General features: G+C 41.1%; 2 protein-coding genes and 1 long non-coding RNA gene across 4 annotated transcripts in view; all 3 read right to left on the bottom strand.

Moving 5' to 3' along the window:
* Window positions 1–2942, bottom strand: part of LOC148085014 (uncharacterized) — a 51342-nt gene extending 48400 nt beyond the window's left edge. The window contains exon 1 of the mRNA XM_087785555.1: window positions 2850–2942. Within this exon, the coding sequence (XP_087641681.1) occupies window positions 2850–2942 (93 nt within the window). The remainder of the gene's footprint in view (window positions 1–2849) is intronic.
* Window positions 2943–31957: 29015 nt separating this feature from the next.
* Window positions 31958–32294, bottom strand: LOC148085013 (uncharacterized). The gene is made up of 2 exons (XR_015709438.1): window positions 32257–32294; window positions 31958–32215 (listed from the first exon to the last, which is right to left on the bottom strand). It is a non-coding gene; the product is annotated as an uncharacterized LOC148085013 (long non-coding RNA).
* A 1059-nt stretch (window positions 32295–33353) lies between these two features.
* LOC148085012 (single-stranded DNA-binding protein 3-like) lies at window positions 33354–59305 on the bottom strand. 2 transcript variants are annotated; one of them, XM_087781934.1, is made up of 18 exons: window positions 59151–59305; window positions 58782–58854; window positions 57486–57547; window positions 57305–57389; window positions 51469–51558; window positions 47326–47397; window positions 47146–47208; window positions 46962–47025; window positions 46827–46900; window positions 46409–46470; window positions 46271–46319; window positions 40896–40931; window positions 40234–40282; window positions 40116–40180; window positions 39979–40057; window positions 38431–38459; window positions 38272–38373; window positions 33354–33797 (listed from the first exon to the last, which is right to left on the bottom strand). In XM_087781934.1, exons 1-18 carry the CDS (start codon window positions 59204–59206, stop codon window positions 33768–33770), a joined length of 1140 nt encoding a protein of 379 aa, XP_087638060.1. In that variant the 5' UTR covers window positions 59207–59305; the 3' UTR covers window positions 33354–33767. The 2 variants fall into 2 exon arrangements, with proteins under 2 accessions (XP_087638060.1, XP_087638068.1); XM_087781942.1 differs by lacking the exon at window positions 47326–47397 and having other exon boundaries at window positions 33355–33797.
* Window positions 59306–72089: the final 12784 nt, after the last annotated feature.

The raw sequence follows: 72089 nt of genomic DNA, 5'->3' as shown, positions 1-72089 counted from the left end.
TTCTTAATACTATGATTACAACGATGTATGTGTAGTAATATTGTTCTTAATACTATGATTACAACGATGTATGTGTAGTAATATTGTTCTTAATACTATGAATACAACGATGTATGTGTAGTAATATTGTTCTTAATACTATGATTACAACGATGTATGTGTAATAATATTGTTCTTAATACTATGATTACAACGATGTTTGTGTAGTAATATTGTTCTTAATACTATGATTACAACGATGTTTGTGTAGTAATATTGTTCTTAATACTATGATTACAACGATGTATGTGTAATAATATTGTTCTTAATACTATGATTACAACGATGTATGTGTAGTAATATTGTTCTTAATACTATGATTACAACGATGTATGTGTAATAATATTGTTCTTAATACTATGATTACAACGATGTATGTGTAATAATATTGTTCTTAATACTATGATTACAACGATGTATGTGTAGTAATATTGTTCTTAATACTATGATTACAACGATGTATGTGTAGTAATATTGTTCTTAATACTATGATTACAATGATGTTTGTTTAGTAATATTGTTCTTAATACTATGATTACAACTATGTTTGTGTAGTAATATTGTCCTTAATACTATGATTACAACGATGTTTGTGTAGTAATATTGTTCTTAATACTATGATTACAACGATGTTTGTGTAGTAATATTGTTCTTAATACTATGATTACAACGATGTTTGTGTAGTAATATTGTTCTTAATACTATGATTACAACGATGTTTGTGTAGTAATATTGTTCTTATACTATGATTACAACGATGTTTGTGTAATAATATTGTTCTTAATACTATGATTACAACGATGTATGTGTAGTAATATTGTTCTTAATACTATGATTACAACGATGTATGTGTAATAATATTGTTCTTAATACTATGATTACAACGATGTTTGTGTAGTAATATTGTTCTTAATACTATGATTACAACGATGTATGTGTAGTAATATTGTTCTGAATACTATGATTACAACGATGTATGTGTAGTAATATTGTTCTTAATACTATGATTACAACGATGTATGTGTAGTAATATTGTTCTTAATACTATGATTACAATGATGTTTGTGTAGTAATATTGTTCTTAATACTATGATTACAACGATGATCGATCAGTTAATAAAGAGAACGATTAACAAGTTACTTGATGTTCGAGGTTTAGTGAACGAAGGTGTCATGAGTACATGTTCCTCCTTGTGTTTCCGCTTTTATTCATTCATTCATTCATTCATTCTTTCTTTCATTCATTATTTCATTCATTCATTCTTTCTTTTATTCATTCATGTGTGTCATGAGTACATGTTCCTCCTTGTGTTTCCGCTTTTATTCATTCATTCATTCATTCTTTCTTTCATTCATTATTTCATTCATTCATTCTTTCTTTTATTCATTCATGTGTGTCATGAGTACATGTTCCTCCTTGTGTTTCCGCTTTTACTCATTCATTCATTCTTTCTTTCATTCATTATTTCATTCATTCATTCTTTCTTTTATTCATTCATGTGTGTCATGAGTACATGTTCCTCCTTGTGTTTCCGCTTTTATTCATTCATTCATTCATTCATTCTTTCTTTCATTCATTATTTCATTCATTCATTCTTTCTTTTATTCATTCATGTGTGTCATGAGTACATGTTCCTCCTTGTGTTTCCGCTTTTATTCATTCATTCATTCATTCATTCTTTCTTTCATTCATTATTTCATTCATTCATTCTTTCTTTTATTCATTCATGTGTGTCATGAGTACATGTTCCTCCTTGTGTTTCCGCTTTTATTCATTCATTCTTTCTTTCATTCATTATTTCATTCATTCATTCTTTCTTTTATTCATTCATGTGTGCCATGAGTACATGTTCCTCCTTGTGTTTCCACATTTATTCATTCGTTCATTCTTTCTTTCATTCATTATTTCATTCATTATTTCATTCATTCATTCTTTCTTTTATTCATTCATGTGTGTCATGAGTACATGTTCCTCCTTGTGTTTCCACATTTATTCATTCGTTCATTCTTTCTATCATTCATTATTTCATTCATTATTTCATTCATTCATTCATTCTTTTATTCATTCATGTGTGTCATGAGTACATGTTCCTCCTTGTGTTTCCACATTTATTCATTCGTTCATTCTTTCTTTCATTCATTATTTCATTCATTATTTCATTCATTCATTCTTTCTTTTATTCATTCATGTGTGTCATGAGTACATGTTCCTCCTTGTGTTTCCACATTTATTCATTCGTTCATTCTTTCTATCATTCATTATTTCATTCATTATTTCATTCATTGATTCTTTCTTTTATTCATTCATGTGTGTCATGAGTACATGTTCCTCCTTGTGTTTCCGCTTTTATTCATTTATTCATTCGTTCATTCTTTCTTTCATTCATTATTTCATTCATTCATTCTTTCTTTTATTCATTCATGTGTGTCATGAGTACATGTTCCTCCTTGTGTTTCCACATTTATTCATTCGTTCATTCTTTCTTTCATTCATTATTTCATTCATTATTTCATTCATGTGTGTCATGAGTACATGTTCCTCCTTGTGTTTCCACATTTATTCATTCGTTCATTCTTTCTTTCATCCATTATTTCATTCATTATTTCATTCATTCATTCTTTCTTTTATTCATTCATGTGTGTCATGAGTACATGTTCCTCCTTGTGTTTCCACATTTATTCATTCGTTCATTCTTTCTTTCATTCATTATTTCATTCATTCATTCATTCATGTGTGTCATGAGTACATGTTCCTCCTTGTGTTTCTGCTTTTATTGTGAAATCAGCTTCTGTGTCTGTGCGAGTCTCACCTGTCTGATGTTGTCCCAGGTGTGTCTCATTAGTCCCGCCCCCAGCTGCTGCTGATTGGTCCTCTGTCTTCTTAAGCCCTCACTCTCTGTCATGTTCTTGTCTTGTCGTCACCATTGTCAAGAACCCGTATCCTGCCTCTAAGTATTCCTGCTCTTACCCTTTGACACAACCAAGACTCTTTCCTGCCTTGTATGTTATTCCATCTGTTTCTGCCCTTTGACCCCGAGTTTGTTAAACCCTTGATATTGTCTTTCGTTACGATCACTGGACTGTTGACTCTCTGCCTTCACCACGGAATAAAATCAAGTCTATGCAAATACCTCTTCGACTTTCATTTCTTTTATCTTCGACTTTCATTTCTTTTATCTTCGTCTTTCATTTCTTTTATCTTCGACTTTCATTTCTTTTATCTTCGTCTTTCATTTCTTTTATCTTCGACTTTCATTTATTTTATCTTTTTTCTTTTATCTTCGACTTTCATTTCTTTTATCTTCGTCTTTCATTTCTTTTATCTTCGACTTTCATTTCTTTTATCTTTTTTCTTTTATCTTCGACTTTCATTTATTTTCTTTTTTCTTTTATCTTCGACTTTCATTTCTTTTATCTTCGTCTTTCATTTCTTTTATCTTCGACTTTCATTTCTTTTATCTTCAACTTTCATTTCTTTTATCTTCGTCCATCATTTCTTTTATCTTCGTCTTTCATTTCTTTTATCTTCGACTTTCATTTCTTTTATCTTCGACTTTCATTTCTTTTATCTTTTTTCTTTTATCTTCGACTTTCATTTCTTTTATCTTTCATTTCTTTTATCTTCGACTTTCATTTCTTTTATCTTTTTTCTTTTATCTTCTTTTATCTTCGACTTTCATTTCTTTTATCTTCTTCTTTCATTTCTTTTATCTTCGACTTTCATTTCTTTTATCTTCGACTTTCATTTCTTTTATCTTCGTCTTTCATTTCTTTTATCTTCATTTCTTTAATCTTTTTTCTTTTATCTTCGACTTTCAATTCTTCTTTCTCCGACTTTCATTTCTTTTATCTTTTTTCTTTTATCTTCGACTTTCATTTCTTTTATCTTCGACTTTCAATTCTTCTTTCTCCGACTTTCATTTCTTTTATCTTTTTTCTTTTATCTTCGACTTTCATTTCTTTTATCTTCGTCTTTCATTTCTTTTATCTTCGACTTTCATTTCTTTTATCTTTTTTCTTTTATCTTCGACTTTCATTTCTTTTATCTTCGACTTTCATTTCTTTTATCTTTGTCTTTCATTTCTTTTATCATCGTCTTTCATTTCTTTTATCTTTTATCTTCGACTTTCATTTCTTTTATCTTCGACTTTCATTTCTTTTATCTTCGTCTTTCATTTCTTTTATCATCGTCTTTCATTTCTTTTATCTTCGACTTTCTTTTCTTTTATCTTCGACTTTCTTTTCTTTTATCTTCGACTTTCATTTCTTTTATCTTCGACTTTCAATTCTTCTTTCTCCGACTTTCATTTCTTTTATCTTTTTTCTTTTATCTTCGACTTTCATTTCTTTTATCTTCGTCTTTCATTTCTTTTATCTTCGACTTTCATTTCTTTTATCTTCGACTTTCATTTCTTTTATCTTCGACTTTCATTTCTTTTATCTTCGACTTTCATTTCTTTTATCTTTTTTCTTTTATCTTCGACTTTCATTTCTTTTATCTTCGACTTTCATTTCTTTTATCATCGTCTTTCATTTCTTTTATCTTCGACTTTCATTTCTTTTATCTTCGACTTTCATTTCTTTTATCTTCTTCTTTCATTTCTTTTATCTTTGACTTTCATTTCTTTTATCTTCGACTTTCATTTCTTTTATCTTCGACTTTCATTTCTTTAATCTTCGTCTTTAATTTCTTTTATCTTCATTTCTTTAATCTTTTTTCTTTTATCTTCGACTTTCATTTATTTTATCTTCGTCTTTCATTTCTTTTATCTTCGACTTTCATTTCTTTTATCTTCGTCTTTCATTTCTTTTGTCTTCGACTTTCATTTCTTTTATCTTCGACTTTCATTTCTTTTATCTTCGACTTTCATTTCTTTTATCTTTTATCTTCGACTTTCATTTCTTTTATCTTCGACTTTCATTTCTTTTATCTTCGTCTTTCATTTCTTTTATCTTCGTCTTTCATTTCTTTTATCTTCGACTTTCATTTCTTTTATCTTCAACTTTCATTTCTATTATCTTTTTTCTTTTGTCTTCGACTTTCATTTCTTTTATCTTCGACTTTCATTTCTTTTATCTTTCATTTCTTTTATCTTTTATCTTCGACTTTCATTTCTTTTATCTTTTTTCTTTTATCTTCGTCTTTCATTTCTTTTATCTTCGACTTTCATTTCTTATATCTTTTTTCTTTTATCTTCGACTTTCATTTCTTTTATCTTCGTCTTTCATTTCTTTTATCTTTTATCTTTTTTCTTTTATCTTCGTCTTTCATTTCTTTTATCTTCGACTTTCATTTCTTATATCTTTTTTCTTTTATCTTCAACTTTCATTTCTTTTATCTTCGTCTTTCATTTCTTTTATCTTCAACTTTCATTTCTTTTATCTTCGTCCATCATTTCTTTTATCTTCGTCTTTCATTTCTTTTATCTTCGACTTTCATTTCTTTTATCTTCGACTTTCATTTCTTTTATCTTCGTCCATCATTTCTTTTATCTTCGTCTTTCATTTCTTTTATCTTCGACTTTCATTTCTTTTATCTTCGTCTTTCATTTCTTTTATCTTCGACTTTCATTTCTTTTATCTTTTTTCTTTTATCTTCGACTTTCATTTCTTTTATCTTCGACTTTCATTTCTTTTATCTTTTTTCTTTTATCTTCGACTTTCATTTCTTTTATCTTCGACTTTCATTTATTTTATCTTCGTCTTTCATTTCTTTTATCTTCGACTTTCATTTCTTTTATCTTCGACTTTCATTTCTTTTATCTTCGACTTTCATTTCTTTTATCTTTTTTCTTTTATCTTCGACTTTCATTTCTTTTATCTTCGTCTTTCATTTCTTTTATCTTCGACTTTCATTTCTTTTATCTTCGACTTTCATTTCTTTTATCTTCGACTTTCATTTCTTTTATCTTCGACTTTCATTTCTTTTATCTTTTTTCTTTTATCTTCGACTTTCATTTCTTTTATCTTCGACTTTCATTTCTTTTATCTTCGTCTTTCATTTCTTTTATCTTCGTCTTTCATTTCATTTCTTTTATCTTCAACTTTCATTTCTATTATCTTTTTTCTTTTATCTTCGACTTTCATTTCTTTTATCTTCGACTTTCATTTCTTTTATCTTTCATTTCTTTTATCTTCGACTTTCATTTCTTTTATCTTCGACTTTCATTTCTTTTATCTTCTTCTTTCATTTCTTTTATCTTTGACTTTCATTTCTTTTATCTTCGACTTTCATTTCTTTTATCTTCGACTTTCATTTCTTTAATCTTCGTCTTTAATTTCTTTTATCTTCATTTCTTTAATCTTTTTTCTTTTATCTTCGACTTTCATTTATTTTATCTTCGTCTTTCATTTCTTTTATCTTCGACTTTCATTTCTTTTATCTTCGTCTTTCATTTCTTTTATCTTCGACTTTCATTTCTTTTATCTTCGACTTTCATTTCTTTTATCTTCGACTTTCATTTCTTTTATCTTCGACTTTCATTTCTTTTATCTTCGACTTTCATTTCTTTTATCTTCGTCTTTCATTTCTTTTATCTTCGTCTTTCATTTCTTTTATCTTCGACTTTCATTTCTTTTATCTTCAACTTTCATTTCTATTATCTTTTTTCTTTTGTCTTCGACTTTCATTTCTTTTATCTTCGACTTTCATTTCTTTTATCTTTCATTTCTTTTATCTTTTATCTTCGACTTTCATTTCTTTTATCTTTTTTCTTTTATCTTCGTCTTTCATTTCTTTTATCTTCGACTTTCATTTCTTATATCTTTTTTCTTTTATCTTCGACTTTCATTTCTTTTATCTTCGTCTTTCATTTCTTTTATCTTTTATCTTTTTTCTTTTATCTTCGTCTTTCATTTCTTTTATCTTCGACTTTCATTTCTTATATCTTTTTTCTTTTATCTTCGACTTTCATTTCTTTTATCTTCGTCTTTCATTTCTTTTATCTTCAACTTTCATTTCTTTTATCTTCGTCCATCATTTCTTTTATCTTCGTCTTTCATTTCTTTTATCTTCGACTTTCATTTCTTTTATCTTCGACTTTCATTTCTTTTATCTTCGTCCATCATTTCTTTTATCTTCGTCTTTCATTTCTTTTATCTTCGACTTTCATTTCTTTTATCTTCGTCTTTCATTTCTTTTATCTTCGACTTTCATTTCTTTTATCTTTTTTCTTTTATCTTCGACTTTCATTTCTTTTATCTTCGACTTTCATTTCTTTTATCTTTTTTCTTTTATCTTCGACTTTCATTTCTTTTATCTTCGACTTTCATTTATTTTATCTTCGTCTTTCATTTCTTTTATCTTCGACTTTCATTTCTTTTATCTTCGACTTTCATTTCTTTTATCTTCGACTTTCATTTCTTTTATCTTTTTTCTTTTATCTTCAACTTTCATTTCTTTTATCTTCGTCTTTCATTTCTTTTATCTTCGACTTTCATTTCTTTTATCTTCGACTTTCATTTCTTTTATCTTCGACTTTCATTTCTTTTATCTTCGACTTTCATTTCTTTTATCTTCGACTTTCATTTCTTTTATCTTCGACTTTCATTTCTTTTATCTTTTTTCTTTTATCTTCGACTTTCATTTCTTTTATCTTCGACTTTCATTTCTTTTATCTTCGTCTTTCATTTCTTTTATCTTCGTCTTTCATTTCTTTTATCTTCGACTTTCATTTCTTTTATCTTCAACTTTCATTTCTATTATCTTTTTTCTTTTATCTTCGACTTTCATTTCTTTTATCTTCGACTTTCATTTCTTTTATCTTTTTTCTTTTATCTTCGACTTTCATTTCTTTTATCTTCGACTTTCATTTCTTTTATCTTTCATTTCTTTTATCTTCGACTTTCATTTCTTTTATCTTCGACTTTCATTTCTTTTATCTTCGACTTTCATTTCTTTTATCTTTGACTTTCATTTCTTTTATCTTCGACTTTCATTTCTTTTATCTTCGACTTTCATTTCTTTTATCTTCGTCTTTAATTTCTTTTATCTTCATTTCTTTAATCTTTTTTCTTTTATCTTCGACTTTCATTTATTTTATCTTCGTCTTTCATTTCTTTTATCTTCGACTTTCATTTCTTTTATCTTCGTCTTTCATTTCTTTTATCTTCGACTTTCATTTCTTTTATCTTCGACTTTCATTTCTTTTATCTTCGACTTTCATTTCTTTTATCTTTTATCTTCGACTTTCATTTCTTTTATCTTCGACTTTCATTTCTTTTATCTTCGTCTTTCATTTCTTTTATCTTCGTCTTTCATTTCTTTTATCTTCGACTTTCATTTCTTTTATCTTCAACTTTCATTTCTATTATCTTTTTTCTTTTGTCTTCGACTTTCATTTCTTTTATCTTCGACTTTCATTTCTTTTATCTTTCATTTCTTTTATCTTTTATCTTCGACTTTCATTTCTTTTATCTTTTTTCTTTTATCTTCGTCTTTCATTTCTTTTATCTTCGACTTTCATTTCTTATATCTTTTTTCTTTTATCTTCGACTTTCATTTCTTTTATCTTCGTCTTTCATTTCTTTTATCTTTTATCTTTTTTCTTTTATCTTCGTCTTTCATTTCTTTTATCTTCGACTTTCATTTCTTATATCTTTTTTCTTTTATCTTCGACTTTCATTTCTTTTATCTTCGTCTTTCATTTCTTTTATCTTCAACTTTCATTTCTTTTATCTTCGTCCATCATTTCTTTTATCTTCGTCTTTCATTTCTTTTATCTTCGACTTTCATTTCTTTTATCTTCGACTTTCATTTCTTTTATCTTCGTCCATCATTTCTTTTATCTTCGTCTTTCATTTCTTTTATCTTCGACTTTCATTTCTTTTATCTTCGTCTTTCATTTCTTTTATCTTCGACTTTCATTTCTTTTATCTTTTTTCTTTTATCTTCGACTTTCATTTCTTTTATCTTCGACTTTCATTTCTTTTATCTTCGACTTTCATTTATTTTATCTTCGTCTTTCATTTCTTTTATCTTCGACTTTCATTTCTTTTATCTTCGACTTTCATTTCTTTTATCTTCGACTTTCATTTCTTTTATCTTTTTTCTTTTATCTTCGACTTTAATTTCTTTTATCTTCGTCTTTCATTTCTTTTATCTTCGACTTTCATTTCTTTTATCTTCGACTTTCATTTCTTTTATCTTCGACTTTCATTTCTTTTATCTTCGACTTTCATTTCTTTTATCTTCGACTTTCATTTCTTTTATCTTCGACTTTCATTTCTTTTATCTTTTTTCTTTTATCTTCGACTTTCATTTCTTTTATCTTCGACTTTCATTTCTTTTATCTTCGTCTTTCATTTCTTTTATCTTCGTCTTTCATCTCTTTTATCTTCGACTTTCATTTCTTTTATCTTCAACTTTCATTTCTATTATCTTTTTTCTTTTATCTTCGACTTTCATTTCTTTTATCTTCGACTTTCATTTCTTTTATCTTTCATTTCTTTTATCTTCGACTTTCATTTCTTTTATCTTCGACTTTCATTTCTTTTATCTTTCATTTCTTTTATCTTCGACTTTCATTTCTTTTATCTTTTTTCTTTTATCTTCGTCTTTCGTTTCTTTTATCTTCGACTTTCATTTCTTATATCTTTTTTCTTTTATCTTCTACTTTCATTTCTTTTATCTTCGTCTTTCATTTCTTTTATCTTCAACTTTCATTTCTTTTATCTTCGTCTTTCATTTCTTTTATCTTCGTCCATCATTTCTTTTATCTTCGTCTTTAATTTCTTTTATCTTCGACTTTCATTTCTTTTATCTTCGTCTTTCATTTCTTTTATCTTCGACTTTCATTTCTTTTATTTTCGACTTTCATTTCTTTTATCTTCGACTTTCATTTCTTTTATCTTTTTTCTTTTATCTTCGACTTTCATTTCTTTTATCTTTTTTCTTTTATCTTCGACTTTCATTTCTTTTATCTTCGACTTTCATTTCTTTTATCTTCGTCTTTCATTTCTTTTATCTTCGACTTTCATTTCTTTTATCTTTTTTCTTTTATCTTCGACTTTCATTTCTTTTATCTTCGACTTTCATTTCTTTTATCTTCGACTTTCATTTCTTTTATCTTTTTTCTTTTATCTTCGACTTTCATTTCTTTTATCTTCGACTTTCGTCAATCAAAGACTCACTCGCATCCGTCAATCAAAGCTTCACTCGCATCCGTCAATCAAAGCTTCACTCGCATCCGTCAATCAAAGCTTCACTCGCATCCGTCAATCAAAGCTTCACTCGCATCCGTCAATCAAAGCTTCACTCGCATCCGTCAATCAAAGCTTCACTCGCATCCGTCAATCAAAGCTTCACTCGCATCCGTCAATCAAAGACTCACTCGCATCCGTCAATCAAAGCTTCACTCGCATCCGTCAATCAAAGACTCACTCGCATCCGTCAATCAAAGCCTCATTCGCATCCGTCAATCAAAGCTTCACTCGCATCCGTCAATCAAAGCTTCACTCGCATCCGTCAATCAAAGACTCACTCGCATCCGTCAATCAAAGCTTCACTCGCATCCGTCAATCAAAGACTCACTCGCATCCGTCAATCAAAGCTTCACTCGCATCCGTCAATCAAAGACTCACTCGCATCCGTCAATCAAAGCTTCACTCGCATCCGACAATCAAAGACTCACTCGCATCCGTCAATCAAAGCTTCACTCGCATCCGTCAATCAAAGACTCACTCGCATCCGTCAATCAAAGCTTCACTCGCATCCGTCAATCAAAGCTTCACTCGCATCCGTCAATCAAAGCTTCACTCGCATCCGACAATCAAAGACTCACTCGCATCCGTCAATCAAAGCTTCACTCGCATCCGTCAATCAAAGACTCACTCGCATCCGTCAATCAAAGATTCACTCGCATCCGTCAATCAAAGCTTCACTCGCATCCGTCAATCAAAGCTTCACTCGCATCCGACAATCAAAGACTCACTCGCATCCGTCAATCAAAGCTTCACTCGCATCCGTCAATCAAAGACTCACTCGCATCCGTCAATCAAAGACTCACTCGCATCCGTCAATCAAAGATTCACTCGCATCCGTCAATCAAAGATTCACTCGCATTCGTCAATCAAAGATTCACTCGCATCCGTCAATCAAAGACTCACTCGCATCCGTCAATCAAAGCTTCACTCGCATCCGTCAATCAAAGCTTCACTCGCATCCGTCAATCAAAGCTTCACTCGCATCCGTCAATCAAAGACTCACTCGCATCCGTCAATCAAAGCTTCACTCGCATCCGTCAATCAAAGACTCACTCGCATCCGTCAATCAAAGCTTCACTCGCATCCGTCAATCAAAGACTCACTCGCATCCGTCAATCAAAGCTTCACTCGCATCCGACAATCAAAGACTCACTCGCATCCGTCAATCAAAGATTCACTCGCATTCGTCAATCAAAGATTCACTCGCATCCGTCAATCAAAGCTTCACTCGCATCCGTCAATCAAAGCTTCACTCGCATCCGTCAATCAAAGACTCACTCGCATCCGTCAATCAAAGCTTCACTAGATCCGTCAATCAAAGACTCACTCGCATCCGTCAATCAAAGCTTCACTCGCATTCGTCAATCAAAGCTTCACTCGCATCCGTCAATCAAAGACTCACTCGCATCCGTCAATCAAAGCTTCACTCGCATCCGACAATCAAAGACTCACTCGCATCCGTCAATCAAAGATTCACTCGCATTCGTCAATCAAAGATTCACTCGCATCCGTCAATCAAAGCTTCACTCGCATCCGTCAATCAAAGCTTCACTCGCATCCGTCAATCAAAGACTCACTCGCATCCGTCAATCAAAGCTTCACTAGATCCGTCAATCAAAGACTCACTCGCATCCGTCAATCAAAGCTTCACTCGCATCCGTCAATCAAAGCTTCACTCGCATTCGTCAATCAAAGCTTCACTCGCATTCGTCAATCAAAGACTCACTCGCATTCGTCAATCAAAGCTTCACTCGCATTCGTCAATCAAAGACTCACTCGCATTCGTCAATCAAAGACTCACTCGCATCCGTCAATCAAAGACTCACTCGCATTCGTCAATCAAAGCTTCACTCGCATTCGTCAATCAAAGCTTCACTCGCATCTGTCAATCAAAGACTCACTCGCATCCGTCAATCAAAGCTTCACTCGCATCCGTCAATCAAAGCTTCACTCGCATCCGTCAATCAAAGCTTCACTCGCATCCGTCAATCAAAGACTCACTCGCATTCGTCAATCAAAGCTTCACTCGCATCCGTCAATCAAAGCTTCACTCGCATCCGTCAATCAAAGACTCACTCGCATTCGTCAATCAAAGACTCACTCGCATCCGTCAATCAAAGACTCACTCGCATCCGTCAATCAAAGACTCACTCGCATTCGTCAATCAAAGACTCACTCGCATCCGTCAATCAAAGACTCACTCGCATTCGTCAATCAAAGACTCACTCGCATCCGTCAATCAAAGACTCACTCGCATTCGTCAATCAAAGACTCACTCGCATTCGTCAATCAAAGACTCACTCGCATCCGTCAATCAAAGACTCACTCGCATTCGTCAATCAAAGACTCACTCGCATTCGTCAATCAAAGACTCACTCGCATCCGTCAATCAAAGACTCACTCGCATTCGTCAATCAAAGCTTCACTCGCATTCGTCAATCAAAGCTTCACTCGCATCTGTCAATCAAAGACTCACTCGCATCCGTCAATCAAAGCTTCACTCGCATCCGTCAATCAAAGCTTCACTCGCATCCGTCAATCAAAGACTCACTCGCATCCGTCAATCAAAGCTTCACTCGCATCCGTCAATCAAAGCTTCACTCGCATCCGTCAATCAAAGACTCACTCGCATCCGTCAATCAAAGCTTCACTAGATCCGTCAATCAAAGACTCACTCGCATCCGTCAATCAAAGCTTCACTCGCATTCGTCAATCAAAGATTCACTCGCATCCGTCAATCAAAGATTCACTCGCATCCGTCAATCAAAGCTTCACTCGCATTCGTCAATCAAAGATTCACTCGCATCCGTCAATCAAAGCTTCACTCGCATCCGTCAATCAAAGCTTCACTCGCATTCGTCAATCAAAGATTCACTCGCATCCGTCAATCAAAGATTCACTCGCATCCGTCAATCAAAGCTTCACTCGCATTCGTCAATCAAAGCTTCACTCGCATTCGTCAATCAAAGACTCACTCGCATCTGTCAATCAAAGACTCACTCGCATTCGTCAATCAAAGATTCACTCGCATTCGTCAATCAAAGATTCACTCGCATTCGTCAATCAAAGACTCACTCGCATTCGTCAATCAAAGACTCACTCGCATCCGTCAATCAAAGACTCACTCGCATTCGTCAATCAAAGCTTCACTCGCATTCGTCAATCAAAGCTTCACTCGCATCTGTCAATCAAAGACTCACTCGCATCCGTCAATCAAAGCTTCACTCGCATCCGTCAATCAAAGACTCACTCGCATCCGTCAATCAAAGCTTCACTCGCATCCGTCAATCAAAGCTTCACTCGCATCCGTCAATCAAAGACTCACTCGCATCCGTCAATCAAAGACTCACTCGCATCCGTCAATCAAAGACTCACTCGCATCCGTCAATCAAAGACTCACTCGCATCTGTCAATCAAAGATTCACTCGCATCCGTCAATCAAAGACTCACTCGCATCTGTCAATATAAGACTCACTCGCATCCGTCAATCAAAGCTTCACTCGCATCTGTCAATCAAAGACTCACTCGCATCCGTCAATCAAAGCTTCACTCGCATCCGTCAATCAAAGACTCACTCGCATTCGTCAATCAAAGACTCACTCGCATCTGTCAATCAAAGACTCACTCGCATCCGTCAATCAAAGCTTCACTCGCATCTGTCAATCAAAGACTCACTCGCATCCGTCAATCAAAGACTCACTCGCATCCGTCAATCAAAGCTTCACTCGCATCCGTCAATCAAAGACTTACTCGCATCCGTCAATCAAACCTTCACTCGCATTCGTCAATCAAAGACTCACTCGCATCCGTCAATCAAAGACTCACTCGCATTCGTCAATCAAAGACTCACTCGCATCCGTCAATCAAAGACTCACTCGCATCCGTCAATCAAACCTTCACTCGCATTCGTCAATCAAAGACTCACTCGCATCCGTCAATCAAAGACTCACTCGCATTCGTCAATCAAAGACTCACTCGCATCCGTCAATCAAAGACTCACTCGCATTCGTCAATCAAAGACTCACTCGCATTCGTCAATCAAAGACTCACTCGCATCCGTCAATCAAAGACTCACTCGCATTCGTCAATCAAAGCTTCACTCGCATCCGTCAATCAAAGACTCACTCGCATCCGTCAATCAAAGCTTCACTCGCATCCGTCAATCAAAGACTCACTCGCATCTGTCAATCAAAGACTCACTCGCATCTGTCAATCAAAGCTTCACTCGCATCTGTCAATCAAAGACTCACTCGCATCCGTCAATCAAAGCTTCACTCGCATCCGTCAATCAAAGACTCACTCGCATTCGTCAATCAAAGCCTCACTCGCATTCGTCAATCAAAGCTTCACTCGCATCTGTCAATCAAAGACTCACTCGCATCTGTCAATCAAAGACTCACTCGCATCCGTCAATCAAAGCTTCACTCGCATCTGTCAATCAAAGACTCACTCGCATCCGTCAATCAAAGACTCACTCGCATCCGTCAATCAAAGCTTCACTCGCATCCGTCAATCAAAGACTCACTCGCATCCGTCAATCAAAGACTCACTCGCATCCGTCAATCAAAGACTCACTCGCATCCGTCAATCAAAGCTTCACTCGCATCTGTCAATCAAAGACTCACTCGCATCCGTCAATCAAAGCTTCACTCGCATCCGTCAATCAAAGACTCACTCGCATCCGTCAATCAAACCTTCACCTGCATTCGTCAATCAAAGACTCACTCGCATCCGTCAATCAAAGACTCACTCGCATTCGTCAATCAAAGACTCACTCGCATCCGTCAATCAAAGACTCACTCGCATTCGTCAATCAAAGACTCACTCGCATCTGTCAATATAAGACTCACTCGCATCCGTCAATCAAAGCTTCACTCGCATCCGTCAATCAAAGACTCACTCGCATCCGTCAATCAAAGACTCACTCGCATTCGTCAATCAAAGCTTCACTCGCATCTGTCAATCAAAGACTCACTCGCATCTGTCAATCAAAGACTCACTCGCATCCGTCAATCAAAGCTTCACTCGCATCTGTCAATCAAAGACTCACTCGCATCCGTCAATCAAAGACTCACTCGCATCCGTCAATCAAAGCTTCACTCGCATCCGTCAATCAAAGCTTCACTCGCATCCGTCAATCAAAGACTCCCTCGCATCCGTCAATCAAAGACTCACTCGCATTCGTCAATCAAAGCTTCACTCGCATCTGTCAATCAAAGACTCACTCGCATCTGTCAATCAAAGACTCACTCGCATCCGTCAATCAAAGCTTCACTCGCATCTGTCAATCAAAGACTCACTCGCATCCGTCAATCAAAGCTTCACTCGCATCCGTCAATCAAAGCTTCACTCGCATCCGTCAATCAAAGCTTCACTCGCATCCGTCAATCAAAGACTCACTCGCATCCGTCAATCAAAGACTCACTCGCATCCGTCAATCAAAGACTCACTCGCATCCGTCAATCAAAGACTCACTCGCATCCGTCAATCAAAGATTCACTCGCATCCGTCAATCAAAGACTCACTCGCATCCGTCAATCAAAGACTCACTCGCATCCGTCAATCAAAGACTCACTCGCATCCGTCAATCAAAGACTCACTCGCATCTGTCAATCAAAGACTCACTCGCATTCGTCAATCAAAGACTCTATCGCATCCGTCAATCAAAGACTCACTCGCATTCGTCAATCAAAGACTCACTCGCATCCGTCAATCAAAGACTCACTCGCATCCGTCAATCAAAGACTCACTCGCATTCGTCAATCAAAGCTTCACTCGCATCCGTCAATCAAACCTTCACTCGCATCCGTCAATCAAAGCTTCACTCGCATCCGTCAATCAAAGCTTCACTCGCATCCGTCAATCAAAGCTTCACTCGCATCCGTCAATCAAAGCTTCACTCGCATCCGTCAATCAAAGCTTCACTCGCATCCGTCAATCAAAGCTTCACTCGCATCCGTCAATCAAAGACTCACTCGCATTCGTCAATCAAAGCTTCACTCGCATCTGTCAATCAAAGACTCACTCGCATCCGTCAATCAAAGACTCACTCGCATCTGTCAATCAAAGCTTCACTCGCATCTGTCAATCAAAGACTCACTCGCATCCGTCAATCAAAGCTTCACTCGCATCCGTCAATCAAAGCTTCACTCGCATCCGTCAATCAAAGACTCACTCGCATCCGTCAATCAAACCTTCACTCGCATCCGTCAATCAAAGCTTCACTCGCATCCGTCAATCAAAGACTCACTCGCATCCGTCAATCAAACCTTCACTCGCATCCGTCAATCAAAGCTTCACTCGCATCCGTCAATCAAAGACTCACTCGCATTCGTCAATCAAAGCTTCACTCGCATCTGTCAATCAAAGACTCACTCGCATCTGTCAATCAAAGACTCACTCGCATCCGTCAATCAAAGCTTCACTCGCATCTGTCAATCAAAGACTCACTCGCATCCGTCAATCAAAGACTCACTCGCATCCGTCAATCAAAGCTTCACTCGCATCCGTCAATCAAAGCTTCACTCGCATCCGTCAATCAAAGACTCCCTCGCATCCGTCAATCAAAGACTCACTCGCATTCGTCAATCAAAGCTTCACTCGCATCTGTCAATCAAAGACTCACTCGCATCTGTCAATCAAAGACTCACTCGCATCCGTCAATCAAAGCTTCACTCGCATCTGTCAATCAAAGACTCACTCGCATCCGTCAATCAAAGCTTCACTCGCATCCGTCAATCAAAGCTTCACTCGCATCCGTCAATCAAAGCTTCACTCGCATCCGTCAATCAAAGACTCACTCGCATCCGTCAATCAAAGACTCACTCGCATCCGTCAATCAAAGACTCACTCGCATCCGTCAATCAAAGACTCACTCGCATCCGTCAATCAAAGATTCACTCGCATCCGTCAATCAAAGACTCACTCGCATCCGTCAATCAAAGACTCACTCGCATCCGTCAATCAAAGACTCACTCGCATCCGTCAATCAAAGACTCACTCGCATCTGTCAATCAAAGACTCACTCGCATTCGTCAATCAAAGACTCTATCGCATCCGTCAATCAAAGACTCACTCGCATTCGTCAATCAAAGACTCACTCGCATCCGTCAATCAAAGACTCACTCGCATTCGTCAATCAAAGCTTCACTCGCATCCGTCAATCAAACCTTCACTCGCATCCGTCAATCAAAGCTTCACTCGCATCCGTCAATCAAAGCTTCACTCGCATCCGTCAATCAAAGCTTCACTCGCATCCGTCAATCAAAGCTTCACTCGCATCCGTCAATCAAAGCTTCACTCGCATCCGTCAATCAAAGCTTCACTCGCATCCGTCAATCAAAGACTCACTCGCATTCGTCAATCAAAGCTTCACTCGCATCTGTCAATCAAAGACTCACTCGCATCCGTCAATCAAAGACTCACTCGCATCTGTCAATCAAAGCTTCACTCGCATCTGTCAATCAAAGACTCACTCGCATCCGTCAATCAAAGCTTCACTCGCATCCGTCAATCAAAGCTTCACTCGCATCCGTCAATCAAAGACTCACTCGCATCCGTCAATCAAACCTTCACTCGCATCCGTCAATCAAAGCTTCACTCGCATCTGTCAATCAAAGACTCACCTGGTGACGAGCAACTCCTCAGAGGCTCGCGCGCAGAACTTCTGGATCCAAACCCTGAACTCTCGCGAGCACGCGCGTCTGTCGAGAACGATCCTTCGTCGTCCTCGCGCTGGTTCTGGACCAGTCAGTCACGACCAGAACATCCCTCTGGACGTGACGTCACCAGGCTCTCTGGGACGACGGACCTGACGTCATCAGAGGATCCAAGGATGACGTCACGCGAGACAATTCTCCACAGAATGCTCTTCTTCACGTGACGTCACGCGATGACGCGCACCATAATAATCGATGAGGTTCGATCGAATAAAAACCGAGAGGATCGTTGAAGTTTAACCTTTAACCCTGGAGCGCCCCCTGGTGGCGCGAGACCCGCAGAGCGTCTGATCTTTTTCTGACACTTTCTCTGAACAAAGATTTTTTAAATCTGCATTAAAAACTAAACATGAGGTTGAAACTAAAATATATATTGTTTTATATTTTATATTTATTGTTTGCATCTACTGTCCAGCATATACTGTCCAATATCTACTGTCCAATATCTACTGTCCAGCATCTACTGTCCAGCATCTACTGTCCAGCATCTACTGTCGAGCATCTACTGTCCAATATCTACTGTCCAGCATCTACTGTCCAGCATCTACTGTCCAATATCTACTGTCCAGCATCTACTGTCCAGCATCTACTGTCCAGCATCTACTGTCCAGCATCTACTGTCCAGCATCTACTGTCCAGCATCTACTGTCCAGCATCTACTGTCGAGCATCTACTGTCCAGCATATACTGTCCAATATCTACTGTCCAGCATCTACTGTCCAGCATCTACTGTCCAGCATCGACTGTCCAGCATCTACTATCCAGCATCTACTGTCCAGCATCTACTGTCCAGCATCTACTGTCCAGCATCTACTGTCGAGCATCTACTGTCGAGCATCTACTGTCCACGTCTACTGTCCAACATCTACTGTCCAGCATCTACTGTCCAGCATCTACTGTCCAGCATCTACTGTCCAGCATCTACTGTCCAGCATCTACTGTCCAACATCTACTGTCCAACATCTACTGTCCAACTTCTACTGTCCAGCATCTACTGTCCAACATCTACTGTCCAGCATCTACTGTCCAGCATCTACTGTCCAACATCTACTGTCCAACATCTACTGTCCAACATCTACTGTCCAGCATCTACTGTCCAGCATCTACTGTCCAGCATCTACTGTCCAACATCTACTGTCCAACTTCTACTGTCCAGCAGCTACTGTCCAGAATCTACTGTCCAGAATCTACTGTCCAGAATCTACTGTCCAACATCTACTGTTCAGCATCTACTGTCCAGCATCTACTGTCCAGCATCTACTGTCCAGAATCTACTGTCCAACATCTACTGTCCAGCATCTACTGTCCAGCATCTACTGTCCAGCATCTACTGTCCAGCATCTACTGTCCAGCATCTACTGTCCAGCAGCTACTGTCCAGAATCTACTGTCCAGAATCTACTGTCCAACATCTACTGTCCAGCATCTACTGTCCAGCATCTACTGTCCAGCATCTACTGTCCAGCATCTACTGTCCAGCATCTACTGTCCAACATCTACTGTCCACAGAAGTCTGTCCACAAGTGTCTTCACGAAGAGTCAAGACAAACATGGAAACATCTCAACTAGGGGCGTTGTGTAACTAGTTACTGTGCAACAGACATAGAAGTATAACTAGTTACTGTGCAATAGACATAGAAGTATAACTAGTTACTGGGCAATATACATAGAAGTATAACTAGTTACTGTGCAACAGACAGAAGTATAACTAGTTACTGTGCAACAGACGTTGAAGTATAACTAGTTACTGTGCAATAGACATAGAAGTATAACTAGTTACTGTGCAATATACATAGAAGTATAACTAGTTACTGTGCAACAGACAGAAGTATAACTAGTTACTGTGCAACAGACGTTGAAGTATAACTAGTTACTGTGCAACAGACGTTGAAGTATAACTAGTAACTGTGCAACAGACGTTGAAGTATAACTAGTTACTGTGCAACAGACAGAAGTATAACTAGTTACTGTGCAACAGACGTAGAAGTATAACTAGTTACTGTGCAACAGACGTAGAAGTATAACTAGTTACTGTGCAATAGAAGTAGAAGTATAACTATACATCAACGTCTGTTGCACAGTAACTAGTTATACTTCTACGTCTGTTGCACAGTAACTAGTTATACTTCCGTATGTTTCACAGTAACTAGTTATAATTCTACGTCTGTTGCACAGTAACTAGTTATACTTCCGTCTGTTTCACAGTAACTAGTTATACTTCTACGTCTGTTGCACAGTAACTAGTTATACTTCTGTCTGTTGCACAGTAACTAGTTATACTTCTGTCTGTTGCACAGTAACTAGTTATACTTCTATGTATATTGCACAGTAACTAGTTATACTTCTATGTCTATTGCACAGTAACTAGTTATACTTCTACGTCTGTTGCACAGTAACTACTTATACTTCTACGTCTGTTGCACAGTAACTAGTTCTACTTCTGTCTGTTGCACAGTAACTAGTTCTACTTCTGTCTGTTGCACAGTAACTAGTTATACTTCTAAGTCTGTTGCACAGTAACTAGTTATACTATTGTCTGTTGCACAGTAACTAGTTATACTTCTACGTCTGTTGCACAGTAACTAGTTATACTTCAACGTCTGTTGCACAGTAACTAGTTATACTTCTACGTCTGTTGCACAGTAACTAGTTATAATTCTACGTCTGTTGCACAGTAACTAGTTATACTTCCGTCTGTTTCACAGTAACTAGTTATACTTCTACGTCTGTTGCACAGTAACTAGTTATACTTCTATTTATATTGCACAGTAACTAGTTATACTTCTATGTCTATTGCACAGTAACTAGTTATACTTCTACGTCTGTTGCACAGTAACTAGTTATACTTCTACGTCTGTTGCACAGTAACTACTTATACTTCTACGTCTGTTGCACAGTAACTAGTTCTACTTCTGTCTGTTGCACAGTAACTAGTTCTACTTCTGTCTGTTGCACAGTAACTAGTTATACTTCCGTATATTTCACAGTAACTAGTTATAATTCTACGTCTGTTGCACAGTAACTAGTTATACTTCCGTCTGTTTCACAGTAACTAGTTCTACTTCTGTCTGTTGCACAGTAACTAGTTATACTTCTAAGTCTGTTGCACAGTAACTAGTTATACTATTGTCTGTTGCACAGTAACTAGTTATACTTCTACGTCTGTTGCACAGTAACTAGTTATACTTCTACGTCTGTTGCACAGTAACTAGTTATACTTCAACGTCTGTTGCACAGTAACTAGTTATACTTCTACGTCTGTTGCACAGTAACTAGTTATACTTCTGTCTGTTGCACAGTAACTAGTTATACTTCTATGTATATTGCACAGTAACTAGTTATACTTCTACGTCTGTTGCACAGTAACTAGTTATACTTCTACGTCTGTTGCACAGTAACTAGTTATACTTCTATGTCTATTGCACAGAAACTAGTTATACTTCTACGTCTGTTGCACAGTAACTAGTTATACTTCTACGTCTGTTGCACAGTAACTAGTTATACTTCTGTATGTTTCACAGTAACTAGTTATACTTCTACGTCTGTTGCACAGTAACTAGTTATACTTCCGTCTGTTTCACAGTTACTAGTTATACTTCTACGTTTGTTGCACAGTAACTAGTTATACTTCTGTCTGTTGCACAGTAACTAGTTATACTTCTATGTATATTGCACAGTAACTAGTTATACTTCTACGTCTATTGCACAGTAACTAGTTATACTTCTACGTCTGTTGCACAGTAACTAGTTATACTTCTACGTCTGTTGCACAGTAACTACTTATACTTCTACGTCTGTTGCACAGTAACTAGTTATACTTCTACGTCTGTTGCACAGTAACTAGTTATACTTCTACGTCTGTTGCACAGTAACTCGTTCTACTTCTGTCTGTTGCACAGTAACTAGTTATACTTCTAAGTCTGTTGCACAGTAACTAGTTATACTATTGTCTGTTGCACAGTAACTAGTTATACTTGTACGTCTGTTGCACAGTAACTAGTTATACTTCAACGTCTGTTGCACAGTAACTAGTTATACTTCTACGTCTGATGCACAGTAACTAGTTATACTTCTACGTCTGTTGCACAGTAACTAGTTATACTTCCGTATGTTTCACAGTAACTAGTTATACTTCTACGTCTGTTGCACAGTAACTAGTTATACTTCTGTCTGTTGCACAGTAACTAGTTATACTTCTATGTAAATTGCACAGTAACTAGTTATACTTCTACGTCTGTTGCACAGTAACTAGTTATACTTCTACGTCTGTTGCACAGTAACTAGTTATACTTCTACGTCTATTGCACAGTAACTAGTTATACTTCTACGTCTGTTGCACAGTAACTAGTTATACTTCTACGTCTGTTGCACAGTAACTAGTTCTACTTCTGTCTGTTGCACAGTAACTAGTTCTACTTCTGTCTGTTGCACAGTAACTAGTTATACTTCTAAGTCTGTTGCACAGTAACTAGTTATACTATTGTCTGTTGCACAGTAACTAGTTATACTTCTACATCTGTTGCACAGTAACTAGTTATACTTCTACATCTGTTGCACAGTAACTAGTTATACTTCTGTCTGTTGCACAGTAACTAGTTATACTTCTAAGTCTGTTGCACAGTAACTAGTTATACTATTGTCTGTTGCACAGTAACTAGTTATACTTCTACATCTGTTGCACAGTAACTAGTTATACTTCAACGTCTGTTGCACAGTAACTAGTTATACTTCTACGTCTGATGCACAGTAACTAGTTATACTTCTACGTCTGTTGCACAGTAACTAGTTATACTTCTATGTCTATTGCACAGTAACTAGTTATACTTCTACGTCTGTTGCACAGTAACTAGTTCTACTTCTGTCTGTTGCACAGTAACTAGTTATACTTCTACGTCTGTTGCACAGTAACTAGTTATACTATTGTCTGTTGCACAGTAACTAGTTATACTTCAACGTCTGTTGCACAGTAACTAGTTATACTTCTACGTCTGTTGCACAGTAACTAGTTATACTTCCGTCTGTTGCACAGTAACTAGTTATACTTCTGTCTGTTGCACAGTAACTAGTTATACTTCTACGTCTGTTGCACAGTAACTAGTTATACTATTGTCTGTTGCACAGTAACTAGTTATACTTCAACGTCTGTTGCACAGTAACTAGTTATACTTCTACGTCTGTTGCACAGTAACTAGTTGTTTTTCTGTCTGTTGCACAGTAAATAGTTATACTTCCGTCTGTTGCACAGTAACTAGTTAAACTATTGTCTGTTGCACAGTAACTAGTTATACTTCTACGTCTGTTGCACAGTAACTAGTTATACTTCAACGTCTGTTGCACAGTAACTAGTTATACTTCAACGTCTGTTGCACAGTAACTAGTTATACTTCTAAGTCTGTTGCACAGTAACTAGTTATGCTTCTGTCTGTTGCACAGTAACTAGTTATACTTCTATGTCTGTTGCACAGTAACTAGTTATACTTCTGTCTGTTGCACAGTAACTAGTTATACTTCTACGTCTGTTGCACAGTAACTAGTTATACTTCTGTCTGTTGCACAGTAACTAGTTATACTTCTACGTCTGTTGCACAGTAACTAGTTATACTTCTGTCTGTTGCACAGTAACTAGTTATACTTATACGTCTGTTGCACAGTAACTAGTTATACTTCTACGTCTGTTGCACAGTAACTAGTTATACTTCAACGTCTGTTGCACAGTAACTAGTTATACTTCTGTCTGTTGCACAGTAACTAGTTATACTTCTACGTCTGTTGCACAGTAACTAGTTATACTATTGTCTGTTGCACAGTAACTAGTTATACTTCAACGTCTGTTGCACAGTAGCTAGTTATACTTCTACGTCTGTTGCACAGTAACTAGTTATACTTCTGTCTGTTGCACAGTAACTAGTTATACTTCTGTCTGTTGCACAGTAACTAGTTATACTATTGTCTGTTGCACAGTAACTAGTTATACTTCTACGTCTGTTGCACAGTAACTAGTTATACTTCTGACTGTTGCACAGTAACTAGTTATACTATTGTCTGTTGCACAGTAACTAGTTATACTTCTACGTCTGTTGCACAGTAACTAGTTATACTTCAACGTCTGTTGCACAGTAACTAGTTATACTTCTAAGTCTGTTGCACAGTAACTAGTTATACTTCTGTCTGTTGCACAGTAACTAGTTATACTTCTGTCTGTTGCACAGTAACTAGTTAAACTATTGTCTGTTGCACAGTAACTAGTCATACTTCTACGTCTGTTGCAGAGTAACTAGTTATACTTCTACGTCTGTTGCACAGTAACTAGTTATACTTCAACGTCTGTTGCACAGTAACTAGTTATACTTCTAAGTCTGTTGCACAGTAACTAGTTATACTTCTGTCTGTTGCACAGTAACTAGTTATACTTCTGTCTGTTGCACAGTAACTAGTTAAACTATTGTCTGTTGCACAGTAACTAGTCATACTTCTACGTCTGTTGCACAGTAACTAGTTATACTTCTACGTCTGTTGCACAGTAACTAGTTATACTTCTACGTCTGTTGCACAGTAACTAGTTATACTTCTACGTCTGTTGCACAGTAACTAGTTATACTTCTGTCTGTTGCACAGTAACTAGTTATACTTCTACGTCTGTTGCACAGTAACTAGTTATACTATTGTCTGTTGCACAGTAACTAGTTATACTTCAACGTCTGTTGCACAGTAACTAGTTATACTTCTACGTCTTTTGCACAGTAACTAGTTCTACTTCTACGTCTGTTGCACAGTAACTAGTTATACTTCAACGTCTGTTGCACAGTAACTAGTTATACTTCTGTCTGTTGCACAGTAACTAGTTATACTTCTACGTCTGTTGCACAGTAACTAGTTATACTATTGTCTGTTGCACAGTAACTAGTTATACTTCAACGTCTGTTGCACAGTAACTAGTTATACTATTGCCTGTTGCACAGTAACTAGTTATACTTCAACGTCTGTTGCACAGTAACTAGTTATACTTCTGTCTGTTGCACAGTAACTAGTTATACTTCTACGTCTGTTGCACAGTAACTAGTTATACTTCTAAGTCTGTTGCACAGTAACTAGTTATACTTCTGTCTGTTGCACAGTAACTAGTTATACTTCTACGTCTGTTGCACAGTAACTAGTTATACTTCTGTCTGTTGCACAGTAACTAGTTATACTTCTTTGTTAACAACTGGAAAACCTTCTGGGGAAAACCTGGTCTGCTTAGGAGAGACTGATCCATCCCATAATGAGCATCTCTCTTGTCTAACAGTGTTGAGAGTTTTAGTGTAACGTGACTCAGAGCACAGATCAGAAGAACTGCATCTTCACACTCTTCTTCTCCCACAACAGCCACCCGCCTCTAACCACATAGAGGGTCAATCTGACCCGCTTAATAAAACCAAGTAAAAATGTCAGTAGAAGATTGTTAAAGATAATCTAATTCAAATAAATCTAAATCAAATAAATACTACCATTGTAGAGGAGAATTAAGTGATTGTTGAATATCCATCCCTGTCCTCAGAAGCTGCACTAATTAATGAACTTATATCAGATAAAACCATTGACTTATTAACTTAAACCTATAGATGATTATCTTTAAATGAATCAACACCAGACACACTAACTTTAACTCATGTCAACCTTTACTAGACCACACTGTGATTTCTACTCTTTTGAAAGTATTATACTTAGTATATCTAATACTACCTTTACTAGATCACACTGTGATTTCAACTCTTTTGAAAGTATTATACTCAGTGTATCTAATACTACCTTTACTAGACCACACTGTGATTTCAACTCTTTTCAAAGTATTATACTTAGTATATCTAATACTACCTTTACTAGACCACACTGTGATTTCAACTCTTTTGAAAGTATTATACTTAGTATATCTAATACTACCTTTACTAGACCACACTGTGATTTCAACTCTTTTGAAAGTATTATACTCAGTGTATCTAATACTACCTTTACTAGACCACACTGTGATTTCAACTCTTTTCAAAGTATTATACTTAGTATATCTAATACTACCTTTACTAGACCACACTGTGATTTCAACTCTTTTGAAAGTATTATACTTAGTATATCTAATACTACCTTTACTAGACCACACTGTGATTTCAACTCTTTTGAAAGTATTATACTTAGTATATCTAATACTACCTTTACTAGACCACACTGTGATTTCAACTCTTTTCAAAGTATTATACTTAGTATATCTAATACTACCTTTACTAGACCACACTGTGATTTCAACTCTTTTGAAAGTATTATACTTAGTATATCTAATACTACCTTTACTAGACCACACTGTGATTTCAACTCTTTTGAAAGTATTATACTTAGTATATCTAATACTACCTTTACTAGACCACACTGTGATTTCAACTCTTTTGAAAGTATTATACTTAGTATATCTAATACTACCTTTACTAGACCACACTGTGATTTCAACTCTTTTGAAAGTATTATACTCAGTATATCTAATACTACCTTTACTAGACCACACTGTGATTTCAACTCTTTTGAAAGTATTATACTTAGTATATCTAATACTACCTTTACTAGACCACACTGTGATTTCAACTCTTTTGAAAGTATTATACTCAGTGTATCTAATACTACCTTTACTAGACCACACTGTGATTTCAACTCTTTTCAAAGTATTATACTTAGTATATCTAATACTACCTTTACTAGACCACACTGTGATTTCAACTCTTTTGAAAGTATTATACTTAGTATATCTAATACTACCTTTACTAGACCACACTGTGATTTCAACTCTTTTGAAAGTATTATACTCAGTGTATCTAATACTACCTTTACTAGACCACACTGTGATTTCAACTCTTTTGAAAGTATTATACTCAGTATATCTAATACTACCTTGAGATCAGTCACTTCTCTTTGTTGGAGTCTATCGTCCTCCTGGACCTTATTCTGAATTCTTGTCTGAGTTCTTGAGCAGCTGCTGCTTAAATCAGATAAAGTGATTATTGTTGGTTTAACATCCATGTTGATATAATAATAATAATAATAATAATAATAATAATAATAATAATAATAATAATAATAATAATAATAATAATAATAATAATAATAATAATAATAATAAAATAATAATAATAAAATAATAATAATAAAATAATAATAATAATAATAATGATGATAATAATAATGATAATGATAATAATGATAATAATAATAATAATAATAATATGGTCCATGATAGCTTAGCTAACAGGTTTAACTCTATCCTGGAGTCATTTCTCTCAGTATGTTCATGAACGACTCACTGCTTTAAGCTCACATTAGATCTTGTCCTAACATACGGACTTGAAATTAAAAATGTTATTGTCTCTCCTCAGAATTCACTTCTTTCTGACCATCAATTAATAACCTTTGACTTCATTTTAAATGAGCCGAGTCTACAGAGCAGGATCTCAAAGTCTGTCTGAAAGAATTGTTACCAAGTTTATGAAATAATTCCCTCAGTGTCAGTAAAACGCCTCAGTGAGTCAAGAAACTCTACCATAGTCACCCCGACATTGATAACTTTGTGGGCAGTTTTACAGACTCGTTGCACAATACGCTTGACTTCATCGCACCACTAACTCAAAAGACTGTCAACAGAAGTAGTCTTGCTCCCTGGTTTACTCAGTAACACGTCAATTAAAACAGGTTTCTAGACGACGAGAGAAGAAATGGTTCATCAAAACATAATGAATTCTACCAGGACTGGCAGGAGAAGTTAAAAATATACAAGACATCTCTTCAGCCAGAGCCTCATATTACTCATCACTTATAGAAGCAAATAAGAATAACCCCAAGTTCTTATTCAGTACTGAAGCCAGGCTGACACGGAGCCATCAGTCCATCAGTCCATCAGACCATCAGTCCATCAGTCCATCAGTCCATCAGTCCATCAGTCCATCAGTCCATCAGACCATCAGACCATCAGTCCATCAGTCCATCAGACCATCAGACCATCAGTCCATCAGTCCATCAGTCCATCAGACCATCAGTCCATCAGTCCATCAGTCCATCAGTCCATCAGTCCATCAGACCATCAGACCATCAGTCCATCAGTCCATCAGTCCATCAGACCATCAGTCCATCAGTCCATCAGTCCATCAGTCCATCAGACCATCAGTCCATCAGTCCATCAGTCCATCAGTCCATCAGACCATCAGTCCATCAGTCCATCAGTCCATCAGACCATCAGTCCATCAGACCATCAGTCCATCAGTCCATCAGTCCATCAGTCCATCCCTCCTCATCTCAGTAGCAATGACTTTATGAACTTTTTTAATGAAAAAATTGTAACTATTAGAGGAAAGATTCAAGACCTCCTAGATTCTTCTAATAAACCAGTGCAGCCTCACCGGACACAGACACTATGACTGATACATACTTTGACTCCTTTCTACCAGTGAGTCCTCGACAGCTGTCCCAGGTTGTTTCCTCCTCAAAGTCCACAACATGTCTTCTGGATCCTATTCCCACATGACTACTTAAAGAACTGTTCCCCTTACTTAGCACTTTCATACTTAACTTAACTTGTCAATAACATCAGTCTATGTGCCTCAGATTTTTAAAGTTGCAGTAATTAAACCTCTGCTTAAAAAACCCACTCTTGATCCAGAGGTCCTCACTAACTATAGTTCTATCTCTTGATCCAGAGGTTCTCACTAACTACAGGCCTATCTCTCGATCCAGAGGTCCTCACTAACTATAGTTCTATCTCTTGATCCAGAGGTTCTCACTAACTATAGTTCTATCTCTTGATCCAGAGGTTCTCACTAACTATAGTTCTATCTCTTGATCCAGAGGTTCTCACTAACTATAGTTCTATCTCTTGATCCAGAGGTTCTCACTAACTATAGTTCTATCTCTTGATCCAGAGGTCCTCACTAACTATAGTTCTATCTCTTGATCCAGAGGTTCTCACTAACTATAGTTCTATCTCTTGATCCAGAGGTCCTCACTAACTATAGTTCTATCTCTTGATCCAGAGGTTCTCACTAACTATAGTTCTATCTCTTGATCCAGAGGTCCTCACTAACTATAGTTCTATCTCTTGATCCAGAGGTTCTCACTAACTATAGTTCTATCTCTTGATCCAGAGGTTCTCACTAACTATAGTTCTATCTCTTGATCCAGAGGTTCTCACTAACTATAGTTCTATCTCTAATCTAGTATTCATTTCAAAACTTCTGGAGAAAGTGGTAACAAGTCAGCTCTGTGATTATCTCCAGGACAATGATCAATTTGAGGTGTTTCAGTCTGGTTTTAGGGAACACCACAGCACAGAGACCGCCCTGGTAAAAGTAAGTAACGACCTACTGATGGCCTCTGATCAGGGCCATGTTTCAGTTCTTGTTCTTCTAGATCTCAGTGCTGCATTTGACTCTGTCGACACCAAATCCTTCTACAGAGGCTAGAAAACCATTTAGGCATTCGTGGAACTGCTCTTGACTGGTTTAAATCTTACCTGTCGGATAGAACGCACTATGAACATGTCAACCACCTCTCATCGACACACACTAAGGTCAGCTATGGTGTCCCACAAGGTTCTGTTCTTGGTCCAATACTATTCACAATCTATATGCTCCCACTAGGGGACTTGATCAGAAGACACTCTATACATTTTCACTGTTATGCTGATGACACCCAACTCTACTTGTCCATGAAGCCAGATGAAAGAATTCAGCTACACAACTACAGTCCTGTATCACAGATATCAAGTCATGGATGACCAAAAACTTCCTCCTACTGAACTCGGAAAAGACTGAGGTTTTACTAGTTGGTTCACAACATCTCAGACAATCATTAACTAATGATCTTTACATAACTTGCTCCTGCTACTAGCACCACTGTAAAGAATCAGTGTCTGCTTTGACGAGGACTTATCATTTAACTCACACATAAAACAAATCTCACGGACTGCTTACTTCCACCTTTGTAACATTAAAAAAATTAGGCATTTCCTTCCTTTAGATGCTGAGAAGCTCATCCATGCTTTTGTTACCTCCAGGCTGGACTATTGTAACTCTCTTCTGTCAGGATGTTCTAAAAAGTCTCTCAGTCTTAGTCAGGACACGAGCTGCAGATGAATGAGCTGAAGATTCTAAGAGGCGCGAACACACCTGTACTGTCTTCCCTACATTGGCTTCCTGTAGAATTTAGAATACAATTTAAAATCCTTCTCCTAACCTATAAAGCCTTACATGGTCTAGCACCAACATACATTAAAGATTTAATCCAAACTTACCAACCCTCAAGGACCTTACGATCCCTAAACTCTGATCTACTAGTTATACCACATATCTCTAAATGTAGATTCGGAGCCAGGGCTTTCAGTTTTCAAGCCCCTCTGCTGTGGAACAAACTACCGGCTTCAGTCCGGAGGGCAGACACCCTCTCTATGTTTAAAAACAATCTTAAAACCTTACTTTTCGATAAAGCCTATAATTAACTTGACTGTTTATCTCTAGCGGGCTCATGCGGTGGCACTCGACCCGGCTACTGGCCGTGTCCGCAGGGTATTGGGGGGGGCTTCGCCGCCGCTGCTGTGGTAGATCCCTATCTCCTTGACTCGGTCCCCTGCTATGGACTTGGTGGCAGCCTGACGGTCTGGGGGTCCTCCGTCGCCCGGCCTGGCCCCGGGGCCCTATCCTCTGACTGGTTCTTCTGGCTGCCCCTCTGCCCCGGTGCCTGCGCCTGGTGCCTCCCCCTCTTTGCTTCCTCGGTCGTCCTCGCCTGTGCTTGCCCTCTCGCGCCCCCGGTGGTGGTCCGCCTTCTCGCTGGTGTTTGGGGTCGGCTCTGGTGGTTATCTCGCCTGCCGGGTCCTGGTCTCCCGCGGGTTCCTGCCGCGGCTTGGGCCCCTGTGTCTGGATCTGCTGTGCTAGGTATGTGCCCTCTGACCTCCTTTCAACCCCCCCCCCCCTCTATATATCTTCACCCGTCACCGGAGTCTGTATACCTGTGTATTGTATACATTTGTCCCAAACCCACACCTTTTTATTTCTCTCCCGGAGCCCCATGGATCCACCTCCAGAGCTGCTGCTGATCCAGGGATCCACCTCCAGAGCTGCTGCTGATCCAGGGATCCACCTCCAGAGCTGCTGCTGATCCAGGGATCCACCTCCAGAGCTGCTGCTGATCCAGGGATCCACCTCCAGAGCTGTTGCTGATCCAGGGATCCACCTCCAGAGCTGCTGCTGATCCAGGGATCCACCTCCAGAGCTGTTGCTGATCCAGGGATCCACCTCTAGAGCTGCTGCTGATCCAGGAACTTCACCACGTCATCAGATCCCGAGGTTTCTCTCCAGCACCCCCATGGACCCTCCTACACTCTCCTCTTTTCTCTCACTATATCCTCCCTCACTCCTCTCCTTATCCATCTGTCTACCCCCCCATCCTTCCTCCCAGCCGGTCAAAGCGGCAGGCCGTCAACAATGAGTCTGGTTCCGCTCCAGGTTTCTGCTTCTAAAAGGAAGTTTTTCTGTTGCACAGTAACTAGTTATACTTCTGTCTGTTGCACAGTAACTAGTTATACTTCTACGTCTGTTGCACAGTAACTAGTTATACTTCCGTCTGTTGCACAGTAACTAGTTATACTTCCGTCTGTTGCACAGTAACTAGTTATACTTCTACGTCTGTTGCACAGTAACTAGTTATACTTCCGTCTGTTGCACAGTAACTAGTTATACTTCTGTCTGTTGCACAGTAACTAGTTATACTTCTGTCTGTTGCACAGTAACAATGTCATTTAGAATCCTGATAAATCATTTCAAACGTACCTGTTTGAGACCTTGGCTCCTGGAGGCGTCTGGAGTGATGTCACTTAAAGAAACCGTGTCTTTACAAGAGCATAAAAGGGCTCGTGTCGTCCCGTTTATTGAGAAATAGAAGTTGAATCAAGAGACTGGGGTCACATGACTCGACTGGACAATGAAAGCAGACGTGAAGGTAAGTTATTGTAAAATTATATTAACTTCTTCCTCCAAATAAAAAACAGAAAGTTCACAGAAACAAATTCATCACATTTTACACAAACGAGTGGATCAAGAATCAGAAGCTTCTGGAACCGAAGGTGAGGAGAGTGAAGCAGATCCAGCAGAACGAGTGAGTCTAACATCAGACACCTCTGATACATGAACCTCACAGTGAGACTAACATCAGACACCTCTGATACATGAACCTCACAGTGAGACTAACATCAGACACCTCTGATGTTAGTCTCACTGTGAGGTTCATGTATCAGACACCTCTGATACATGAACCTCACAGTGAGACTAACATCAGACACCTCTGATACATGAACCTCACAGTGAGACTAACATCAGACACCTCTGATACATGAACCTCACAGTGAGACTAACATCAGACACCTCTGATACATGAACCTCACAGTGAGACTAACATCAGACACCTCTGATACATGAACCTCACAGTGAGACTAACATCAGACACCTCTGATACATGAACCTCACAGTGAGACTAACATCAGACACCTCTGATACATGAACCTCAGTGAGTCTAACATCAGACACCTCTGATACATGAACCTCACAGTGAGACTAACATCAGACACCTCTGATACATGAACCTCACAGTGAGTCTAACATCAGACACCTCTGATACATGAACCTCACAGTGAGACTAACATCAGACACCTCTGATACATGAACCTCAGTGAGACTAACATCAGACACCTCTGATACATGAACCTCACAGTGAGTCTAACATCAGACACCTCTGATACATGAACCTCACAGTGAGTCTAACATCAGACACCTCTGATACATGAACCTCACAGTGAGACTAACATCAGACACCTCTGATACATGAACCTCACAGTGAGACTAACATCAGACACCTCTGATACATGAACCTCACAGTGAGACTAACATCAGACACCTCTGATACATGAACCTCACAGTGAGTCTAACATCAGACACCTCTGATACATGAACCTCACAGTGAGACTAACATCAGACACCTCTGATACATGAACCTCACAGTGAGACTAACATCAGACACCTCTGATACATGAACCTCACAGTGAGTCTAACATCAGACACCTCTGATACATGAACCTCACAGTGAGACTAACATCAGACACCTCTGATACATGAACCTCACAGTGAGACTAACATCAGACACCTCTGATACATGAACCTCACAGTGAGACTAACATCAGACACCTCTGATACATGAACCTCACAGTGAGACTAACATCAGACACCTCTGATACATGAACCTCACAGTGAGACTAACATCAGACACCTCTGATACATGAACCTCACAGTGAGACTAACATCAGACACCTCTGATACATGAACCTCACAGTGAGACTAACATCAGACACCTCTGATACATGAACCTCACAGTGAGACTAACATCAGACACCTCTGATACATGAACCTCACAGTGAGACTAACATCAGACACCTCTGATACATGAACCTCACACACCTAGAGTCTGCAGGAGGACGAGAAGACGATAGAAAAGACTCCAATGATGTCAGAGCAAGAATCAACAGCAGGTAAACTTCCTCTCGGGTGGAGGACAAAGGACGGGCCGGCGTGTGGGGGGGCGGAGAAGATGAAAGGCGTCATGGATCAGTAGCTGGTTGAGTCACACTAGGGTTGTAGGTTCAAATCCTTCATGTGGAGCAGTAGTCGTCAGCATGTTGGTGCTGGAGCAGAGCGCCACCTGCTGTCCCTGATTGTGTTTGGCCTCAGAGTGACGGTGGAATGATGGCGAGGGGGCGGAGTCACACACTCATTGTCATGGTGGGCGAGTACTGTGGGAGGACCAGGGTTAGAAAGAGAAGCATGTGACTCACTCACTCACTCACTCGTGACCAAACTAACTCACTCACTCACTCGTGACCCAACTCACTCACTCACTCACTCGTGACCAAACTAACTCACTCACTCACTCGTGACCAAACTCACTCACTCACTCGTGACCAAACTAACTCACTCACTCACTCGTGACCAAACTAACTCACTCACTCGTGACCAAACTAACTTACTCACTCACTCGTGACCAAACTAACTCACTCACTCGTGACCAAACTAACTTACTCACTCACTCGTGACCAAACTAACTCACTCACTCACTCGTGACCAAACTAACTCACTCGCTCGCTCGTGACCAAACTAACTCACTCACTCACTCGTGACCAAACTAACTCACTCACGACCAAACTAACTCACTCACTCGCTCGTGACCAAACTAACTCACTCGCTCGCTCATGACCAAACTAACTCACTCACTCACTCGTGACCAAACTAACTCACTCACTCGTGACCAAACTAACTCACTCACTCACTCGTGACCCAACTCACTCACTCACTCACTCGTGACCAAACTAACTCACTCACTCACTCGTGACCAAACTCACTCACTCACTCGTGACCAAACTAACTCACTCACTCACTCGTGACCAAACTAACTCACTCACTCGTGACCAAACTAACTTACTCACTCACTCGTGACCAAACTAACTCACTCACTCACTCGTGACCAAACTAACTCACTCACTCGTGACCAAACTAACTCACTCACTCACTCGTGACCAAACTAACTCACTCGCTCGCTCGTGACCAAACTAACTCACTCACTCACTCGTGACCAAACTAACTCACTCACGACCAAACTAACTCACTCACTCGCTCGTGACCAAACTAACTCACTCGCTCGCTCATGACCAAACTAACTCACTCACTCACTCGTGACCAAACTAACTCACTCACTCGTGACCAAACTAACTCACTCACTCGTGACCAAACTCACTCACTCACTCACTCGTGACCAAACTCACTCACTCACTCACTCGTGACCAAACTAACTCACTCACTCACTCGTGACCAAACTAACTCACTCACTCACTTGTGACCAAACTAACTCACTCGCTCGCTCGTGACCAAACCAACTAGCTCGCTCGCTCGTGACCAAACTAACTCACTCACTCACTCGCTCACTCACTCGTGACCAAACTAACTTACTCACTCACTCAAGACCAAACTAACTCACTCACTCAGTCGTGACCAAACTAACTAACTCACTCGTGACCAAACTAACTCACTCACTCACTCGTGACCAAACTAGCTCACTCACTCAATCAATCACTCGTGACCAAACTAACTCACTCACTCAATCACTCGTGACCAAACTAACTCACTCACTCAATCACTCATGACCAAACTTACTCACTCACTCACTCGTGACCAAACTAACTCACTCACTCACTCGTGACCAAACTAACTCACTCACTCACTCGTGACCAAACTAACTCACTCACTCACTCGTGACCAAACTAACTCACTCACTCACTTGTGACCAAACTAACTCACTCGCTCGCTCGTGACCAAACTAACTCACTCGCTCACTCGTGACCAAACTAACTCACTCACTCACTTGTGACCAAACTAACTCACTCGCTCGCTCGTGACCAAACTAACTCACTCGCTCGCTCGTGACCAAACTAACTCACTCACTCACTCGTGACCAAACTAACTCACTCACTCGCTCACTCACTCACTCGTGACCAAACTAACTTACTCACTCACTCAAGACCAAACTAACTCACTCACTCAGTCGTGACCAAACTAACTAACTCACTCGTGACCAAACTAACTCACTCACTCACTCGTGACCAAACTAACTCACTCACTCACTCGTGACCAAACTAACTCACTCACTCACTCAATCACTCGTGACCAAACTAACTCACTCACTCAATCACTCGTGACCAAACTAACTCACTCACTCGTAACCAAACTAACTCACTCACTCAATCACTCGTGACCAAACTAACTCACTCACTCGTGACCAAACTAACTCACTCACTCGTGACCAAACTAACTCACTCACTCACTCGTGACCAAACTAACTCACTCACTCACTCGTGACCAAACTAACTCACTCACTCACTCATGACCAAACTAACTCACTCACTCAATCACTCGTGACCAAACTAACTCACTCACTCAATCACTCGTGACCAAACTAACTCACTCACTCAATCACTCGTGACCAAACTAACTCACTCACTCGTAACCAAACTAACTCACTCACTCACTTGTGACCAAACTAACTCACTCGCTCGCTCGTGACCAAACTAACTCACTCGCTCACTCGTGACCAAACTAACTCACTCACTCACTTGTGACCAAACTAACTCACTCGCTCGCTCGTGACCAAACTAACTCACTCGCTCGCTCGTGACCAAACTAACTCACTCACTCACTCGTGACCAAACTAACTCACTCACTCGCTCACTCACTCACTCGTGACCAAACTAACTTACTCACTCACTCAAGACCAAACTAACTCACTCACTCAGTCGTGACCAAACTAACTAACTCACTCGTGACCAAACTAACTCACTCACTCACTCGTGACCAAACTAACTCACTCACTCACTCGTGACCAAACTAACTCACTCACTCACTCAATCACTCGTGACCAAACTAACTCACTCACTCAATCACTCGTGACCAAACTAACTCACTCACTCGTAACCAAACTAACTCACTCACTCAATCACTCGTGACCAAACTAACTCACTCACTCGTGACCAAACTAACTCACTCACTCGTGACCAAACTAACTCACTCACTCACTCGTGACCAAACTAACTCACTCACTCACTCGTGACCAAACTAACTCACTCACTCACTCATGACCAAACTAACTCACTCACTCAATCACTCGTGACCAAACTAACTCACTCACTCAATCACTCGTGACCAAACTAACTCACTCACTCAATCACTCGTGACCAAACTAACTCACTCACTCGTGACCAAACTAACTCACTCTCGTGACCAAACTAACTCACTCACTCGTGACCAAACTAACTCACTCACTCACTCGTGACCAAACTAACTAACTCACTCGTGACCAAACTAACTCACTCACTCACTCGTGACCAAACTAGCTCACTCACTCAATCAATCACTCGTGACCAAACTAACTCACTCACTCAATCACTCGTGACCAAACTAACTCACTCACTCAATCACTCGTGACCAAACTTACTCACTCACTCACTCGTGACCAAACTAACTCACTCACTCACTCGTGACCAAACTAACTCACTCACTCACTCGTGACCAAACTAACTCACTCACTCACTCGTGACCAAACTAACTCACTCACTCACTTGTGACCAAACTAACTCACTCGCTCGCTCGTGACCAAACTAACTCACTCGCTCACTCGTGACCAAACTAACTCACTCACTCACTTGTGACCAAACTAACTCACTCGCTCGCTCGTGACCAAACTAACTCACTCGCTCGCTCGTGACCAAACTAACTCACTCACTCACTCGTGACCAAACTAACTCACTCACTCACTCACTCGTGACCAAACTAACTCACTCACTCGTGACCAAACTAACTCACTCACTCACTCGTGACCAAACTAACTCACTCACTCACTCGTGACCAAACTAACTCACTCACTCACTCGTGACCAAACTAACTTACTCACTCACTCAAGACCAAACTAACTCACTCACTCAGTCGTGACCAAACTAACTAACTCACTCGTGACCAAACTAACTCACTCACTCACTCGTGACCAAACTAACTCACTCACTCACTCGTGACCAAACTAACTCACTCACTCACTCAATCACTCGTGACCAAACTAACTCACTCACTCAATCACTCGTGACCAAACTAACTCACTCACTCGTAACCAAACTAACTCACTCACTCAATCACTCGTGACCAAACTAACTCACTCACTCGTGACCAAACTAACTCACTCACTCGTGACCAAACTAACTCACTCACTCACTCGTGACCAAACTAACTCACTCACTCACTCGTGACCAAACTAACTCACTCACTCACTCGTGACCAAACTAACTCACTCACTCACTCATGACCAAACTAACTCACTCACTCAATCACTCGTGACCAAACTAACTCACTCACTCAATCACTCGTGACCAAACTAACTCACTCACTCAATCACTCGTGACCAAACTAACTCACTCACTCGTAACCAAACTAACTCACTCACTCACTCGTAACCAAACTAACTCACTCACTCAATCACTCGTGACCAAACTAACTCACTCTCGTGACCAAACTAACTCACTCACTCGTGACCAAACTAACTCACTCACTCACTCACTCGTGACCAAACTAACTCACTCACTCACTCACTCGTGACCAAACTAACTCACTCACTCACTCACTCGTGACCAAACTAACTCACTCACTCACTCACTCGTGACCAAACTAACTCACGTTCTCGCTCTGGAACGAGTGAAGGAAGTTTCCACCCAGCTCTCCGTCGTCCCTCGGGGTCCCGGGTGGGTTGCTGATGCCACTGAGGTTGTTCGGGGAATTCTGAGGTCAAAGGTCACGTTAACATCCAGAAGATTCAACACTAGAGAGAAAATGTACCTTATTCATCCCGTCCATGTCTCCGGAGCCTGAAGAGTGACAAAGAAGATCGTATGACTCATTTATTGTGATTCAATTATCAAGATTCAATTATTACGATTTAATTAATACGATTCATTTGTTACGACTCAGTTAATATGATTCAATTATCAAGATTTAATTAATACGCTTCATTTGTTACGACTCAGTTAATATGATTCAATTATCAAGATTTAATTAATACGATTCATTCGTTACGACTCAGTTAATATGATTCAATTATCAAGATTTAATTAATACGATTCATTCGTTACGACTCAGTTAATATGATTCAATTATCAAGATTTAATTAATACGATTCATTTGTTACGACTCAGTTAATATGATTCAATTATCAAGATTTAATTAATACGATTCATTTGTTACGACTCAGTTAATATGATTCAATTAACAAGATTTAATTAATACGATTCATTTGTTACGACTCAATAATATGATTTAATTATAAAGATTCAATTAATATGATTAATATGTTACGACTCAGTTAATATGATTCAATTATAAAGATTTAATTAATACGATTCATTCGTTACGACTCAGTTAATATGATTCAATTATCAAGATTCTATTATTACGATTTAATTAATACGATTCATTTGTTACGACTCAGTTAATATGATTCAATTATCAAGATTTAATTAATACGATTCATTCGTTACGACTCAGTTAATATGATTCAATTATCAAGATTTAATTAATACGATTCATTCGTTACGACTCAGTTAATATGATTCAATTATCAAGATTTAATTAATACGATTCATTTGTTACGACTCAGTTAATATGATTCAATTATCAAGATTTAATTAATACGATTCATTTGTTACGACTCAGTTAATATGATTCAATTAACAAGATTTAATTAATACGATTCATTTGTTACGACTCAATAATATGATTTAATTATAAAGATTCAATTAATATGATTAATATGTTACGACTCAGTTAATATGATTTAATTATAAAGATTCAATTAATATGATTAATATGTTACGACTCAGTTAATATGATTCAATTATAAAGATTCAATTAATACGATTCATTCGTTACGACTCAGTTAATATGATTCAATTATCAAGATTTAATTAATATGATTCATTCGTTACGACTCAGTTAATATGATTAAATTATCAAGATTTAATTAATACGATTCATTTGTTACGACTCAGTTAATATGATTCAATTATCAAGATTTAATTAATATGATTCATTCGTTACGACTCAGTTAATATGATTAATATGTTACGACTCAATAATATGATTTAATTATCAAGATTTAATTAATATGATTAATATGTTACGACTCAATAATATGATTTAATTATCAAGATTTAATTAATATGATTAATATGTTACGACTCAATAATATGATTTAATTATCAAGATTTAATTAATATGATTAATATGTTACGACTCAGTTAATATAATTAATTATCACGAATCAATTAATACGATTCATTCGTTATCATGACTCGTGTGTTCTGACTCAAGCACCAGAGCTGATGTTACCTAGTGATCCGTTCATGTGATGCGGTTCCATCCCAGCCATGGCCCCCAGAGGTCCATCAGAACCGGGCCCCATGGAGAACTGTAACCATGACAACAGGTTGACACCGGAGCTGAAGGTGGACGACGACAACACTCACGTTGTTCCTGTTGCCGGGGCCGCTGTTGATCATGGTGTAGAGGTTGTCACCGGAGTTGTTGGAGTCTGAGGGTCATAGGTCAGTGAGAAGGTCACGATGGAGACCACATGATGCTCACCTGCAGGGCTGGGCATGATGGGAGTTCCTGGAGGTCCGCCTGACGCCCCCTGCACAGGACACACACCGTGAATACAATACAACACACCGTGAATACAACACACACACACCGTGAATACAACACACACACACCGTGAATACAACACAACACACACCGTGAATACAACACACACACACCGTGAATACAACACACACACACCGTGAATACAACACAACACACACCGTGAATACAACACACACACACCGTGAATACAACACACACACACCGTGAATACAACACAACACACACACACCGTGAATACAATACAACACACACCGTGAATACAATACAACACACCGTGAATACAACACACACAGTGAATACAATACAACACACCGTGAATACAATACAACACACACCGTGAATACAATACAACACACACCGTGAATACAATACAACACACACCGTGAATACAACACACACACACCGTGAATACAACACACACACACACCGTGAATACAATACAACACACACCGTGAATACAATACAACACACACCGTGAATACAACACACACACACCGTGAATACAACACACACACACACCGTGAATACAATACAACACACACGAGACGTTGAAGTCGTTCAAATGAGTCCTAACATGATGGACGTGAACAGAAACTCACCCCGTACGATCCTGGAGACGGAGACGAGTACGGCATCTGAAGAAGAAGAAATATCTGAACACCTTTGTGACATTATTACGACCTTCGTAACGTCATTACGACCTTCGTATCGTCATTACGACCACCGTGACTCGACCTTCGTAACGTCATTACGACCTTCGTAGCGTCATTACGACCTTCGTATTGTCATTACGACCGCCGTGACTCGACCTTCGTAACGTCATTACGACCGCCGTGACTCGACCTTCGTAATGTCACTACAACCTTCGTAGCGTCATTACGACCTTCGTAACGTCATTACGACCTCCGTGACTCGACCTTCGTAACGTCATTACGACCGCCGTGACTCGACCTTCGTAACGTCATTACGACCGCCGTGACTCGACCTTCGTAACGTCATTACGACCTCCGTGACTCGACCTTCGTAACGTCATTACGACCGCCGTGACTCGACCTTCGTAACGTCATTACGACCGCCGTGACTCGACCTTCGTAACGTCATTACGACCTCCGTGACTCGACCTTCGTAACGTAATTACGACCGCCGTGACTCGACCTTCGTAACGTCATTACGACCGCCGTGACTCGACCTTCGTAACGTCATTACGACCTCCGTGACTCGACCTTCGTAACGTCATTACGACCTCCGTGACTCGACCTTCGTAACGTCATTACGACCGCCGTGACTCGACCTTCGCAACGTCATTACGACCTCCGTGACTCGACCTTCGTAACGTCATTACGACCGCCGTGACTCGACCCCCGTGACTCGACCGCCGTGACTCGACCTTCATAACGTCATTACGACCCCCGTGACTCGACCGCCGTGACTCGACCCCCGTGACTCGACCTTCGTAACGTCATTACGACCCCCGTGACTCGACCGCCGTGACTCGACCCCCGTGACTCGACCTTCATAACGTCATTACGACCCCCGTGACTCGACCGCCGTGACTCGACCGCCGTGACTCGACCTTCATAACGTCATTACGACCCCCGTGACTCGACCGCCGTGACTCGACCCCCGTGACTCGACCTTCGTAACGTCATTACGACCCCCGTGACTCGACCGCCGTGACTCGACCCCCGTGACTCGACCTTCATAACGTCATTACGACCGCCGTGACTCGACCCCCGTGACTCGACCGCCGTGACTCGACCTTCATAACGTCATTACGACCCCCGTGACTCGACCGCCGTGACTCGACCTTCATAACGTCATTACGACCCCCGTGACTCGACCGCCGTGACTCGACCCCCGTGACTCGACCTTCGTAACGTCATTACGACCCCCGTGACTCGACCGCCGTGACTCGACCCCCGTGACTCGACCTTCATAACGTCATTACGACCCCCGTGACTCGACCGCCGTGACTCGACCGCCGTGACTCGACCTTCATAACGTCATTACGACCCCCGTGACTCGACCGCCGTGACTCGACCCCCGTGACTCGACCTTCGTAACGTCATTACGACCCCCGTGACTCGACCGCCGTGACTCGACCCCCGTGACTCGACCTTCGTAACGTCATTACGACCTCCGTGACTCGACCCCCGTGACTCGACCGCCGTGACTCGACCCCCGTGACTCGACCCCCGTGACTCGACCTTCATAACGTCATTACGACCCCCGTGACTCGACCGCCGTGACTCGACCGCCGTGACTCGACCTTCATAACGTCATTACGACCCCCGTGACTCGACCCCCGTGACTCGACCTTCATAACGTCATTGCGACCCCCGTGACTCGACCGCCGTGACTCGACCGCCGTGACTCGACCGCCGTGACTCGACCGCCGTGACTCGACCGCCGTGACTCGACCGCCGTGACTCGACCGCCGTGACTCGACCCCCGTGACTCGACCCCCGTGACTCGACCCCCGTGACTCGACCCCCGTGACTCGACCTTCATAACGTCATTACGACCCCCGTGACTCGACCGCCGTGACTCGACCGCCGTGACTCGACCTTCATAACGTCATTACGACCCCCGTGACTCGACCGCCGTGACTCGACCGCCGTGACTCGACCTTCATAACGTCATTACGACCCCCGTGACTCGACCCCCGTGACTCGACCTTCATAACGTCATTACGACCCCCGTGACTCGACCGCCGTGACTCGACCGCCGTGACTCGACCGCCGTGACTCGACCGCCGTGACTCGACCGCCGTGACTCGACCCCCGTGACTCGACCCCCGTGACTCGACCGCCGTGACTCGACCTTCATAACGTCATTACGACCCCCGTGACTCGACCGCCGTGACTCGACCCCCGTGACTCGACCCCCGTGACTCGACCTTCATAACGTCATTACGACCCCCGTGACTCGACCCCCGTGACTCGACCGCCGTGACTCGACCCCCGTGACTCGACCTTCATAACGTCATTACGACCCCCGTGACTCGACCCCCGTGACTCGACCGCCGTGACTAGACCGCCGTGACTCGACCTTCGTAACGTCATTACGACCCCCGTGACTCGACCCCCGTGACTAGACCGCCGTGACTCGACCGCCGTGACTCGACCTTCGTAACGTCATTACGACCCCCGTGACTCGACCCCCGTGACTCGACCGCCGTTACTCGACCGCCGTGACTCGACCGCCGTGACTCGACCGCCGTGACTCGACCCCCGTGACTCGACCCCCGTGACTCGACCCCCGTGACTCGACCCCCGTGACTCGACCGCCGTGACTCGACCCCCGTGACTCGACCCCCATGACTCGACCCCCGTGACTCGACCCCCGTGACTCGACCTTCGTAACGTCATTACGACCCCCGTGACTCGACCCCCGTGACTCGACCTTCATAACGTCATTACGACCCCCGTGACTCGACCCCCGTGACTCGACCCCCGTGACTCGACCCCCGTGACTCGACCCCCGTGACTCGACCCCCGTGACTCGACCTTCGTAACGTCATTACGACCCCCGTGACTCGACCGCCGTGACTCGACCTTCGTAACGTCATTACGACCCCCGTGACTCGACCGCCGTGACTCGACCGCCGTGACTCGACCGCCGTGACTCGACCGCCGTGACTCGACCCCCGTGACTCGACCCCCGTGACTCGACCCCCGTGACTCGACCCCCGTGACTCGACCCCCGTGACTCGACCCCCGTGACTCGACCTTCATAACGTCATTACGACCCCCGTGACTCGACCCCCGTGACTCGACCGCCGTGACTCGACCGCCGTGACTCGACCCCCGTGACTCGACCCCCGTGACGTAATTACGACCGCCGTGACTCGACCTTCGTAACGTCATTACGACCTCCGTGACTCGACCGCCGTGACTCGACCGCCGTGACTCGACCCCCGTGACTCGACCTTCATAACGTCATTACGACCCCCGTGACTCGACCCCCGTGACTCGACCTTCATAACGTCATTACGACCCCCGTGACTCGACCGCCGTGACTCGACCCCCGTGACTCGACCCCCGTGACTCGACCCCCGTGACGTAATTACGACCGCCGTGACTCGACCTTCGTAACGTCATTACGACCTCCGTGACTCGACCGCCGTGACTCGACCGCCGTGACTCGACCCCCGTGACTCGACCTTCATAACGTCATTACGACCCCCGTGACTCGACCCCCGTGACTCGACCTTCATAACGTCATTACGACCCCCGTGACTCGACCCCCGTGACTCGACCCCCGTGACTCGACCGCCGTGACTCGACCGCCGTGACTCGACCCCCGTGACTCGACCCCCGTGACTCGACCCCCGTGACTCGACCCCCGTGACTCGACCCCCGTGACTCGACCTTCATAACGTCATTACGACCCCCGTGACTCGACCGCCGTGACTCGACCGCCGTGACTCGACCCCCGTGACTCGACCCCCGTGACTCGACCCCCGTGACTCGACCTTCATAACGTCATTACGACCCCCGTGACTCGACCGCCGTGACTCGACCGCCGTGACTCGACCGCCGTGACTCGACCGCCGTGACTCGACCGCCGTGACTCGACCGCCGTGACTCGACCGCCGTGACTCGACCGCCGTGACTCGACCGCCGTGACTCGACCCCCGTGACTCGACCCCCGTGACTCGACCCCCGTGACTCGACCCCCGTGACTCGACCTTCGTAACGTCATTACGACCCCCGTGACTCGACCGCCGTGACTCGACCTTCGTAACGTCATTACGACCCCCGTGACTCGACCGCCGTGACTCGACCGCCGTGACTCGACCCCCGTGACTCGACCGCCGTGACTCGACCGCCGTGACTCGACCGCCGTGACTCGACCCCCGTGACTCGACCCCCGTGACTCGACCCCCGTGACTCGACCCCCGTGACTCGACCCCCGTGACTCGACCTTCATAACGTCATTACGACCCCCGTGACTCGACCCCCGTGACTCGACCGCCGTGACTCGACCGCCGTGACTCGACCCCCGTGACTCGACCCCCGTGACTCGACCCCCGTGACGTAATTACGACCGCCGTGACTCGACCTTCGTAACGTCATTACGACCTCCGTGACTCGACCGCCGTGACTCGACCGCCGTGACTCGACCCCCGTGACTCGACCTTCATAACGTCATTACGACCCCCGTGACTCGACCCCCGTGACTCGACCTTCATAACGTCATTACGACCCCCGTGACTCGACCGCCGTGACTCGACCCCCGTGACTCGACCCCCGTGACTCGACCCCCGTGACGTAATTACGACCGCCGTGACTCGACCTTCGTAACGTCATTACGACCTCCGTGACTCGACCGCCGTGACTCGACCGCCGTGACTCGACCCCCGTGACTCGACCTTCATAACGTCATTACGACCCCCGTGACTCGACCCCCGTGACTCGACCTTCATAACGTCATTACGACCCCCGTGACTCGACCCCCGTGACTCGACCGCCGTGACTCGACCGCCGTGACTCGACCGCCGTGACTCGACCGCCGTGACTCGACCGCCGTGACTCGACCCCCGTGACTCGACCCCCGTGACTCGACCCCCGTGACTCGACCCCCGTGACTCGACCTTCATAACGTCATTACGACCCCCGTGACTCGACCGCCGTGACTCGACCGCCGTGACTCGACCCCCGTGACTCGACCCCCGTGACTCGACCCCCGTGACTCGACCCCCGTGACTCGACCTTCATAACGTCATTACGACCCCCGTGACTCGACCGCCGTGACTCGACCGCCGTGACTCGACCGCCGTGACTCGACCGCCGTGACTCGACCGCCGTGACTCGACCGCCGTGACTCGACCGCCGTGACTCGACCGCCGTGACTCGACCCCCGTGACTCGACCTTCATAACGTCATTACGACCCCCGTGACTCGACCCCCGTGACTCGACCCCCGTGACTCGAGCGGAACATTTGATGATGTGAAGGTTTGTGACTTACAGAGTTTGCGTTGTTGGGATTCGGCCACGGTCGTCCTGTACCTGGACCCCTGCGTCAAACAAGCATCAGTGGTCATGTGTTGAACAGGTGTGTGTGCAGGTGTGTGTGCAGGTGTGTGTGCAGGTGTGTAACACTTACATGTTGACACCTGGCATACCAGGACCCATGGAGTTGTGAGGAGGCCTCATCCCTCCAAAGTTCTGCAAACACATTCAACCTTAGCATTGTATTGTAGAATCCCATGTTTTCATCTCTGACATGTTTGGTCATGAGTTCACTTCACACGATTCTTTCATCAACATTGTTTCTTGTATCTCAGGATTCTTTCAACCGTCCAGACATCGTTTCTCCTTGAAGACAAATGTTCAAATCTCTCTACGATCAAAAGTATATTTTTGTCCATTAGACATTTGTTTGGTTCAAGTGTGAAGTGAAGCCGTTTAAAGTGAATTAAAAGCTACACTTCTTGAAGTCATGATCCAACCGTTTGAATCCATGTGTCAAGAACTTGCAGCAGAAACCCTCTCGACATGTTTTCATCAACCCTTGAGCTCACCTGAGGGCCCGGACCCATCGGGCCCATGCCTCGTGGACCACTCATCCTCTGCATGGGGCCCAGGTTAGGATGACCTGTGAGGTGAGGGGTCATTGGTAACGAGCTTCAACATAACCGAAGAACACGCTTTCAAACCTTGAGGTCGTGTTGGATCCATATTTGGCAACATGGGATGTGGTCCTGGTCCTCCACCGGGGGGCTAGAACCGGTCCAACAAGAACACATGTTTCAGGTGTTTTCACGTCAAAGGTACATCTTCAGTCGCTTGATCATCGTCTCATATCTGCTCTGGGATTGGTCAGAATGATCGGGTGAATACCTGGTTTCCCATCCGGATCGGGGGACCTCTCGGACCCCCGGCGAAGCGAGGCGACATGAAGGACTACAACACAAACAAGAGTCGCCACATGAGACATCCAATGAAAGACTAGGATCGGTTCCGTCCGTGAAGCAGCGTCGAGGAGGCGTGAAGCGTCGGCAGCGAGCCGGAGGCAGTTACCTGACTGTGGGGGCCCATCATGCTGTTAGGGGGAGGCTGAGGGTGAGGGGAGCCCTGAGGACCAGGAGGACCCTACAGTCACCCAGAGCGAGAGAGGGAGCAGGAGTGACAGAGAGAGAAGCAGGGTTACTGCAGACGACAGCGAGCGAGTCACACAGAAGAGTTATCTGTCAATCAAGGAGCTTCACATGCAGCACTTTCTCTGAATCAACAGCAATGAGCTCTGAAAACACTGCAGTGTGTCGATCATTCTGCTTTGACACACACTTGAATCTGACTCTAAACATACGTGTGTGTGTGTGTAAACATACGTGTACGTGTGTGTGTGTGTGTATGTAAACATACGTGTGTGTGTGTAAACATACGTGTACGTGCGTGTGTGTGTGTGTGTGTGTGTGTGTGTGTGTAAACATACGTGTACGTGTGTGTGTGTGTGTGTATGTAAACATACGTGTGTGTGTGTAAACATACGTGTACGTGTGTGTGTGTGTGTAAACATACGTGTACGTGTGTGTGTGTGTAAACATACGTGTACGTGTGTGTGTGTGTGTGTGTGTATGTAAACATACGTGTGTGTAAACATACGTGTACGTGTGTGTGTGTGTGTGTGTAAACATACGTGTACGTGTGTGTGTGTGTAAACATACGTGTACGTGTGTGTGTGTAAACATACGTGTGTGTGTAAACATACGTGTACGTGTGTGTGTGTGTGTAAACGTACGTGTATGTGTGTGTGTGTGTGTGTAAACGTACGTGTATGTGTGTGTGTGTGTGTAAACGTACGTATACGTGTGTGTGTGTGTAAACATACGTGTGTGTGTAAACATACGTGTACGTGTGTGTGTGTGTAAACATACGTGTACGTGTGTGTGTGTGTAAACATACGTGTACGTGTGTGTGTGTGTAAACATACGTGTGCGTGTGTGTTAACATATGTGTACGTGTGTGTGTGTGTAAACATACGTGTGCGTGTGTGTTAACATATGTGTACGTGTGTGTTAACATATGTGTACGTGTGTGTGTGTAAACATACGTGTGCGTGTGTGTTAACATATGTGTGTGTAAACATACGTGTGCGTGTGTGTTAACATATGTGTACGTGTGTGTTAACATATGTGTACGTGTGCGTGTGTAAACATACGTGTGCGTGTGTGTTAACATATGTGTACGTGTGTGTGTAAACATACGTGTGCGTGTGTGTAAACATACGTGTGCGTGTGTGTTAACATATGTGTACGTGTGCGTGTGTAAACATACGTGTGCGTGTGTGTTAACATATGTGTACGTGTGTGTGTGTAAACATACGTGTGCGTGTGTGTGTAAACATACGTGTGCGTGTGTGTTAACATATGTGTACGTGTGTGTGTGTAAACATACGTGTGTGTGTAAACATACGTGTGTGTAAACATACGTGTGCGTGTGTGTTAACATACGTGTACGTGTGTGTGTAAACATATGTGTACGTGTGTGTGTTTAAAAATACGTGTGTGTGTAAACATACGTGTGTGTAAGCATACGTGTGCGTGTGTGTTAACATATGTGTACGTGTGTGTGTGTAAACATCATGCATCAAACCGATCCAGAAAACGGCTGAGACAGTGCAGGTTTTAGTTGAAACCAGTCCAGCACACATGAGTTCCGTGCTGTGTCTCAAATCGCATACTAGCTACTAAAAGTTAGTATTTTTAGTGCGTTAGTGCTTCTCAATTCTTAGTATGTGAAATTTAGTGCACCGTGCACACTAAAGTGGCGTACTAACACGCCCACAAAACTGAGTATGGTTCGATGGACACTAACCACACTAAACAGCTCCATCTTAGTGACGTTTTAAATGGAAGTTACGTCATATATAAATGCATATATATTCATATACTTACAGGTGTATTTTCAGCAGCAGTACGAGGATAAACACGTCTTCGCTGCTGATACCAGCTTAAGTATCTCGGGATTATTTAGATTCTCATATTTTTTCTTTATTTCTTTTTCCAAAGTTGCAAAACGTGCTGCCAGCAGGTGTCGCTAGTGTTCCTACAGCTGGTTGAAACATCGTTAAATAGAAGTAGAAGAAGAAGCTGTCGCGTCATTTCCTGTTAGTGTGTAGCAGCAGAGTTTGATTTGAGACAAACTATCTGTGGAGGATTAGTTACTAGTTAGTACGTACACTAAACTGATGCATACTAACTTCTAGTATACTAAGAGAAGTATGTGATTTGAGACATACTATCTGTGGAGGATTAGTTACTAGTTAGTAAGTACACTAAACTGATGCATACTAACTTCTAGTATACTAAGAGAAGTATGTGATTTGAGACATACTATCTGTGGAGGATTAGTTACTAGTTAGTACGTACACTAAACTGATGCATACTAACTTCTAGTATACTAAGAGAAGTATGTTTGAGACAAACTATCTGTGGAGGATTAGTTACTAGTTAGTAAGTACACTATCCTGATGCATACTAACTTCTAACATACTAAGAGTAGTATGTGATTTGAGACAAACTATCTGTGGAGGATTAGTTACTAGTTAGTACGTACACTAAACTGATGCATACTAACTTCTAGCATACTAAGAGTAGTATGTGATTTGAGACATACTATCTGTGGAGGATTAGTTACTAGTTAGTACGTACACTAAACTGATGCATACTAACTTCTAGCATACTAAGAGTAGTATGTGATTTGAGACATACTATCTGTAGAGGATTAGTTACTAGTTAGTACGTACACTATCCTGATGATACTAACTTCTAGTATACTAAGAGTAGTATGTGATTTGAGACATACTATCTGTGGAGGATTAGTTACTAGTTAGTACATTCACTATCCTGATGCATACTAACTTCTAGTATACTAAGAGAAGTATGTTTGAGACAAACTATCTGTGGAGGATTAGTTACTAGTTAGTACGTACACTATCCTGATGATACAAACTTCTAGTATACTAAGAGAAGTATGTTTGAGACAAACTATCTGTGGAGGATTAGTTACTAGTTAGTACGTACACTATCCTGATGATACTAACTTCTAGTATACTAAGAGAAGTATGTTTGAGACAAACTATCTGTGGAGGATTAGTTACTAGTTAGTACATACACTATCCTGATGATACTAACTTCTAGTATACTAAGAGTAGTATGTGATTTGAGACAAACTATCTGTGGAGGATTAGTTACTAGTTAGTACGTACACTATCCTGATGATACTAACTTCTAGCATACTAAGAGTAGTATGTGATTTGAGACATACTATCTGTGGAGGATTAGTTACTAGTTAGTACGTACACTATCCTGATGATACTAACTTCTAGCATACTAAGAGTAGTATGTGATTTGAGACATACTATCTGTGGAGGATTAGTTACTAGTTAGTACGTACACTATCCTGATGATACTAACTTCTAGTATACTAAGAGTAGTATGTGATTTGAGACATACTATCTGTGGAGGATTAGTTACTAGTTAGTACGTACACTATCCTGATGATACTAACTTCTAGTATACTAAGAGTAGTATGTGATTTGAGACATACTATCTGTGGAGGATTAGTTACTAGTTAGTACGTACACTATCCTGATGATACTAACTTCTAGTATACTAAGAGTAGTATGTGATTTGAGACACGGCACAGGTGTGAACTGATTGGTTCGACTATATGTGCTGGACTGGTTGGATCCAAAACCTGCAGCGTCTCGGCTCTTTGAGGACCGGGTTGACACGTGTGATCTAATGGATGAAGACTTTGATTTCATGAGTTTCATTTCATTTGTATCAATATTCGTTTCAATTTGACGATCTTTAAACCTTCAGGACCATCAATGGTCCTCCAACCATCAGAGAAACCATGGATGAGGCAGAAGTTCACGTCAACATCATCTGGACCTTCTTTGTTTCCACTTTATTTTCAGATCAAACCATCAACTCAGATGATCCTCATCCAAGGACCGACAGAAGAGTCTGGGTCCAAGTACTGATGGATGTTTGGAACATGTTGTTACACCACGACCCCGAAGGAAAGTACGACCAGGAAGTGAGAGCAACAACACAAACACACAAACACACTCCAGTACAACAAGTGTTTCCACTGCAGCCAATGACTGACACTCGGTCCGTGTTTCCTGTGAAGCTTCAAGAACATACTGACCTGGAAGAAGCCTGGAGGCATCGGTCCTCCGGGCAGACCTTCACCAGGAGCCATCCCTCCCATCACCGGGCTCGGAGCTGCTGCTGCACTCTGAGGAGAACATGAGGTCAGGGTTCAGATGAGGTCAGGGTTCAGATGAGGTCAGGGTTCAGATGAGGTCAGGGTTCAGATCAGGGTTCATATGAGGTCAGGGTTCATATGAGGTCAGGGTTCATATGAGGTCAGGGTTCATATGAGGTCAGGGTTCAGATGAGGTCAGGGTTCATATGAGGTCAGGGTTCAGATGAGGTCAGGGTTCAGATGAGGTCAGGGTTCAGATGAGGTCAGGGTTCATATGAAGTCACGGTCCTTGACCTCCTCGACCTCTCTTGCACTGTGTTTGTTGTTGCAGTCAGAATCATTAGAATAGATAGAAACGGACCAGAACCGGACCCGGGGTTCGGGACCACGGATTGAAAAAGGATATTTTATGCTAAATAAACATTTGATAGAAAATCGTGGCTCAAATATATCAGTTGAACAGGAAGATCTGAGTGACGTAGGACTTCAGAGACACTTCCTGCTCGGGAACATCTGACCCTCAGTTCCTCTTCACCGTGAGGTCCTGCTCCACAGAAGGTAGACCTCCTTCACTGGTCCTGCTCCACAGAAGTTAGACCTCCTTCACTGGTCTTGCTCCACAGAAGTTAGACCTCCTTCACTGGTCTTGCTCCACAGAAGTTAGACCTCCTTCACTGGTCCTGCTCCACAGAAGTTAGACCTCCTTCACTGGTCTTGCTCCACAGAAGTTAGACCTCCTTCACTGGTCCTGCTCCACAGAAGTTAGACCTCCTTCACTGGTCTTGCTCCACAGAAGTTAGACCTCCTTCACTGGTCTTGCTCCACAGAAGTTAGACCTCCTTCACTGGTCTTGCTCCACAGAAGTTAGACCTCCTTCACTGGTCTTGCTCCACAGAAGTTAGACCTCCTTCACTGGTCTTGCTCCACAGAAGTTAGACCTCCTTCACTGGTCTTGCTCCACAGAAGTTAGACCTCCTTCACTGGTCCTGCTCCACAGAAGTTAGACCTCCTTCACTGGTCCTACTCCACAGAAGTTAGACCTCCTTCACTGGTCCTGCTCCACAGAAGTTAGACCTCCTTCACTGGTCTTGCTCCACAGAAGTTAGACCTCCTTCACTGGTCCTGCTCCGCAGAAGTTAGACCTCCTTCACTGGTCGTCTCAGGCAACAACACTCCCTGGTGTCGAGTCCGTCTCTCTAATTACACCGGCCCGGTTCTGGCCCTGCTGTCAAATACCACAGCTGAGGGACAAGGGAGGCCTGGAGTGAACCTGGACCTGGACCTCGTTCCACTTGAGTCCAGGTTTTCAGTTCTTTTCATGACAAATGATCTTAAAGTGTTTGTCACTAAATAACAACAAAGTATTGATGATCTTTAAACTCACGTGAAATAACAACAAAGTATTGATGATCTTTAAACTCACGTGAAATAACAATAAAGTATTGATGATCTTTAAACTCACGTGAAATAACAATAAAGTATTGATGATCTTTAAACTCACGTGAAATAACAACAAAGTATTGATGATCTTTAAACTCACGTGAAATAACAACAAAGTATTGATGATCTTTAAACTCACGTGAAATAACAACAAAGTATTGATGATCTTTAAACTCACGTGAAATAACAACAAAGTATTGATGATCTTTAAACTCACGTGAAATAACAACAAAGTATTGATGATCTTTAAACTCACGTGAAATAACAACAAAGTATTGATGATCTTTAAACTCACGTGAAATAACAACAAAGTATTGATGATCTTTAAACTCACGTGAAATAACAACAAAGTATTGATGATCTTTAAACTCACGTGAAATAACAACAAAGTATTGATGATCTTTAAACTCACGTGAAATAACAACAAAGTATTGATGATCTTTAAACTCACGTGAAATAACAACAAAGTATTGATGATCTTTAAACTCATGTGAAATAACAACAAAGTATTGATGATCTTTAAACTCACGTGAAATAACAACAAAGTATTGATGATCTTTAAACTCACGTGAAATAACAACAAAGTATTGATGATCTTTAAACTCACGTGAAATAACAATAAAGTATTGATGATCTTTAAACTCACGTGAAATAACAATAAAGTATTGATGATCTTTAAACTCACGTGAAATAACAATAAAGTATTGATGATCTTTAAACTCACGTGAAATAACAACAAAGTATTGATGATCTTTAAACTCACTTGAAATAACAACAAAGTATTGATGATCTTTAAACTCACGTGAAATAACAATAAAGTATTGATGATCTTTAAACTCACGTGAAATAACAACAAAGTATTGATGATCTTTAAACTCACGTGAAATAACAACAAAGTATTGATGATCTTTAAACTCACGTGAAATAACAACAAAGTATTGATGATCTTTAAACTCACGTGAAATAACAATAAAGTATTGATGATCTTTAAACTCACGTGAAATAACAATAAAGTATTGATGATCTTTAAACTCACGTGAAATAACAACAAAGTATTGATGATCTTTAAACTCACGTGAAATAACAATAAAGTATTGATGATCTTTAAACTCACGTGAAATAACAATAAAGTATTGATGATCTTTAAACTCACGTGAAATAACAATAAAGTATTGATGATCTTTAAACTCACGTGAAATAACAACAAAGTATTGATGATCTTTAAACTCACGTGAAATAACAACAAAGTATTGATGATCTTTAAACTCATGTGAAATAACAATAAAGTATTGATGATCTTTAAACTCACGTGAAATAACAATAAAGTATTGATGATCTTTAAACTCACGTGAAATAACAATAAAGTATTGATGATCTTTAAACTCACGTGAAATAACAACAAAGTATTGATGATCTTTAAACTCACGTGAAATAACAATAAAGTATTGATGATCTTTAAACTCACGTGAAATAACAATAAAGTATTGATGATCTTTAAACTCACGTGAAATAACAACAAAGTATTGATGATCTTTAAACTCACGTGAAATAACAACAAAGTATTGATGATCTTTAAACTCACGTGAAATAACAACAAAGTATTGATGATCTTTAAACTCACGTGAAATAACAATAAAGTATTGATGATCTTTAAACTCACGTGAAATAACAACAAAGTATTGATGATCTTTAAACTCATGTGAAATAACAACAAAGTATTGATGATCTTTAAACTCATGTGAAATAACAAAGTATTGATGATCTTTAAACTCACGTGAAATAACAACAAAGTATTGATGATCTTTAAACTCACGTGAAATAACAATAAAGTATTGATGATCTTTAAACTCACGTGAAATAACAATAAAGTATTGATGATCTTTAAACTCACGTGAAATAACAACAAAGTATTGATGATCTTTAAACTCACGTGAAATAACAATAAAGTATTGATGATCTTTAAACTCATGTGAAATAACAATAAAGTATTGATGATATTTAAACTCACGTTAAATAACAATAAAGTACTAAACAGTAAACTCTTTATGTTCACTCATAATAAACGATGGTCCTCCACTGGACTCTTTATGTTCACTCATAATAAACGATGGTCCTCCACTGGACTCTTTATGTTCACTCATAATAAACGATGGTCCTCCACTGGACTCTTTATGTTCACTCATAATAAACGATGGTCCTCCACTGGACTCTTTATGTTCACTCATAATAAAACGATGGTCCTCCACTGGACTCTTTATGTTCACTCATAATAAACGATGGTCCTCCACTGGACTCTTTATGTTCACTCATAATAAACGATGGTCCTCCACTGGACTCTTTATGTTCACTCATAATAAACGATGGTCCTCCACTGGACTCTTTATGTTCACTCATAATAAACGATGGTCCTCCACTGGACTCTTTCTTCTCCGCTGGGCATCTGCCACTCAAGGCCACGCCCCTTTCCTTTTCTGCAGCTTCATGACAGCCATCAATCAGCCAGGCTGCCATGGCAACAACACCCGAGGGAACCGTCGTCAGCCACGGTGTGAATACAGAGCTTTACGAGACCCTCACCTCCCCCACCCGAGACAAAGAGTCCGAGGACCAGGATCCACAAGGACCAGGATCCGCGAGGACCAGGATCCGCGAGGACCAGGATCCGCGAGGACCAGGATCCGCGAGGACCAGGATCCGCGAGGACCAGGATCCGCGAGGACCAGGATCCGCGAGGACCAGGATCCGCGAGGACCAGGATCCGCGAGGACCAGGATCCGCGAGGACCAGGATCCGCGAGGACCAGGATCCGCGAGGACCAGGATCCGCGAGGACCAGGAATCAAAGACGTACTAAACCCTGATGTCAGTAGTTAACCTTCATTAGTTATTTATCAGCAAAACAATAGTTTATTAAACATGTAAAAATACAAGGAACAACAAAAGATTAATTTTGTTAAATGAGAAAAATCGAATAACGGACGAATAGGAAGTGACGTCATATCGGGTCAGAACACACCCGGGTCAGAACACACTTGGGTTCAAACGCACCCGGGTCAGAACACACTCGGGTCCAAACACATTCGGGTCAGAACGCACTCGGGTCAGAACGCACTCGGGTCAGAACGCACTCGGGTCAGAACGCACTCGGGTCAGAACGCACTCGGGTCAGAACGCACTCGGGTCAGAACGCACTCGGGTCAGAACACACTCGGGTCAGAACGCACTCGGGTCCAAACACACTCGGGTCCAAACACATTCGGGTCAGAACGCACTCGGGTCAGAACGCACTCGGGTCAGAACACACTCGGGTCAGAACACACTCGGGTCAGAACACACTCGGGTCCAAACACATTCGGGTCAGAACGCACTCGGGTCAGAACGCACTCGGGTCAGAACGCACTCGGGTCAGAACGCACTCGGGTCAGAACGCACTCGGGTCAGAACGCACTCGGGTCAGAACGCACTCGGGTCAGAACGCACTCGGGTCAGAACACATTCGGGTCAGAACACATTCGGGTCAGAACGCACTCGGGTCAGAACGCACTCGGGTCAGAACGCACTCGGGTCAGAACGCACTCGGGTCAGAACACAGATGATGATGCTGGTCGTCAAAGAGTTTGTGCAAATGATTGGATAAATTCATAGAGGTTTACGTTAGAAAGTATAAAGTATAAAGTATAAAGAATAAAGTATGTAGTATAAAGAATAAAGTATATAGTATAAAGAATAAAGAATATAGTATATAGTATAAAGAATAAAGTATATAGTATATAGTATAAAGAATAAAGTATATAGTATATAGTACAAAGAATAAAGTATAAAGTACTAAAAGGCTCTTTGAAAACCAAAAGTTACTACAAACAATAGAAAGAATTAAAAACATTTTTAAAAATGTTCTCTCTTTAAAAATCTAAATTCAATTCATCACGAGCTTCTATCGATATTTAGATGCTTTGTGTGACATTAATGTAAGTTGTGTCAGGAGTCACTTGATTCACTAGAGCATGAAGACGATGCTTCAAGAGTAAACATGTCTTCAGTTCACATCATATTATTATCATACAAATGTTTAGTAGTTCAATGTCTTCAGTTCACATCATATTATTATCATACAAATGTTTAGTAGTTCAATGTCTTCAGTTCACATCATATTATTATCATACAAATGTTTAGTAGTTCAATGTCTTCAGTTCACATCATATTATTATCATACAAATGTTTAGTAGTTCAATGTCTTCAGTTCACATCATATTATTATCATACAAATGTTTAGTAGTTCAATGTCTTCAGTTCACATCATATTATTATCATACAAATGTTTAGTAGTTCAAACTCACATAATCATGGAAGGCTTTAGCTTCGCTGGAGTGATCACATGACTCCCTCCTCTCTGGAGCAGCACAGTACAGGTCCCAGAACACACTGTGGATGGACAGAGCATGAGGAGGGATGGAGGGAGGGATGGATGAAGGGATGGATGAAGGGAGGGATGGATGGAGGGATGGATGAATAACGTACCACCACCAGGAGTGCAGGAATCCAGGAGGTTCCCCGAGTGTGATGTTCTTCTCCCATCGGATCTGTGGAACGACATTCATTGGTTCAATAAAACACGTCTTTAAACATTATTGTTATAAAACACATGGATTTTAAAAGGAATAAAAAGCACTTTTACCTGCAGCGAGAGAAACACACCTGAGGACCGAAAATACTGTGTAACACGTTTGGGTCTTATTTTAACTGATTTATATTTTAACACGTCTTTGAATCTAGAACTTATTTATATTGTTTTCTTATTTAATTCCATTTGTCTTTTTTTGTGCTTTTGCTTGTTTTGACTGCAAGTAAAGTTTAATAAAGAAAACATTTATCAATATAATCAAACAATGATGATGATATCTAGAAACATGTGTGTCGACCTTTGACCCTCGAGCAGGTGAAGAGTTTTTGGTGATATTTAGAAACATTTGTGTCGACCTTTGACCCTCGAGCAGGTGAAGAGTTTTTGGTGATATTTAGAAACATTTGTGTCGACCTTTGACCCTGGAGCAGGTGAAGAGTTTTTGGTGATATTTAGAAACATTTGTGTCGACCTTTGACCCTCGAGCAGGTGAAGAGTTTTTGGTGATATTTAGAAACATTTGTGTCGACCTTTGACCCTCGAGCAGGTGAAGAGTTTTTGATGATATTTAGAAACATTTGTGTCGACCTTTGACCCTCGAGCAGGTGAAGAGTTTTTGGTGATATTTAGAAACATTTGTGTCGACCTTTGACCCTGGAGCAGGTGAAGAGTTTTTGGTGATATTTAGAAACATTTGTGTCGACCTTTGACCCTCGAGCAGGTGAAGAGTTTTTGGTGATATTTAGAAACATTTGTGTCGACCTTTGACCCTCGAGCAGGTGAAGAGTTTTTGGTGATATTTAGAAACATTTGTGTCGACCTTTGACCCTGGAGCAGGTGAAGAGTTTTTGGTGATATTTAGAAACATTTGTGTCGACCTTTGACCCTCGAGCAGGTGAAGAGTTTTTGGTGATATTTAGAAACATTTGTGTCGACCTTTGACCCTCGAGCAGGTGAAGAGTTTTTGGTGATATTTAGAAACATTTGTGTCGACCTTTGACCCTGGAGCAGGTGAAGAGTTTTTGGTGATATTTAGAAACATTTGTGTCGACCTTTGACCCTCGAGCAGGTGAAGAGTTTTTGATGATATTTAGAAACATTTGTGTCGACCTTTGACCCTGGAGCAGGTACAGGTGAAGAGTTCTTGAGGATCTTAGAAAGCTCTGACCCTGGAGCAGGTGAGGCAGACTCACCTCTGACAGGAAGGTCTGGGCAGACTTCTGGGCTCCTATATGCAGCAGGTACTCGTAGACGTACAAGGCCAGCCTGAGGAGCATCAAACACAGCTTGTGACGTCACGTGTTTACAGGCCAAACAATGGCCGCCAAGACTTGAGACACAAACGTAACGTAAAGTTGTCAACATGACGAATAAACAACAATAACAACAACAATAAAACCAGGAGCTGCTCGTCAACAACATGGTTCTTCATGTTCCTCCACAAGTGTTGCTGGTGTTCAGACGAAGAAGAAGAAGAAAAGCTTCATTTTCTTCTTCTTCAGGAAACATGAACAACAGGATCCACGACGAGAAGAAAACAAACATCAAGGTTTCTCGCTCACTTTTCCCGGGCCTGGCCGTCGGAAGGCACCGGCGTTCCTTTGCCTTTAGGGAACATCTTGGAGGCTCGAGAAGGTCCAGAAGGTCCAGAATATTCGTCTTTTTTCTCCTTTCTGTGTCAGACCATCGCGACCCGCGCACGTCAACCGCACTTCAACTGCTCTTCCTCGATGACTCCACCGAACTTGATGTGTGGAGCAGGGCGGGGCTAACCGGATGGACGTGCTCACGGGCCAATCAACGAGCTCCATCCAAGGTCCGCCTCTTCAGCTCGTTGTTCGATCGTTAAATGAAAATGAAATAATGTTTTATTATTAAATAAATCAAACGGATGTTATCCTCTTGTATCACCACATTATAATGTATTTATACTATCACTCAGGCCTCACAGATTTAATACGCTTATTACGGTCATAATAATAATATTAAAAAGTATTATTATCATTATTCGTATTATTATAATATATTTTTTTATAGTATCATTATTATAATTATTATTATTATTAATAATTCAATATGTAAAATCGTCAACTCACGTGTACGTTAATAACATTTATAGAATAAATATTTGAAAACCTTCAGTGGTTTGAACAAATCCAACTCTCAACAACTGCTTTGAGGTTCATTACACAGTAGATCCTACACTGTTATAGGACAACAATAATATAATAATAATAAGACATTTAGAGCATCAGCACATCAGCATCAATATCAGCGTGTTTTCCTGCCTGGGAAGTTAGTAAAGATGAAAAACATGATCATATCAAACACAATACAAATGATGGAAAGAAAGCATTAAGAAAGAGTTCATCACAGAATCCATGAGGAAACGACATCCGAGTCTCTAATAACCTCATATTATTTCATTTACTCACGTAGTTCACGGACCTGAAGTCCTTTGACTCGCCTCAGAGTTTTCAGATGTTCTTAAGATGTTCTTAAGATGTTCAAGTCCTTCTTGAAAAAGCTTCGATAATAATTACGAGTTCATTTCTTCTCCTCCTTCAGCCATTGTGGCCTTATTGAACACACGCTTGTCTGTTTGTTGTTGGTTTGTTGTTGGTTTGTTGTTGGTTTGTTGTCGGGTTGTTGTTTGTTGGTTGTTTGTTGTTTGTTTGTTGTCTGTTTGTTGGTTTGTTGTTTGTTGGTTTGTTGTTTGTTGTTTGCTGGTTTGTTGGTTGTTGGTTTGTTGTTTGTTGGTTTGTTGTTTGTTGTTTGTTTGTTGTCTGTTTGTTGGTTTGTTGTTTGTTGGTTTGTTGTTTATTGGTTTGTTGGTTGTTGGTTTGTTGTTTGTTGGTTTGTTGTTTGTTGTTTGTTGTTTTGTTGTTTTGTTGTTTTGTTGTTTGTTGGTTTGTTGTTTGTTGTCTGTTTGTTGGTTTGTTGGTTTGTTGTTTGTTTGTGTTTGTTTGTTGTTTGTTTGTTGTTAGTTTGTTGCTGTAGCTAGCTCTGTTAGCCAAAGGACAGGAATACTGTGACGTCACCACACGCCTTCAAGCAGGCGCCGTCGACTCACGATCTGATTGGTTGAAGCGTCTCATCGACGCCTATGTTATGCTTCAGAACCCCTGAGTTATTGGTTTCATAACTTCAGGTTCTACGAAATGGTGCGAAGCCTTCTAACTGCCTTGCTACTGGTCTATCCTCGAGGCCCTGCCTTGTCTCTGAGAAAGCTCAATGAACTCGCCGGCCCCACAGGATCAATGTACCCCCAGCTGGACTCACTAAGGCCCCGCGGGCCTCGGGGGGATGGAATGGCGTAAAGTTGAATTTTTTGAGTCTTTGATATTTCTGTCTGTTCATAGTGCCTTGTCAACGTCTGAGTCTCTTTCTAACGTCTGTGTTCTGACACAGAAACAGCTGACCAGGTCAGACACCCAAGGGTCTACATCCACACTCACGTAGTCCACTGGCTGTCTAGAGACACTAGGTCAGTGGTGTGCACCGTTCTCTGGATTTTGGGGTGCTCTTGCACTAGTTATTGGGGGAAGGGTTTTTGTTTTGTCTTATGATTTTTATTTGGTGCCACTATCAAGTCCTCTCCGTTTCCTGTGTTGCACGTTCGTGTTAAATGAATCTTTAAAACAGTTTTGTCTCCTGGTTTGAATATGTTTACACCTCACTCAGTCGCTGCACTCACTCCCTGCTGACTAACGCCAACAATGGGTGTAACACATGCCATGGTGAAGGTGACGGAGCCAGCAGCGCCACCTAGAGGCAGTGTCACAATCCACTACCGACATACAACATGTAGCAGGAGAGAGACTGCCTGACGCGAGTGTTGGTCTGCCCTTGGGGTCGATTTTGCCGCCATGGCTGCCGATCAGAAAGAGGACCCAGAGAGCCTCGCGCTCAAGGCCTGAGGTATGGTTAGAAGTTGGAAGAGGCTGTGGTACAGGATGGTGGTCCCGCTCTTCTTTGCGACACCGGCCGCCCTCATACAATCGTGCCGGCTGCTTGGAGCTGTAAGGTTTTCGACCTAATCCACTCACTTTTTCCATCCGGGTGTTTGTGCGTCAGTAACGCTGGTGCTGTCCATGTTTGTGTAGCCGTGCCTTCGCAAGGACGACAAGGAATGGACAGATGCTTGTGCCGCTTGTAGGAACGCCAAGGTTCACCGCCAGACTGTGGCGCCCCTCGAGCTGTTCACTATGATAGCAAGTCGCTTTGATCATGTTGACCTGGTGGGACCTCTAACCCCTTCACAGGGCTTTACACACCCGCTCACAGTGGTTCCTCTGCCTCGGGCGTTTCTTTCGGCTTGGGCCGCATTGGGCTCCTTCCTCTCCCCCTCCGGGGGACCCTGGTCCCTGGGAAAGCCTTGCTCCATCCCAACACTTTTCTCTTTTGGTTTGACTTCAGAAGGTGTTTGTTGCTGTCGTGCCCACATAGCTCGTAACTGCCACATTTGTTTTTGTGGGGCATGATGCTCACCTCTCCAGACTCTGTATGATGGTCCATTTAGGGGGTTGGAGGCTCTCTTCTTCTTCTCTCCTATAATAATAATAATTGATAGGTTTTATAGAGCACTTTTTTGGAGGTCACTCAAAGACGCTTTACATTGCATAGAACATACAGAAAAGAAAAGAAAAAAACACAAAAACAAATTCAAAATAGAGTCAGGTATGGTATGGGTGGAGTCAGGGGTCGTATGCTTTCTTGAAGAGGTGAGTTTTGAGTTGGCTTTTGAATGACTTTATGGAGTCTGAGTTTCGGATGTTTGGGGGGAGGGAGTTCCAGAGGGTTGGGGCAGAAATGGCAAAAGCTCTGTCTCCTGTGGTGCGGTGTTTAGATCTTGTGATGGGGGTCAGAAGGTTGGTGTCAGATGATCTGAGTTGGCGAGTGGGGGAGTGACGTTTGAGGAGGTTGGTGAGGTAGGGCAGGGCAAGGTTATTGAGGGCTTTGTAGGTGATGAGCAGGATCTTGAAATTAATTCGTTGCTCTATTGGGAGCCAGTGAAGTTGTTTGAGGATGGGAGTGATGTGTTCTCTAGAGCGGGTGTGGGTGAGTAATCTGGCAGCAGAGTTTTGAACATATTGGAGTTTGTGGAGGTGGGTGGAGGGGAGGCCGTAGAGGATGCTGTTGCAATAGTCCAGTCTGGAGGTGACGAAGGCATGAATGAGTGTTTCTGCAGTGGAGGGGGAGAGAGTGGGTCGGAGGCGAGCAATGTTACGGAGGTGGAAGAAAGATATTTTAGTGATGTTCTTGATGTGGGCTTTGAAGGAGAGTGTGGGATCTAGGAGGACTCCAAGGTTCCGGACCAGGGAGGAGGGAGTGACTGTGTGTCCATCAATGCAAAGTGAGATGTGTTGGGTGGCGGGGAGGCGGGATTTGGGGCCAATGATGATAATTTCCGATTTATTGCAGTTCAATTCAATTCAATTTTATTTCAAGTGTCTTATCATAACAAAGTTATCTCAAGACACTATACAGTTGAAATAAGACTACAGTTGATTAAGGAAAAATAGATCCAGCAAGAAACAAAGAGCAAGAAACAAAACACTGTACAGTGAACTATGGTGAGTAAAAACTTCCTTTTAGAAGCAGAAACCTGGAGCAGAACCAGACTCATTGTTGACTCCTGCTTTGACCGGCTGGGAGGAAGGGTGGGGGGGTAGACAGATGGATAAGGAGAGGAGTGAGGGAGGATATAGTGAGAAAAAAAAGAGGAGAGTGTAGGAGAGTCCATGGAGGTGCTGGAGAGAACTGATGACGTGGTGAAGATCCTGGATCAGCAGCAGCTCTGGAGGTCCTGGAGCTCCTGAGAGAAATAAAAAGGTGTTTAAACAGGTGATGAATGTAATGCAGAGAGAAGGATAGAGAGAAGGAAAGAAGGATATACAGAGCTGGTGTCTAAAACTCTCCAGCATTCTCAGCCTATAGCAGCTAAAGATAAACAGTTAAGTTAGTTATAGCAGCTAAAATAAACAGTTAAGTTAGTTATAGCAGCTAAGATAAACAGTTAAGTTAGTTATAGCAGCTAAAGATAAACAGTTAAGTTAGTTATAGCAGCTAAGATAAACAGTTAAGTTAGTTATAGCAGCTAAAGATAAACAGTTAAGTTAGTTATAGCAGCTAAGATAAAAAGTTAACTTAGTTATAGCAGCTAAGATAAACAGTTAAGTTAGTTATAGCAGCTAAGATAAACAGTTAAGTTAGTTATAGCAGCTAAGATAAACAATTAAGTTAGTTATAGCAGCTAAGATAAACAGTTAAGTTAGTTATAGCAGCTAAAGACAAACAGTTAAGTTAGTTATAGCAGCTAAAGATAAACAGTTAAGTTAGTTATAGCAGCTAAGATAAAAAGTTAACTTAGTTATAGCAGCTAAGATAAACAGTTAAGTTAGTTATAGCAGCTAAGATAAACAGTTAAGTTAGTTATAGCAGCTAAGATAAACAATTAGGTTAGTTATAGCAGCTAAGATAAACAGTTAAGTTAGTTATAGCAGCTAAAGATAAACAGTTAAGTTAGTTATAGCAGCTAAAGATAAACAGTTAAGTTAGTTATAGCAGCTAAGATAAACAGTTAAGTTAGTTATAGCAGCTAAGATAAACAGTTAAGTTAGTTATAGCTACTAAGATAAACAGTTAAGTTAGTTATAGCAGCTAAGATAAACAGTTAAGTTAGTTATAGCAGCTAAGATAAACAGTTAAGTTAGTTATAGCTGCTAAGATAAACAGTTAAGTTAGTTATAGCAGCCAAGATAAACAGTTAAGTTAGTTATCAGCCCTCCGGAATTAAGCCGGTAGTTGGTTCCACAGCAGAGGGGCTTGAAAACTGAAGGCCCTGGCTCCAAATCTACATTTAGAGATTTGTGGTATAACTAATAGATCAGAGTTTAAGGATCGTAAGGTCCTAGAGGGTTGGTAAGTTTGGATTAAATCTTTAATGTATGTTGGTTCTAGACCATGTAAGGCTTTATAGGTTAGGAGAAGGATTTTAAATTGTATTCTAAATTCTACAGGAAGCCAATGTAGGGAAGACAGTACAGGTGTGTTCGCGCCTCTTAGTCTTAGTCAGGACACGAGCTGTAGATGAATGAGCTGAAGATTCTGAGAGACTTTTTAGAACATCATGACAGAAGAGAGTTACAATAGTCCAGCCTGGAGGTTACAAAAGCATGGATGAGCTTCTCAGCATCTAAAGGAAGGAAGTGATGTTTGAAATGTTACAAAGGTGGAAGTAAGCAGTCCGTGAGATTTGTTTTATGTGTGAGTTAAATGATAAGTCCTCGTCAAAGCAGACACCCAGATTCTTTACAGTGGTGCTAGTAGCAGGAGCAAGTCCATTTTGTAAAGATCATTAGTTAATGATTGTCTGAGATGTTGCGGACCAACTAGTAAAACCTCAGTCTTTTCCGAGTTCAGTAGGAGGAAGTTTTTGGTCATCCATGACTTGATATCTGTGATACAGGACTGTAATTGTGTAGCTGAATTCTTTCATCTGGCTTCATGGACAAGTAGAGTTGGGTGTCATCAGCATAACAGTGAAAATGTATAGAGTGTCTTCTAATCAAGTCCCCTAGTGGGAGCATATAGATTGTGAATAGTATTGGACCAAGAACAGAACCTTGTGGGACACCATAGCTGACCTTAGTGTGTGTCGATGAGAGGTGGTTGACATGTACATAGTGCGTTCTATCCGACAGGTAAGATTTAAACCAGTTAAGAGCAGTTCCACGAATGCCTAAATGGTTTTCTAGCCTCTGTAGAAGGATTTGGTGTCGACAGTGTCAAATGCACTGAGATCTAGAAGAACAAGAACTGAAACATGGCCCTGATCAGAGGCCATCAGTAGGTCGTTACTTACTTTTACCAGGGCGGTCTCTGTGCTGTGGTGTTCCCTAAAACCAGACTGAAACACCTCAAATTGATCATTGTCCTGGAGATAATCACAGAGCTGACTTGTTACCACTTTCTCCAGAAGTTTTGAAATGAAGACAAGATTAGAGATAGAACTATAGTTAGTGAGAACCTCTGGATCAAGAGATAGAACTATAGTTAGTGAGAACCTCTGGATCAATAGATATAACTATAGTTAGTGAGAACCTCTGGATCAAGAGATAGAACTATAGTTAGTGAGAACCTCTGGATCAAGAGATATAACTATAGTTAGTGAGAACCTCTGGATCAAGAGATAGAACTATAGTTAGTGAGAACCTCTGGATCAAGAGATAGAACTATAGTTAGTGAGAACCTCTGGATCAAGAGATAGAACTATAGTTAGTGAGAACCTCGGGATCAAGAGATAGAACTATAGTTAGTGAGAACCTCTGGATTGAGAGATAGAACTATAGTTAGTGAGAACCTCTGGATCAAGAGATAGAACTATAGTTAGTGAGAACCTCTGGATCAAGAGATAGAACTATAGTTAGTGAGAACCTCTGGATCAAGAGATAGAACTATAGTTAGTGAGAACCTCGGGATCAAGAGATAGAACTATAGTTAGTGAGAACCTCTGGATTGAGAGATAGAACTATAGTTAGTGAGAACCTCTGGATCAAGAGATAGAACTATAGTTAGTGAGAACCTCTGGATTGAGAGATAGAACTATAGTTAGTGAGAACCTCTGGATCAAGAGATAGAACTATAGTTAGTGAGAACCTCTGGATCAAGAGATAGAACTATAGTTAGTGAGAACCTCTGGATCAAGAGATAGAACTATAGTTAGTGAGAACCTCTGGATCTAGAGATAGAACTATAGTTAGAGATAACCTCTGGATTGAGAGATAGAACTATAGTTAGTGAGAACCTCTGGATCAAGAGATAGAACTATAGTTAGTGAGAACCTCTGGATCAAGATATATAACTATAGTTAGTGAGAACCTCTGGATCAAGAGATAGAACTATAGTTAGTGAGAACCTCTGGATCAAGAGATAGAACTATAGTTAGTGAGAACCTCTGGATCAAGAGATAGAACTATAGTTAGTGAGAACCTCTGGATCAAGAGATAGAACTATAGTTAGTGAGAACCTCGGGATCAAGAGATAGAACTATAGTTAGTGAGAACCTCTGGATTGAGAGATAGAACTATAGTTAGTGAGAACCTCTGGATCAAGAGATAGAACTATAGTTAGTGAGAACCTCTGGATCAAGAGATAGAACTATAGTTAATGAGAACCTCTGGATCAAGAGATAGAACTATAGTTAGTGAGAACCTCTGGATCAAGAGATAGAACTATAGTTAGTGAGAACCTCTGGATCAAGAGATATAACTATAGTTAGTGAGAACCTCTGGATCTAGAGATAGAACTATAGTTAGTGAGAACCTCTGGATTGAGAGATAGAACTATAGTTAGTGAGAACCTCTGGATCAAGAGATAGAACTATAGTTAGTGAGAACCTCTGGATCAAGATATATAACTATAGTTAGTGAGAACCTCTGGATCAAGAGATAGAACTATAGTTAGTGAGAACCTCTGGATCTAGAGATAGAACTATAGTTAGTGAGAACCTCTGGATCAAGAGATAGAACTATAGTTAGTGAGAACCTCTGGATCAAGAGATAGAACTATAGTTAGTGAGAACCTCTGGATCAAGAGATAGAACTATAGTTAGTGAGAACCTCTGGATCAAGAGATAGAACTATAGTTAGTGAGAACCTCGGGATCAAGAGATAGAACTATAGTTAGTGAGAACCTCTGGATTGAGAGATAGAACTATAGTTAGTGAGAACCTCTGGAACAAGAGATAGAACTATAGTTAGTGAGAACCTCTGGATCAAGAGATAGAACTATAGTTAATGAGAACCTCTGGATCAAGAGATAGAACTAAAGTTAGTGAGAACCTCTGGATCAAGAGATAGAACTATAGTTAGTGAGAACCTCTGGATCAAGAGATAGAACTATAGTTAGTGAGAACCTCTGGATCTAGAGATAGAACTATAGTTAGTGAGAACCTCTGGATCAAGAGATAGAACTATAGTTAGTGAGAACCTCTGGATCAAGATATATAACTATAGTTAGTGAGAACCTCTGGATCAAGAGATAGAACTATAGTTAGTGAGAACCTCTGGATCTAGAGATAGAACTATAGTTAGTGAGAACCTCTGGATCAAGAGATAGAACTATAGTTAGTGAGAACCTCTGGATCAAGAGATAGAACTATAGTTAGTGAGAACCTCTGGATCAAGAGATAGAACTATAGTTAGTGAGAACCTCTGGATCAAGAGATAGAACTATAGTTAGTGAGAACCTCTGGATCAAGAGATAGAACTATAGTTAGTGAGAACCTCTGGATCAAGAGATAGAACTATAGTTAGTGAGAACCTCTGGATCTAGAGATAGAACTATAGTTAGTGAGAACCTCTGGATCAAGAGATAGAACTATAGTTAGTGAGAACCTCTGGATCAAGAGATAGAACTATAGTTAGTGAGAACCTCTGGATCAAGAGATAGAACTATAGTTAGTGAGAACCTCTGGATCAAGAGATAGAACTATAGTTAGTGAGAACCTCTGGATCAAGAGATAGAACTATAGTTAGTGAGAACCTCTGGATCAAGATATATAACTATAGTTAGTGAGAACCTCTGGATCAAGAGATAGAACTATAGTTAGTGAGAACCTCTGGATCTAGAGATAGAACTATAGTTAGTGAGAACCTCTGGATCAAGAGATAGAACTATAGTTAGTGAGAACCTCTGGATCAAGAGATAGAACTATAGTTAGTGAGAACCTCTGGATCAAGAGATAGAACTATAGTTAGTGAGAACCTCTGGATCAAGAGATAGAACTATAGTTAGTGAGAACCTCTGGATCAAGAGATAGAACTATAGTTAGTGAGAACCTCTGGATCTAGAGATAGAACTATAGTTAGTGAGAACCTCTGGATCAAGAGATAGAACTATAGTTAGTGAGAACCTCTGGATCAAGAGATAGAATTATAGTTAGTGAGAACCTCTGGATCAAGAGATAGAACTATAGTTAGTGAGAACCTCTGGATCAAGAGATAGAACTATAGTTAGTGAGAACCTCTGGATCAAGAGATAGAACTATAGTTAGTCTGTCTATAAGTGATGAGTAATATCTGGCTCTGGCTTTCCGAAGAGATGTCTTGTATATTTTTAACTTCTCCTGCCAGTCCTGGTAGAATTCATTATGTTTTGATGAACCATTTCTTCTCTAGTCGTCTAGAAACCTGTTTTAATTGACGTGTTACTGAGTAAACAAGGGAGCACGACTAGTTAACTCTTGAGTTAGTGGTGCAGTTAAGTTATGAGTGTGTTATAACAAAGTTATCAATGTCGGGGTGACTATGGTAGAGTTTCTTGACTCACTGAGGCGTTTTACTGACACTGAGGGAATTATTTCATAAACTTGGTAACGACACTTTCAGACAGACTTTGAGATCCTGCTCTGTAGACTCTGTAGACTCTGTAGACTCGCGTCATTTAAGATCAAATCAAAGGTTATTAATTGTTAGAAAGAAGTGAATTCTGAGGAGAGACAATAACATTTTTAATTTCAAGTCCGTATGTTTGGACAAGATCTACTGTGAGCTTAAAACAGTGAAGTTCATGAACATACTGAGAGAAATGACTCCAGGATAGAGTTAAACCTGTTAACAAGACGTCCTGTGTGGTACCGGTGCCGAAGACTCAGCACCCTAAGGATCCCAGCTGCTACAGACCTGTGGCCTTGACATCCCACCTTATGAAGGCTCTGGAGCGGCTGGTCCTTAGTTACCTGAGTCCTCTGGTGCGCTCCTCCATGGATCCGTTGCAGTTTGCCTACCAACCTGACATCGGCGTGGAGGACACCATCAACGTGCGCATCCTGGGCTGTTCTAACCCGTGGTGTCCAGCATGCTGAAGGAGGCGTTCGGTCTGGAGGCGATGCCGGAGCTCGACCGGTCCCATCGCACACTACGACCGAAATCCAATCCCGGGGATCGTCCACGTCCCATCGTCGTCAGGTTCCACTACCACAGAGACTGTGCTGACATCTTGCGATGGGCCAGGGAGAGAGGACGCACCAGGTTTGGAGACAATAACTTGTTGATCTTTCCTGACTACACCGCGAAGGTAGCCCGAGCCAGGGCTGCATTCAACGAGGTACGTCAACAACTACGGGCTCTGGATGGAGTTCGGTATGGTCTGTTGTACCCTGCCCGCCTACGGGTCACACATAACGGGACGGAGAGGGAGTTCACATCAGCCGATGAAGCAGCAAAACACGTCAAAACATTGAGTGAGAAGTGATGGTGTCTGTGCTGCTGCATAACTCAGGTTTCTGTTCCTTGACAGCTTGAAAAGCTGTAAATGGTTTAATGTTATATATTAAGTTTCTATAAGATTTCTATTTTGAAACATTTCATTTTTACATTTCTTGTTATATTGTTCTTTGCTCTTGCAAATATGGTTCTGAATCTTAATACGATTTACAAGTATCTTTCGGATAATAACAATTTGTATTTGAATTTTTTCTTCGCTCTATTATGATGTGGCCAGATTTCGGGGGCCACTCATTTGAGGTAGTTGCGTTAACTCTTTTTGTGGGTTGGTAAACTAACTCCGTGTCGTTTACTATGAACGACTTTTCTTACTTAGTGGGTTTTACACGGCCGTCACTCCAGTGTTTTGTTTTTGGAGGGGACTTTGCGTGTTGTTCGGGTTTGTGGGTTTTTTCTTTTAACTTTTATTGTTTTCCTTATTCACTTGTTTGTGTTGGTTTTCGGGGAAAAGGGGAAGGGACTCTCCTCGGCTCATCATCACCGTCTCACTTATTAATGTACACAGCGTTTGCTTATGAGTCACAAATCACTTCTCGAGAGGCCGCTGAGGTTTCTTAGCTGCAATATTAAAGGAATGGGAGAACCCATCAAACCATCCAAGGTTTTCACTCATTTGAAGAAAAATAATTGTGACATAGTGTTCTTGCAGGAGACGCATCTGAGAATTAAAGACCACAGTAGACTGCGGAACCCCTGGGTGAGTCAAATATTCCACTCAAATTTTACCTCAAAAGCTAGAGGGGTCGCCATTCTTGTCAACAAGAGAACACAGTTTACAGCCACAAAGGTAATAGCGGACATAAATGGCAGGTATGTTATCGTTGCTGGTACCCTCATGCAGACCAAAGTTCTCTTGGTAAACATCTATGCTCCTAATTTTGACGATGCCACATTTGCAGGGAAATTACTTAGTGGTCTTCCTTTCCTAGACTCTCACTCTGTAATCTTAGGTGGGGATTTTAATTGTGTCCAGGAAAATACACTAGATCGTTCTAGCTCTAAAAAACAGACACAGTCATCAATGTCAAACATTTTTATGGATTTTGCTATTCGGAGTGATCTGGTTGATCCTTGGAGACACAGGAATCCTTCCTCCAAGAAGTTCTCTTTCTTTTCCCCAGTCCACCATTCATATTCAAGAATAGATGACTTTTTAATAGATGAGACTTTGAACCCTCTTGTATCCAATTCGGATTACTTAAGTATTGTTGTCTCTGATCACGCTCCAGTGATCTTTGATATAAATCCGTCCACTCACAGGCACAATCCACCACCCTGGAGCTTTGATTCACTTCTACTGGCAGATCTGGACTTCTGTACATTTATTTATAAATCAATAGATGACTTTTTTGACATGAATCGTAAAGACTGCTCCTCTCATAATTTACTATGGGAGACATTAAAGTGTTACCTCAGAGGCCGAATCATTTGTTATTCGTCCCATACAAAAAAATTTTTAAATGCTAGACTCTCACAAATTGGTGTTGACATAAGTAATCTGGATGAATAATATTCTGAAAATCGAACTCCAGAGTTGTTCAAACGGAGGCTCGACTTGCAGGCAGAGTTCGATCTGATACCAAAGATGCAGAACGCTTACGTCTCCGTAGTCGCGGCACTCATTACGAACATGGGGAAAACCATCCAGATTATTGGCTCATCAACTCCGCAGGCGGGCAACCTCTCGTCATATCATGGAAATAAGAAACATAAATAACTCATTGACAGACGACCCCATCGACATTAACAATATTTTTAAAACCTTCTATTCGGATTTACAGTATATAGTTCAAATTTTCCGGAGGATGATCATGTAATGAGAGGCTTCCTGGACAAATTGTGCTTCCCACTAATTGAAGAAACTCAACAGGAAAAACTAGATGCAGCCTTGACCCTAGAAGAAATCATACAATCAAATATGCAATCAAACAAAGCCCCTGGACCTGATGGTTTCCCTATTGAGTTTTTTAAAACATTTCAATTGAAATTAGCCCCACTTTTACTATCTGTGTTCAAAGTATCACTTGAGCTTGTGCGGCTCTTACAGACCGATCTCTCTACTCTGATGTCAAAGTATTAGCAAAGATCCTCGCTACTAGATTAGAGAAAGTCATGCCTACCATAATATCCGAAGAGCAAAATAGTTTCATAAAAGGACGCCAGGTATTCTTCAATACCCGCACTTTATTTAATATCATTTACTCTGATCAG

Source organism: Callionymus lyra, chromosome 2 (genome assembly GCF_982586985.1).
Source record: "Callionymus lyra chromosome 2, fCalLyr1.hap1.1, whole genome shotgun sequence".
Classification (NCBI taxonomy): domain Eukaryota; kingdom Metazoa; phylum Chordata; class Actinopteri; order Syngnathiformes; family Callionymidae; genus Callionymus; species Callionymus lyra.
This window is presented reverse-complemented; position numbering and strand designations above follow the sequence as displayed.

Bases quoted from the DNA above. Each gene is read 5' to 3' on its own strand.
- LOC148085012 (XM_087781934.1), bottom strand. From the start codon at position 59,206: ATGTTCCCTAAAGGCAAAGGAACGCCGGTGCCTTCCGACGGCCAGGCC. The intron at 47,398-51,468 runs GTCAGTATGTTC...GGGTGACTGTAG, and splicing joins TGCCTCCAGGCTTCTTCCAG to GGTCCTCCTGGTCCTCAGGG. The intron at 33,798-38,271 runs GTGAGTTAGTTT...GTCCTCCCACAG, and splicing joins ACTCGTTCCAGAGCGAGAAC to TACTCGCCCACCATGACAAT.